Source organism: Primulina huaijiensis, chromosome 10 (assembly GCF_012295235.1).
Source record: "Primulina huaijiensis isolate GDHJ02 chromosome 10, ASM1229523v2, whole genome shotgun sequence".
Lineage (NCBI taxonomy): Eukaryota > Viridiplantae > Streptophyta > Magnoliopsida > Lamiales > Gesneriaceae > Primulina > Primulina huaijiensis.
The window spans coordinates 2,339,098-2,410,689 of record NC_133315.1 but is presented as its reverse complement, the minus strand read 5'-3'; the positions used below and the strand labels follow the sequence as shown (position 1 = coordinate 2,410,689).

General features: G+C 34.5%; 5 protein-coding genes across 9 annotated transcripts; 3 read left to right on the top strand and 2 right to left on the bottom strand.

Annotated features, from left to right (window-relative positions):
- The first annotated feature begins 23,946 nt into the window (after positions 1-23,946).
- On the top strand, positions 23,947-29,496 carry LOC140986465 (uncharacterized). The gene is made up of 8 exons (XM_073454723.1): positions 23,947-24,237; positions 24,588-24,764; positions 24,862-25,041; positions 25,117-25,216; positions 25,295-25,322; positions 26,237-26,279; positions 26,746-26,898; positions 27,230-29,496. The coding sequence occupies exons 2-8, from the start codon at positions 24,697-24,699 to the stop codon at positions 29,295-29,297; spliced, it is 2,640 nt and encodes an 879-aa protein (XP_073310824.1). The 5' UTR covers positions 23,947-24,237; positions 24,588-24,696; the 3' UTR covers positions 29,298-29,496.
- Positions 29,497-37,078: 7,582 nt separating this feature from the next.
- LOC140985493 (25.3 kDa vesicle transport protein SEC22-1) lies at positions 37,079-39,712 on the top strand. Its single transcript, XM_073453313.1, has 6 exons — positions 37,079-37,276; positions 37,681-37,891; positions 38,488-38,648; positions 38,780-38,926; positions 39,026-39,102; positions 39,413-39,712. Exons 2-6 carry the CDS (start codon positions 37,704-37,706, stop codon positions 39,494-39,496), a joined length of 657 nt encoding a protein of 218 aa, XP_073309414.1. The 5' UTR covers positions 37,079-37,276; positions 37,681-37,703; the 3' UTR covers positions 39,497-39,712.
- Positions 39,713-40,445: 733 nt separating this feature from the next.
- On the bottom strand, positions 40,446-44,353 carry LOC140986501 (3-oxoacyl-[acyl-carrier-protein] synthase II, chloroplastic-like). Of its 3 annotated transcripts, none has more exons than XM_073454774.1 (14): positions 44,139-44,184; positions 43,706-44,070; positions 43,100-43,305; positions 42,814-43,017; positions 42,533-42,643; positions 42,354-42,449; positions 42,186-42,231; positions 42,017-42,096; positions 41,841-41,909; positions 41,676-41,760; positions 41,110-41,264; positions 40,959-41,039; positions 40,783-40,842; positions 40,446-40,704 (listed from the first exon to the last, which is right to left on the bottom strand). In XM_073454774.1, the coding sequence occupies exons 2-14, from the start codon at positions 44,055-44,057 to the stop codon at positions 40,576-40,578; spliced, it is 1,674 nt and encodes a 557-aa protein (XP_073310875.1). In that variant the 5' UTR covers positions 44,058-44,070; positions 44,139-44,184; the 3' UTR covers positions 40,446-40,575. The 3 variants fall into 3 exon arrangements, with proteins under 3 accessions (XP_073310875.1, XP_073310876.1, XP_073310874.1); XM_073454773.1 differs by lacking the exon at positions 44,139-44,184 and adding an exon at positions 44,227-44,353 and having other exon boundaries at positions 40,447-40,704; XM_073454775.1 differs by lacking the exons at positions 41,676-41,760; positions 44,139-44,184 and adding an exon at positions 44,227-44,353 and having other exon boundaries at positions 41,110-41,235.
- Positions 44,354-45,613: 1,260 nt separating this feature from the next.
- Positions 45,614-48,937, top strand: LOC140985809 (zinc finger CCCH domain-containing protein 62-like). Of its 3 annotated transcripts, XM_073453744.1 has the most exons (10): positions 45,614-45,936; positions 46,196-46,314; positions 46,610-46,724; positions 46,815-46,876; positions 47,130-47,181; positions 47,498-47,609; positions 47,823-47,921; positions 48,010-48,137; positions 48,313-48,636; positions 48,721-48,937. In XM_073453744.1, exons 1-10 carry the CDS (start codon positions 45,788-45,790, stop codon positions 48,758-48,760), a joined length of 1,200 nt encoding a protein of 399 aa, XP_073309845.1. In that variant the 5' UTR covers positions 45,614-45,787; the 3' UTR covers positions 48,761-48,937. The 3 variants fall into 3 exon arrangements, with proteins under 3 accessions (XP_073309845.1, XP_073309843.1, XP_073309842.1); XM_073453742.1 differs by having other exon boundaries at positions 46,199-46,314; positions 48,313-48,937; XM_073453741.1 differs by having other exon boundaries at positions 48,313-48,937.
- Positions 48,938-49,362: 425 nt separating this feature from the next.
- Positions 49,363-54,675, bottom strand: LOC140986931 (jasmonate ZIM domain-containing protein 1-like). Its single transcript, XM_073455348.1, has 5 exons — positions 54,443-54,675; positions 54,130-54,307; positions 53,669-54,027; positions 53,496-53,553; positions 49,363-49,595 (listed from the first exon to the last, which is right to left on the bottom strand). The coding sequence occupies exons 1-5, from the start codon at positions 54,609-54,611 to the stop codon at positions 49,508-49,510; spliced, it is 852 nt and encodes a 283-aa protein (XP_073311449.1). The 5' UTR covers positions 54,612-54,675; the 3' UTR covers positions 49,363-49,507.
- Between the last annotated feature and the right edge of the window lie 16,917 nt (positions 54,676-71,592).

Sequence of the window (71,592 nt, the reverse complement as noted above, 5' to 3'; positions counted from 1 at the left end):
AACCAACTGAATCCCTCCTATAAATGATTAGGTTGTATAAGGCGTGATAAAATAATCACTCCTCACCTCCTAGGATTATTTATCCAACTCTTAATACATCCTATTTTTCTAATTTTACCCTTATCTTATATCCAAACTCACCGTCACGACCGACCACCGCCGCTGTCAGCCGACCGTCGCCATTGTCGGACGACGATCGCCGCCGCCTACTGCCGGCCGACCCCCGGAATACCGCCGCCTACTGATGGTCGACCACCGCCGCAGCCTGCCGGCCGACTACCGTCTCCGCCGACCACCACACCGTCACCGCCGTTGGAGTAAAGGAGGAAAAAAAAAAGAAGAAAAAGGCAATTTTATCATTTCATCAAAAAATTCAAAATTATTCCACACTTAAAAATCATATCAAACATAATACAATATTACATTATATATTACATTTCTATCACAATCATTTCATTTATCATTTACATATAATCATTAATTTATTTTATCCTCCAAATCAAACGTTATAGAAATGAACTCTTTTAATCATGCCATCATATTTGAAAAAGAACAATATATCACATGCTACAATCTTAATAAAATTTTGACCAATTTTCAACACATCACGACACATTGTACTCCTGGCTTACAGTGATACTGGCCAACAAGTGGGAGACACAATAGTTTTCTAATATATATAAACGTGACAATTTTATCGGATAACACATAACATTTTCACATCACAATCATTATATTTCTCCACCGCACACGCTATCAAGCATTTAAAATTTTTTATTTTATTTTATTTTATTTTATTTTATTGGTGATAATATTTTATTATATATATATTAAAAAGTACTTTTTGCGATGTATGGTTTTAAAAGTCAACTTTTTTGGGGTTTGTGAAAAGAAATAGTACACCACGTTAAAGAAATGAGAAACAGTTCTATATTACCTTGTATTAAAAAAAATCTATTTTTACATTCCTTACATAAAATTAAAAAATTAATTACACTATAAAAATTTATATGAACTAGACCGGGAGGGTTCGAAATTAAAAAAATTAATCATACTATAAAAATTTATATGAACTAGACCTAGCAACCGGCTGGGTTGGATCCGAACTGCATGTTGTTAAGGGGTCGATTAAATGGGTCAACGAGTTTGACATGAAATCGTGTTCGTGACCGACCAAATGGGTCCGGTTACGATTTTTGGGTCTAAAACCTGTCGATCAACTGGGTCGGATGGGTCGGACCTGACGGATTGACAATATTTAATATTTAAAACCTGTCTACACAGATCCTCAAATTCCAGTCAGGAACTTGATAATTATTTCACCACTACTTTTGATTTTATTGATGCAGTCGAGAACATTGTTACGAAGGTAGTCGCAAAAAACATAAGTATATCTAATTTTGTCTATAACAGCAAAAAAAATTCTAGCTTGCACCGTTTCATCAATCGTGGTGGAGCAAAATTTAAATATCGGGAGAAACACATTAGTTGAGAGACGTTCTAGATTAAGGCTGAAACATTTGGAAGCCTAATGTTTGCTTAATGATTGGTCAAAAGCCGCTACCCGAAAACAAGATATTAAAAGTGATTAAGAAGACAAAGATGAAATTGAAAGAACATTCGGAACAACATTGGGAGGAAATGTGAGTGATTGAGCAACGTCACTCCTAAAGATAAATATGTAAAGATAAGAGAACAACATGAAATTTTATTCCTCTACACCAAAAGATGATACGTAGACAACTTATACAGTTGTAACTACATAAGTGCAAGTCCTACTTTATGTATATTTTTTTAGTTGTAAGTGATGCCTTGAATTTGAGAACTTGAATACTAGTTCATGAAACAGATTGGCCGCCAGCGCGCCCTTCAAATATTTGAAAATCAAGGAAATGTACCTCGCGTTGGGGCGTCAAAAAAAAAGGTCACCCTTGCCGTCCTAGCACGGACCACACTACTTGGATTTTTCAGGCAGCGTCCTTCGCACTCGAGCGGTCATAAATGGCCGCATTAGCCATGCCATGTTGTCTGAAAATTTTCAGGCAGCTCTTTTGCGCGCTTTGAGTCGGGGTTCGAACTTAGAATCTTGTTGCTATCGTTTTAAGTTTTCCTTAACTTTCTTGCTTAATTTCCGGTCACTAATCCTACAAATTCTAACACTTTTTTGTTATTCTTTAAATTTAACAAATTAAATTTTTTTAAAAAAAAACATAAGAGTTGAACCCGATTGGAACCTTGTGGTTAATCGGCCCGAACATAGACCCGAACCATCGGGTTCTGAACCTAGATTGTAACCATTCAACAATTAAGGATCGGGAGTTTCCCAACCTTAACCCGCTGGATCCAGACTTGTATCCGAACTTGGACCTGGACCCTACCGATGGCCAGGTCTAATATGAACTGATCACTACAGTGATAGAAATCGATAGGTGGTCAGGTCTAATATGAACTATTACTACAACGTATATTATTTTTTCTTAATAAAAATCCAAATTTAAATTTTATTTCACAAAAATTTAATGGTAGAAAAATAACCTCAGAAATCGTGAAAGAACATACACACATTTATAAACTATATATTTTTTTCAGACTACAATTCTTGTAATTCCTTTTAGAGTAGGTCTTTCATAAGACGGTCTCACGGATTTTTATTCGTGAGACGGATCAATCATGTCCATATTTACAATAAAAAGTAATATATTTGACATAAAAAGTAATACTTTTTCGTGGATGACCCATATAGAATATCTGTTTCACAAAATTGATCTGTGAAACCGTCTTACATGAGTTTTTGTGTTCCTTTTATACCAATTAATAATCATTATCATGTCTCTATTTTAATCGATGGTCAAAGAATCTATCTTCAAGGATCCAATTTTTTTAAAAAATTTAAATTCACTCTTTCAGCTCCACCTCAAACCCATCACTTGATTGAATTTTAACGATCAACAATGTATTTGGATTTACACAAAAACTCTTGTGAGATCACGTTTCATAGATCAAATTTGATATACGAATTTCCGATCTGACCGATCTCATGAAAATATCACTTTTTAATGTCAAAAGTATTATTTTTCCTGATAGTTATGGATCGACTCAACTCGTATCACGGATAAAAATCAATTAGATCAGTCTCACAAGAGACCTATTTTTGGATTCAAAAATAATAATTTGATTGTTAAATTTAAAATTATTATTTAAATTTCATGAGAATTTGGACTCTGTTACATTAATTAATGGAATTTCGAGAGTAACCAAAGGACCAAAATCGTATAATAAATTTAGTTATTGTATTTAAAATTTATTTGAAAAAAATTAATCATAAATTAAATAATAATTACTAGAATTTGAATATTATGGTTGATTCACTGTAAATTCAAGCATGGATAGATATGGCAACGGTTCCCCGCTCCCGAAATATATCCCCGTCCCTATTATTGCTTTTTTTAAGTTTAGAAAATCCTCGAACTCAATTTGCGGGGATCAAATCTTTGTCTTCGTCCTCATATTCGCTTCAAAAATAATAACTAGGCAATCCAAATTCTCGATTATCATCATCATCATCATCATCATCATCATCAAGTTCGAAGACGAAGATAATATCTTTATACATATCCCGAACTATTTTTTTGAATTCAAAAAAATCCTTGAATCTGAAATCTGAACCCAAACCCGAAAAATTAATCTCTAAACTTGTTCTGTTTTATGTTTTTCCAACAGAGCCCCGAACTCACGAGAAAAATTAACTTCCCTAATCATGGACGGTGGATATAATAATTTGTGGCAGTGAATTGCCGCGTTATTAATCTTGAGAAATCTACCGATTGGGTAGATATGGAAATTGGATAATAAAATATCCAACCACTCATTAAATATTTAATATACCATTTGCATAATTTCCACGTTTTGGAAAAAAAAAATGTACTTCCCTAAAACAAATTTTTTTTTTTTGACATTTTTCCATTTTTGTCCACACCTTCACTGAATATGCCAATAAATACCCAATCAGTCACCCCTCCACCTCACAATCCTTCCCTTACAGCTTCAGACACAAACAAAACTTCACTGATACTTACACGCACAAAGAACTGAATATGTTGTCTGTAATTTGGAGCAAGAAAAAGGATTCCAATATCTTGGGCTTGCGCAAAGGGTTGGAGTTGGATGATGAGAATGAAGGGCTGAAAATTCTTACAAAAATGGGCAGTGGAAACTCGAAGATCTTAGTCAAACCAGTGTTTTGCCTCAATCAAAGAACACAAGAAAATCACTCATGTTTCCTTCTCAAATCATGCCATCTTTGCCAAAAGACACTGAGTCTTGATAAAGAAGTTTACATGTACAGGTAGATTAGGAGAAATTAATCAAGCCCTTTTAATTTTTCTAACATTTGATCAAGAAAATTTGAATTCTAGGTTGTTATTTTTCAACCTTAAAAAGTTTGATTTTCATTATGTGTGTGTGTGTGTGTGTGTGCAGGGGGGATTTGGGATTTTGCAGTGTCCAGTGTAGAGAGCGGCAGATGTATTTGGATGAGATGAAGGAGATAGAAGTCTCCACCAAGAAAATCTTGGCTTCTTTTCAGCAACGCCGCCGCCTACGCCCTGCTGACGGCGGCGGCCGCTGTGAGACCCGCAAACTCTTGGAGGAATTCCGGGAGCGTCGCCACCCATTCTCCTCTCAAAATAATCAAGTTATTTTCTCATAGCTACATAGCTTAACAAATCCAATTTCAAACAGAAGGGATGATTTTTTTTCCTTAGTTTAAACCGTAGCAGAATCAGGTTCGCCGATATTATCAACTGTGTGTATATATATATGTATACTGGATCTTCACGAAATCTTGCTTTGTTTTTTGTTTTTTGTTTTTTGTTTTTGTTTTTGTTTTTTTTTTTGTATTTTCCCCTTTTTTTTTTCAATCGTGAGTTTATTCCCAGAGCGAAAGTGATGTGATTAGATTTTATACAATAATATTGAAATTTTTATGATATTTTTGTATTTAATTTATCTAATATAATTTGGTTCAATAATCATAGCTACAAGCTTTTTTGGGTGGATAAGATATAAGAAAACAAATTTATGCAATATCTTTTGTGATAAATGAATCGTTCACCTGTAACGTCCATGCTTTAATTAGGATACATTTTGTAAATGTAATTAATAATAATATTTTTAATATAAAAATTAATATTTTCTTATGAGTCAAGTTAAATTATAAAATAGTTTTATAAAATTGATTCGAGAACATTTTATAAGAGATTATTAATAAACTAAAAATTATATGAAAAATATCGGTAAATAAGTATATAATGAAAAACATCTAAGAATTTGAACACATCATATTGACAAATGAATAAATATCTTGTGAGACGGTCTCACGAATAATCTTTATCTGTGAGACGGGTTAACCTTACCGATATTCACAATAAAAAAATAATATTCTTAGCATAAAAAGTAATATCTTTTCATAGATGACCCAAATAAGATATCCGTATCACAAAATACGACTCGTGAGACAGTCTCACACAAGTTTTTGCCTTAACAAATTTGATCAAATTAAACATGACATAATTTCAAACATCAGTAAAAAATAAATAGATTCAACTAACAAATTATTAATCAGAAATAATTATTAATAACAATAAAAGAACTGATTCATAAAATACATAAAATACGAAACAAGAACCAAAGTTGTAAGACGGGAATTTAGAAGAAAAAATATTTGGGATTTTGAAAATTTGAGACTTTGAAAATTAGAGATGATAAGATGATTTTGCTAAATTGATTTTATATTTTTGTCATGTTTCTCGATTTAGAGATTTTATCGTGTTTCTTTGTCTTTACTTTCTTTAGTGCATGAAGTTTGCTACATGATACATCGTCTCAATTAAACTTGAGAATTTGATGCTAAACGACCCTATCAGCCATGGGAATTCTATCGTGTTTCTTGATTTTAGGTTTTTCCATGTTTATCTCTAACTTTCTATTTGGGAATGGACCCGGTTTAGTCCCAAATATATGACATGTATATATGACATGTTTTCTGGTTCAATCCCAAACGTTTTGCTGAGGAAAAATATAACACAAAAACTCTAGTCAAATGGTTTCAGTGATCAATTTCGTAGGTCGAATATCTTATTTGGGTCATCCATGAAAAAATATTACTTTTTATGCTAAGAGTATTACTTTTTATTGTGAATATCGGTAGGGTTGACCCGTCTCACAGATAAAAATTCGTGAGACCGTCTCACAAGAGAATTACTCAAAATATAATCCTTAAGGTTAATATTTTCTCCAAATTGAATCATCCATCACATTTAAAGTTTATTTTAAAGTAAAAAAGGTTAGGAGGGTGTCACATGACATTTTAATTATGAAATCCTTGGAAAAATCTCGGTTTAGTCTTATATATTTTGCATAATTCAGTTCCAAATGCTTCTTAGGGGCCAAAATAATCCTAAATGTTGCAAAAAAATCTCAACACAGTCCTTTTGTTATCTCTATAGCCTCCAATTTTTTAAAATAAACATAAAGACGACAACACATTTTTTATTCCCAAAATCATAAGCCCTAATTTCATTTCCGGGAAAAAATATGCATTCAACATTAATTATCGAGAATCAAGCTCGCGCAAGCTCGACTGCACAATGAGCTTCTATTGTCACTTGGTATTTATCATCATTTTAAACAAAAAAATTTACTCAAGTTGTTATACTAGTCAATTGTAACATTTTATAAAAAAAATTTAATTTTTATTTTTAATAAATTTGGTGCAAGAGTATCACAATCACATTTCTTTCATAACGCGACGTTCTCGTCACGACTTAACCTTGATCCACCAGCACAAGACTCTAGAGTTGGCTTGTACATGTTCAAAAAATAGATCCTATAGATATAGACTTTGCCGAAATGTTCAAAAAGTGGTTCTCATACACGTGTAATTTTTCCCTACATATAACTTATTTTATGGTGTTCTTGTCCGTGACCATCTCTGATATCATTTTGTCATGACTCGAGTCCAAGCTCACACAATCACGATTGCAACATATTCATATATAGAAACTACTTCGCACTCGTCCTCAGTTTATCAAAAAATTAACTCAAGTTATTATAGAAGTTAATTTTAAAATCTTATAAAATATTTTAAACATTGATTTTAACCAATATAAGAAAAATTTATCACAATCACCTTTATTTCAGAACATGACGACCTCGTTGTGGTCTGACTCTCAATCAACAACACCGAAAATTATAGAGGTGATTCCTACATGATTAAAAAATAGGCAATTCCATATATGTAATGAAGTGTATTAATTACATATGAACAAAAGAATAAAGAGAATTTTGCTTTCATTGATGTAACACTTTGCTCTGAATAACACTTATTTTCTATTTTACTATTGGTTACCGTCTTTGATACAATTCCGTCATGTCTTTGAGACCAGGTCCATGCAATCTGCTACTTTGTATTTGTCATTATTTTATGAAAATTATTACTAAAATTACTATAGAAGTATATTGTTACATCTTATAAATTATTTTAAATTTTTTATATTTAATTAATTTGGAACAAATATATCACGTCTTTCAAAATTCTTGGAGATATAGGCTCACATCCCTATTGTAATGATTGATTTGTGAAAAAGTCGCAATGTTTAAGAACAAAAGCGATGTAATGATCGATTTGAGGAAAAAAAATCACGATGTTTGGGAATTTTTGGGTTAGGTATGGACAATGGGATCGGGTTCTTCGGGTGCTTTTTATGGGTATGTCGTGTAAGTAGTCGGGTTTGGTTAGTACCTGGCCCCGTCTATATTTAGTCGGATCGGGTTCGGTAAGGAATGTCTAGCCGAATTGTCTGATTGGGTACATGAAAATCCGATTTATTTTTTTAAATAAAAATAGATTGGGGCTTTGTATTTATTTTGGAATGGCCCAAGTTTAAGTTTGGTCTGAATCTGAGATAAGACAGACGGAAGTGGAGCCATGAAACATTGAAATATATACAAGAAAAAGAAAAAGATTTTTTAAGTGGGAGTAAGTCTCAGGTCTCACGAATTTTTATTTGTGAGACGGATCAATCCTACCGATATTCACAATAAAAATTAATACTCTTAGCATAAAAAGTAATACTTTTTCATGGATGACTCAAATAAGAGATTCGACCCACGAAATTGATCCGTGAGACCGTCTCACAATAGTTTTTGTATTTAAGTGGAGCCATGAAATATTGAAAGTAGAATGACGTAAGCAATTTTATTTTTTTTCCTTTTGAAATTAGAATGGCATAAGCAAATTTTTTTTTTTTAAAAAAAAATAGATTCAGAAATTAGATGATGAAAAAAATAAGGCAAATTTTTTGAGCTAAACATGGTCAAAATTGTTTTTGTTCTTTTTGCATTTGGAGTGCAGATCATATACTCAGTACGATATTGATACTATAGAGATTTAATGTATTCAGACACAATCCTTAAACAAATGTGGAAGTTTCTATCCAATTTAAAATTGAATTGAAATGGGATAGAAGTGTATCAAGATTTCCAAAAAATAATAAAATATAAGAAAATTTTTTTTTTTTAATACCCGAAGCCGACCATTCATTCAGGTACTTGCCTACTTGGGTAGTCATCAGGGTCGGGTCGGAGAGTAAAAACCTCTCCCCGACAAAATCGAGTATCCGACCCAAACTACCCAAAACCCGAAAACCCTGATCTGTGCCCACCTTTGATTTGAGATATGAAGAAATGTTCGGAATTATACCTACCAGGAAACAACCATAAAATATAAGAGTAATCGAGAAATTTCTTAGGTATTTTGAGAATTAAAATATCATGTGACACCTATGTGACATATTTCTTCTTTATTGAACGTTTTAATATGACATAATGATCTATTTGGAAAACAAAGCTTGCTTGAAAAAAATATAACTAATTTGAAACATCAAATGTGACAGAAGAGTTCGTTCTCATGAACATAGTCTTTTTCCTTTTTTTTTTTTTTTTTTTTTTTTTTTTTTTTTTTTTTTTTTTTTTTTTTTTTTTTTTTTTTTTTTTTTTTTTTTTTTTTTTTTTTTTTTTTTTTTTTTTTTTTTTTTTTTTTTTTTTTTTTTTTTTTTTTTTTTTTTTTTTTTTTTTTTTTTTTTTTTTTTTTTTTTTTTTTTTTTTTTTTTTTTTTTTTTTTTTTTTTTTTTTTTTTTTTTTTTTTTTTTTTTTTTTTTTTTTTTTTTTTTTTTTTTTTTTTTTTTTTTTTTTTTTTTTTTTTTTTTTTTTTTTTTTTTTTTTTTTTTTTTTTTTTTTTTTTTTTTTTTTTTTTTTTTTTTTTTTTTTTTTTTTTTTTTTTTTTTTTTTTTTTTTTTTTTTTTTTTTTTTTTTTTTTTTTTTTTTTTTTTTTTTTTTTTTTTTTTTTTTTTTTTTTTTTTTTTTTTTTTTTTTTTTTTTTTTTTTTTTTTTTTTTTTTTTTTTTTTTTTTTTTTTTTTTTTTTTTTTTTTTTTTTTTTTTTTTTTTTTTTTTTTTTTTTTTTTTTTTTTTTTTTTTTTTTTTTTTTTTTTTTTTTTTTTTTTTTTTTTTTTTTTTTTTTTTTTTTTTTTTTTTTTTTTTTTTTTTTTTTTTTTTTTTTTTTTTTTTTTTTTTTTTTTTTTTTTTTTTTTTTTTTTTTTTTTTTTTTTTTTTTTTTTTTTTTTTTTTTTTTTTTTTTTTTTTTTTTTTTTTTTTTTTTTTTTTTTTTTTTTTTTTTTTTTTTTTTTTTTTTTTTTTTTTTTTTTTTTTTTTTTTTTTTTTTTTTTTTTTTTTTTTTTTTTTTTTTTTTTTTTTTTTTTTTTTTTTTTTTTTTTTTTTTTTTTTTTTTTTTTATTTCAGTCCCTATAAAAGTAATTTGGCCTATTAATCAATCATTTAATCTATTAATCATTTTAATTATAGGTCTAAGTGAATTGAAATCTAAGAAGGCAGGTGGAATGGAAAAAATTGGTCAAAAATTCTCAACTCCACATTGCAGGTAGCTCACATGCAAAAACTCGAGCCAAACGCTACCCCCGCCCTTCTGCCAAATAGTTGGGTTGCCCCGGTCTCTGATTGACTTAGTGGATGATTTTAAACAAAAAGTACATTTCTTGAGAGACGGTCTCACGATTTTTTATTTGTGAGATAGGTCAACTTTGCACATATTTATAATAAAAAATAATATTTTTGCATAAAAAATAATATTTTTTTCAAAAATGACCCAAATAAGATATCTGTCTCACAAAATTGAAATGCGAGACTGAGTTTTTGTGTTACAGAAAAGATTTGGTGAATTGAACTTATTTGAAGGTTCAGTTTTGCTGATTTGTTGAATAATTTGATTCTCTGTTCGGTATTGATTATATTTTTGAAAAACCCGATCATATGGAAGCTTATAAAATTTGGCTCTTTTAATTCTTTTGGGAACTTTGGTTTTAGATCAATTATATTATTCGATGTCAATTTAGAGTAGGTCTCTTATGAGACGGTCTCACAAATCTTTATCTGTGAGACGGTCTCACGAATCAACACTACCGATATTCACAATAAAAAGTAATACTTTTAGCATAAAAAGTAATCTTTTTTCATGGATGACCCAAATAAGAGATATGTCTCACAAAATACGACCCGTGAGACCGTTTCACACAAATTTTTGCCGTCAATTTATTAGTTTTAAAAACGATTGGTTAATTTCGTTCTTTAACATTTTTGTTATATTGATATCGATTATTTCGGTCAACCAACTAATATTATGAATATCCAATCTTAAATTGATTTGATTCATTCATTCGATTTTTAATAAAATATCAATCTATTTTGTCTCATGAATTATATTTATTTAATACATTTTTTAGTAATTTTGTTTTTATTGAATTTTGAATCACATGTTTAGTAGTTTGGTTTGATTGAAGTTTGAATTTCAAATTTATTGAGGGCCCATAATCTATATTTTATCATAATAGGCACATGTTTAGTTCGTGGATAAAATAATAAATTAAAAGATAAAGACAACATAGTTATTTTTAAACCTAAATTATTGTGAAATTTGAATTAAAAGTGATGTAAAATTTTTGAATCTCATAATTCGCAAAATGTAAAACCTTCATATATTGTTAAAATGAGAGGGTTAATCATGTTATCAATATTTTTGTTTTTTGTTTTTTTATGAACATTTGTGTTTTGGTTTAGGGGTTTCTTTCCATTTGTGCATAAAATATAATCCAAAATTAGATTAAAACTAAAAGTTATGTTTCTTATTATAGAAGACAAAAACTTGTGTGAGACGGTCTCACGGGTCGTATTTGTGAGATGGATCTCTTATTTGGATCATCCATGAAAAAGTATTACTTTTTATGCTAAGAGTATTACTTTTTATTGTGAATATGGGTAGGGTTGACCCGTCTCACATATTAAGATCCGTGAGACAGTCTCACATGAGACCCACTCATTATAGAATTAATAAGAGATGACTGAAGAGTAAAAAGAAAAATGAGTTTAGAAAATGACTTCGAACTATTTTATTCATAAATGAGAACCTTTATTTATAACATACAATGATTATATATAAAGTTGATCTATCTATCTATCTATCTATCTTCCTATCTACATAATCAATCATATCATAACACTCCTCATTATATGGTTATCCACACGATAACTACTTTTTTGAATATTTCATTTAGTAAGACTGTTGCTTGAAAATCTCATAGAGAGTCATGTATGACTCGTTAAAACCTTGCCAATAAAATACAGTGAGAAAAACTTGAGCGAAGCAAAAAGAGTACAATAGTAGATATTTTCCCTTGTATGTTCTCTTGACGATGGATTTGTCTCGTTAAAATCTTACTAGAAAAAACCCAATGGGACAAAAACCCCAATGAAGAAAAAAGAGTACGACATTTCTTACTTCTTGCTAACCGTCTTCATAAACAATTCATAAAGAGTATAGTCTGAAGTATTCCTCTTATTGCCAGCATCTCTTGAAATCTTCAAGTCGTTGCCCGATCTTGCATGCTACTTTATCAAAATTTGATATCAGTAATGCCCTTATAAAAAGATTAGTCACATTATCTTCAATTGATACTAATATATGATACTTAAGGAACAAAAATCTTTTGAAAATGATCAAATAACCATTAATAGATGTAACATATCTATATAAAAATATTTTATTTTTTTGGGTATTATGACAAATTAACATATATTACTTATGGACAATATCGAATTTATTTAAAGAAAATTTCATATTTTACAAGTCTTTCATCTTTCGTTTGTATTTTAATTACTTGACATTTTTAGCAAATTATTCTTCAGAAGTATCTACTAATGTGAATGAATCACATGTGTCCGGATTATCTCAATCCTCATAATGAGTTTTGTCATTTTATTGAAAAGATAATCTTGGAAGTAGAATTTAATTTCATTTGATACTTCAAATCTTTCATCGATTTTTTTTTACATCATTGCTTAGTCAATTCATCGATGAAAAGTGAAAACATTTTCTCATAATCGACTTCAGGTGTTTTTAAGAAATTTTGGGTTAAGGTTAGTCCATATTGTCATATGTCAATATTCAATCTCTTTGTTAACAATATCTACAAACGGTAGTTTTATATACTCATTATTTTTCATATTGATATCCCATGGATGAGCCCATCAAGATTAGGCTCAAACTGCCGGCCCATCTCTACGGCCCACAGGNTCAGCAGCGCCCTTAGCTGCTCCCCTCATATATCCTCAGTCTCTGACTTGAGCGTCGGAGGGGCTACGCCAGGATACCCTCCTGGCCCCCTTCTAACGGTCTCATTTGTGATTTCAGGCTCAGGATTATTTCAAAACCTGCGTCTGGATTAGTGACACTCGCCGGAATCGGACCCTAAATTTCCCGTGAGTATCACTTGGCGCCGTCTGTGGGAAATCTTGAGTTGAGACGTAGAGATGGTAGGCAAGAAAAGAAGTAAAAGAGCTACCTCAGCATCATCGCGTCCTCAGAGGGAACCCGAATCATCTCATGTGGAGACGAGACAGGAACAACCTCGTCAAGAGAAAAGAGCCGAGCAGCCCCTTCACGATACAAGGGTCGAACAAACCCGTCCTAATGAGAACGTGGGGAACTTGACCCTGGAACAGCTGGGCCAATTTATCGCCCGGACAGTGGATGAGGCCATGAAAAGGAATCAAGAGTCTGTGTTTGTAGAGGAACAGGCAGCCCGTCAGGAGCGTGAGGAAGATGCTGAGGGCCACCAGAGCAGGGTTGAAGAGCCACAGCCCCACCAAAGGGGGGAGATTAGTGAGATGGGAGAAATGTGGAAGGAAATACAGATGTTGAGGCAGCAGTTGGGAAGCAGAGCGCCGGCACCCAAGAGAGGAAGTCCTTTTTCACTAGCCATTTTAGAAGAAGGGCTTCCTCCAAATTTTCGACAGTCGAATGTGGGTGAGTACGATGGACATACTGACCCCGAGGAACACTTGGGGAGGTTTGAGAATGCGGCCCTGTTACATCAATATTCAGATGGGGTCAAGTGCAGGGTGTTTCTGGGCACGTTGGTGAGGTCAGCCCAGCAATAGTTTAACACCTTGCAGCCCAACTCCATACGATCTTTCGAGGATTTTTCCGCTGCTTTCTTGCACAGATTCGCTAGCAGCAAAAAACACCAAAAAAACTATTTGAGCCTGTTTGTGGTGAAACAACAAGAAGCTGAAACTTTGCGAGAGTTTGTCCAGCGTTTCAACAACGCAGCGCTGGAGATACCAGAGGCCACTCCTGACATCATGATAAGTGCCTTTACCCAGGGACTTAGAGGGGGAGAGTTCTTTAAATCGTTAGTGAAGAAACCTCCATCAAGTTATGATGATCTGTTATCTCGGGCGAAAAAATATGTAAATCTCGAAGATGCCCAACGGCATAAGAGGATGGAGCAGCGACCGGGGAGAAGTGGAGTTGAGGGAGCGGAAAGAGGAAGTAGGAAGAGAGGCGCGGCCGAAAGGGAGGATGATAAGGCTAGGGGCAGAGGACAATTTTCATCCCATGTTCCTCTGGATGGGAGTCGGGACAAGGTGATGGAAGTGAGGGAGTCCGAGGAGAGGTGGGAGAAGTCGCAAAGGGTTGAGTGCAGTGCTAGATTGCCTTCGCGGGATAAACGAGAAGGATCCTCATCCAGGAGTCGACAGAGGGCTCGCTCGTCCCCTAGGCGTGGTCAAGGCCCTCCATGGATAAATCAGAGGATCGGGGAGCAAAGAGGGGAAGGTCGATGTCAAGATGTCCCTCAGGAGCCCGTCGAACCGAGGAGAGGAATGAATGAGGATAACCACCCTACGAGAGGAATGATTCATATGATCTCGGGGGGTGCTACTGATGGAGACTCGGGGCGAGCTCAGAAGGCACGTGGGAGAAGGCTGGAGAACTTTGAGATATCTAGGGGTGCAGACTTACCACAAGACCCCGCCCTCAGCTTTGGGCCGGAAGACCTCCGAGGCGTTGTGACTCCACATAACGATGCCTTGGTGGTCACGGCCACCATTGCCAATTACGATGTGGCACGAATCTTTATTGATAATGGAAGCTCAGTGAATATCTTGTTCAAGAGCACTCTGGATCAGATGAAGGTGGAGGGATTTGAGTTCGAGCCGATCTCTACTCCTCTATATGGGTTTGCAGGACATGTCATCCCGTCGCTGGGTCAGATTGTCCTTCCTCTATCGTTGGGACATGAGCATCGGCGGGTAACGAAGATGACAACATTTACCGTGGTGGACACCCCATCTGCTTACAATGGAATTCTGGGACGGCCGGCCCTAAAGGATTTTAGAGCTGTAGCCTCCACACATCATCAGAAGCTTAAGTTTCCTGTGGGAAAAGGAGTTGGAGTCTTGTGCGGCGATCAAAAAGTCGTGCGTCGGTGTTATGAAGGGGTAGTGAGGGAGGAAGGAAAAAGAGCGCGTGTGGAGGTTAACATGATTATGAAAAGAGAAAGTGAGTGACTTGCTCCTGTTGAAGGTACAAGAAGATCAGAGGGGAAAGTTGGACCCAGGGTGGGAGGGACTTTTCAGAGTGATTGATAAATTTAATTCTGGAGCTCATTACTTGGAGAATGCTCGAGGAAAGGCTTTAAAGAGACCCTGGAATGCTTACCATCTTAGGGAGTATGATTCTGGATTTTTTCGTCGATGTATTTCATCTTTGCATTTTCCCATATAATCAGTTAGAATTCAATAAAATCAAGTTCTTCTTTTCAGTTCTTGAATGTTGGTGTATTATGAAAATAAGAAAATTTTATTTTCCTGCTAAGGCATCGCCTAGCAGAGGAGCAGAGGCGGAAAGGAGAAAAATTTTATTTTACTGCTATGGCATCGCCTAGCAGAAGAGCAGAGGTGGGGGGGAGAAAAATTTTATTTTCATGCTAAGGCACGGCCTAGCAGAGGAGCAGAGGTGGGGAGAAGAAAAATTTTATTTTCCTGCTATGACGTCGCCTAGCAGAGGAGCTAGAGGGTGAGAGTGGAGAAATTTTATTTTCCTACTAAGGCATCGCCTAAGAGAGGAGCAGAGTGAAGGAGAAAAATTTTATTTTCCTGCTAAGGTATCGCCTAGCAAAGGAGCAGAGGTGGGGAGGAGAAAAATTTTATTTTCCTACTAAGGCATCGCCTAGTAGAGGAGCAGAGAGCAGAGGGAAGGAGAAAAATTTTATTTTCCTACTAAGGCATCGCCTGGTAGAGAAGCAGAGGGCAGGAGAGAAATTAAATTTTCCTACTATGGCATCGCCTAGTAGAGGAGCAGAGTGAAGGAGAAAAATTTTATTTTCCCACTAAGGCATCGACTAGTAGAGGAGCAGAGGACAGGAGAAAAAGTAAACTTTCCGACTAAGGCATCGCTTAGCAGAGGAGTTAGAGGGTGGGGGTGTTGAATTTTTATTTTCCTGCTAAGGTATTACCTAGCAGAGGAGTTAGAGGGTGGAGGTGTTGAATATTTATTTTCCTGCTAAGGCATCGCCTAGCAGAGGAGTGAGAGGATGAGGTGTGGAATTTTTACTTTCCTGCTATGGTGTCACCTAGCAGAGGAGTTAGAGGGTGGAAGTGTTTAATCTTATTTTCCTACTAAGGCATCGTCTAGTAGAGGAGTAGAGTGCATGAGAAAAATGTAATTTTCCTACTAAGGCATCGTCTAGTAGAGGAGCAGAGTGCAGGATAAAAATTTAATTTTCCTACTAAGGCATGGCCTAGTAGAGGAGCAGAGGGCAGGAGAAAAATTTCATTTTCCTACTAAGGCATCGCCTAGTAGAGGGGCAGCGTGCAGGAGAAAAATTAAATTTTCCTACTAAGGCATCGCCTAGTAGATGAGTTAGAGTGTGGAGGGGTTGAATTTTTATTTTCCTGCTAAGGCATCGCCTAGCAGAGGAGTTAGAGGATGAGGTGTGTAATTTTTACTTTCCTGCTAAGGTGTCACCTAGCAGAGGAGTTAGAGGGTGGAGGTGTTGAATCTTATTTTCCTACTAAGGCATCGTCTAGTAGAGGAAGAGAGTGCAGGAGAAAAATTTCATTTTCCTACTAAGGCATCGCCTAGTAGAGGAGCAGCGTGCAGGAGAAAAATTAAATTTTCCTACTAAGGAATAGCCTAGTAAAGGAGTTAGAGGGTTGAGGGGTTGAATTTTTATTTTCCTGCTGAGACATCGCCTAGCAGAGGAGCTAGAGGATGTTGTCACCTAGCAGAGGAGTTAGAAGGTGGAGGTGTTGTATTTTTATTTTCCTGCTAAGGTGTCGCCTAGCAGAGGAGTTAGAGGATGGAGTGTGGAATTTTTATTTTCCTGCTAAGGCATCGCCTAGCAGAGGAGATAGAGGAGGAGGTGTGTAATTTTTACTTTCCTGCTAGGGTGTCACCTAGCAGAGGAGTTAGAGGGTGGAGGCGTTGAATTTTCATTTTCCTGTTAGAACATCGCCTAGCCGAGGAGCTAGAGGGTGAGGGCGTCGAATTTTTACTTGCTTGCTTAAGGTATGCCTACTAGNAGGGGCGAGGCGCGCTGGGGCAAGCTTGTGGAAGGAGTGCTCGGGCGAGCGTGCGGCAGGGGCGAGCGTGCGAGGGTGGGCGAGCGTGCGGGGGGCTGGCGAGCACGCTGTGGGCGAGCATGTAAGGGGCTGGCGTGCAGGCGGCATGGCACGGTGGGCGGCGAGGCGCTCAGGGGCGAGACCGCGTGGACGTGAGGCTCGCGCTGGGGATGGCGTGCAGGTGGTGGGCAAGCTTGCGGCGGGCGTGGCACTGGGGAGGAAGCGAGGCGCGCAAGGGCGAGCGTGCGCTGGGGCGAGCGCGCGATGGGCGAGCGTGCGCTCGGTGGGCTGGCAAGGCACTGGGGCGTGCTGTTGGGTGCTCGGGGGCGAGCGTGGTAGGGGGCAGGAGAGGGCGTGGCGCGCCGGGCGAGCGCTTGGCAGAGGTGTGGTGCGCCGGGCGAGCAGGAGATGGCGTGTGCTCGGGCGGGCGTGGTGTGGTGCGCCGGACTAGCAGGAGATGGACGGGCGCTTGGGAGGGCGTGGCGCGCTTGGGCGAGCGTGCTAGCGCGGCGTGGGGCGAGCGTGGCGAGAAGATGAGGGGCGAGCAGCAAGAGCCGAGCGCGCTGGGCGAGTGCTCGGCAGGCGATGGGCGAGCGTGCTAGCACGGCGGGGGGCGAGCTGGCTGTGCGGCACTCGGGCGAGTGCTCGGCAGGCGATGGGCGCTGTCGAGGCTGGTGTCAGGGCGTGGCAGGTGAGGGCTGGGCGAGCTCGTGGCAAAGGGTCTGCGCGGCTGGGCGAGCGCTGGGCGTTTGTGTGCGCGCCGGGCGAGCGTGGCTGTCAGGGCGTGGCAGGCGAGCTCGAGGCAGGGCGTGCGCGCGGCCGGGCGAGCTCAGGGCAGGGGGTCCGCGCGGCTGGGCGTGCTGATGGCAGGTCAGGGCGCGCGCGCTGGCAGGGGCGAGTGCCGGGCTGGGGCGAGGCGCAGCGCGGGATAGGGGCGAGGCGAGGCGAGGCGCTCGGGCGAGAGCGGGGCGGCGCGGGATGGTGGCTGGGCGAGGCGTGGGCGACGGCTCGAGTGAGGCGTGGGAGGGGGAGAGATGTTAAATGAAATTGGAGAGAAAATTACGTAGAGGAGAAGTGAAATTGAAGTAGGGGAGGACCTCTATTTTTTGGGGAGCTCAGACCAAATCTTACCATTCAGGAGGAGATTGCGATTTGATTTGAGACTGACGAACAGCAGAAAGAAAGTGCACGTCCTCACCCATGCGATTGATTATTTCTGGAGAGCTTTTGGGGGTGTTGCCCCCAAACCCCCACGACCTGACCAGGCATAGAGATGGGCCGGCAGTTACAGGTCGATCCCCGTAATTTTCGCAGCGGCAAACATTGTGCGTTAACGACAAACAAAATTAATTTCTCTGGCACGGTATGTCCTCATCGCCGATAAACTAAGGACAACACAATTAATCGAACTTTGAACCTACGATTCAGTTCGACTCGAGAGGGGGAGACTGATGATATCCCATGGATGAGCCCATCAAGATTAGGCCCAAACTGCCGGCCCATCTCTACGGCCCACAGGTGAAGGGCCCATAAGCAGCCCAGGTATTCTCATATAAATACCAGGTTTGAGCGTATGATTATTCATTCACTATATTGTTTTCAGCAGCGTCCTTAGCTGCTCCCCTCATATATCCTCAGTCTCTGACTTGAGCGTCGGAGGGGCTACGCCAGGACACCCTCCTGGCCCCCTTCTAACGGTCTCATTTGTGATTTCTGGCTCAAGATTATTTCAAAACCTGCGTCTGGATTAGTGACACTCGCCGGAATCGGACCCTAAATTTCCCGTGAGTATCACATATCAACAAAAGATACATTGAGATCGAAATAATTATCAATAACCATATCACTTTTATCTCATAGTGATCGAGTTTTTTTATGTACTGAAAATCCTCAATAAAATAAAAGTTTAGGCTCGAATAAATAACAAGTGCTTGAGTCAAGTTATACTATAGTATACAAATTATGAGTATCCTCTCACATAGACTATATCACACAATTATTATTTTCAAAAATTAAATTTTTAGCTAAGCGTATACGTTGATTTGAAATGAATTAAACCAAAATTGCATTCAAGGAAAAATATGATTCAATGAGAAAATAAAAATAATTCAAAGCGAACGAAAATCTAATGTGGAAATGAATTTACTAGAAATTTTAGTTCACTTACCCTTTCAAATATTTAATCTCAACTATTACTCATGTTTTTGACAAGATTCTATAAATTATTAGCATACTCTCAAGTTATGCTAAACTAATTCAACACAATGAAATAATTAACTGTCTTTAATTATTTATCATAGTTGATTGCATAAACGATTTTTAAAATATCATAGTTTTCGACCTATTGAACTATCACTATCAAAGTATATTTAATTTAATATATCTATGCAGATTGTAAATCAATGAAGAATGATACTCGTTCATATTGCAAACTATTATCTCGAATTCATTTATAATATTAAAATATTAGACAAATTAGCAACGTTTCAATAATTCAAAGAAAACCAATAACATAATCAAACATTAAGCCAAAGTCGAGAATTTAATAAATTAAAACAAGATTTTAAGGGAGGATCCTCTATATCCCAATAAATATAGTCATAAAAATATCAAAACAATATTCAAACAAATTTTTTAAACTAAAAATACAGGAAAAAATGAAAAAGTGAGAAAACTTGGTCTAAAAATCTCGAGTTCTTCCTTGCCTCCTTGAAGTCCGAGCTTTTTCTCTCTTGTGGTGGCTAAGAAGTCTCAAATCCGATCATTAAAATCATGTATTAGGGCTCCCTTACAGTATTACCTCAAAAAATCCACCGATGAAGAAAAGAGATCGTTCAATTATTTTTTCTATATCGAAACACGCTAGGACGGTAAGAAATTACCCTTCTAGCTCGAGTTGCACTGTTTAAGCACGTAATTTTCCTCGTTTTGTGCTGGGACGGCCAGAAACAACCGCCCTAGTGTGCCAACACTTTAAGAATCTAGGTACTTATGCTTGAAGGTCTTGGGTTCGAGTGTTGGGGAAGGCGAAAGAAACTACTTTACAGGAGTGAGATATTCTATGAGTGGCGGTGCATGGACATGGGCTACGGCTCATGTTGAACCATCCTAACGACCCATGATCAGTAGTGGTGCATGGGTATTGACCGAGACCCATGTGGTTCAGCCTAATGGCCCATGATCGTTACATATGAGGTCAAATCCTTCGCCTTGTGTTCCTCTACATCTTCCAACTTCACTTTTGGCTCATCTTCGTGTAGGGATTCCTCGAAAAATTCTTCTTCCTCCAGCTCAAATATTTGTGAAATATCAGATTCAGGTGAAGTTTCTACATGATTTGAATCACTCTCCAAACCTTGATTGTTTGAGTTGTCATCATTCACCCATATCTGATTGTTCATTAATTGATCAGGAAAAATCGCTTCATTCTCTTGGCGGATTTCAGAGACTGGTTGCACTAGAAACTCAATTTGCTCATCTATGAAACACGTAAAGTTTGTGTGAATTTCCAAAAACTTCTTACTTATCTCTGTTGAATTATTGACCATGTTCTCCAAATAAGCCGTGATTCCATCTAAATGTGCGCTATACTTTTCTTGTTGTTCAAATGGTTAGTTCAAAAATTGAGGAAGAATTGTGGAGGATATTAGTGACCCCAACCATGAAGTGAAGGGTGACCCCAACCATGCAGTGAAGGATCACAATGTCAGTGGTAGTTGAAATCTGCCATATCATTTAACAAGTACGATGCACCATTGTAATCTCGATTAAACAAGTGACTACCAGTTGTCAAAGCTCTATAGTTTACCCAACTTCTTGTTGATTCATCAAAACCAATATAGAAAATTCGAATAAGAGTGTTTGTTTGACAAATTATGATACCGAAATTTGTTTGTCAAATCATTGAATCTCCCACAGACAACATAGAATGGTTCTGAGTATTGTTGAGTAAAATTCGTGAATACTCGCCGATGATCTATCTCAAAGTACTTCACAAGAAAATAAAGATAAAACAAATAAATTAGACAAAAAACAGATGAATTTTTTTTTTGTTGGGAAAAAATTACTAGTCTCAGACAAGCAATATTAAATAAACTAGTCCCAGGCAACTGACACTAAAAATTGACGAGTCTTTCGGTTAGAAATAAATCTAGCAAGCGGACAAGGTCAAGTTATAGTAAATGAATGATGAGTCCAAGTATCCATCCACAGAGACTAATATTTAATTAAAAAATTTTTTATCACTTAACTTAAACTAGATAAAAAAAAATAAAAGGATGATATATTAATTATTAATCTAAACTATTAAATAAAATAATTGCATTAAAAAAAGATGGATTAAAAGACCAATGAGAGATTCAACTTCAAATAAAGAACAAAGACGTACAACGACACCGAACTCTATTATGTTTACACATGTTAAAATTAAATTAATTATTTAATTGACAATCACAGTGAAATATTCAATTTATTTATTAAACGATTCATTGAGTTAATAAACCTATTTAAATCTAACCGTCCAATTATCATTAATTGAATTTAATTATATCTAAATGCATTAAATTTTTATGAAATTTCAGTTTTTACTCAAAACCGCACACTATTTTTAGTTAGTTTAATCATGAGTTAATTGACGTCTTTGTTGTTATATTTAACCAATCTTCTTCCGATTCTTGATTTATCAACAAACATATAAATATGTGATCGGACTATTAACAAGAAATATTAAACTAACATCAATCGATAATTAAAATCAAGAAAAATAGTATATTAAAAAGAAACTCAAATACCAAAGAAAGCATTGTTTGGTCTTATCATTGTCTTAGTCTAAAGAAATTTATTCCATAAAATCAAAACAAAGCAATAACACAATATTTGAATTCATAAGAATAAAATCTAGGAAGGAGTAAGTAAATCTCAGCGTGGTTAACATGATTCTCTCTTTGAAGTTGTCTTCCTCATTTCTCTCAAACCCTACCAGCTTCTTTTTTCCTCCAAGTTTCAATATAAATTTGTCTACCTTCTTCCTCCAAATTTTTCTTTTGCCATCTGCTCTGCTGTTGTATGTGATGTTTTCTGCCTCCTCCTCTTTCTCTAACCATAATTTTTTTTTAAATCCGAATCAAATTAGAACCATGATTTTTGTTTTAGTTCAGCTTAGACAATAAGTTATAATTTTTGAGGTATAAATTTTCTAATCTAGGAGGTCATGAAAACTTGTTAGTTTCATGTTCGAGTCATGCTGATTGTGGGTAATTTTTCTAATTTATTTAGGTAGATTTAGTTGTTTCTTTGTACTTTCTTTATTCGAGATAAGTAAGTCTCACATCCACACTCAAGTCCCGTCAACAGTGCGAGCAGTTACATTATATCTTTGTAGTATGAAATAATATCATATTTGTATTCTCAAAAATAAATAAATGTCAACGAGATCAAATTATTTAAAACTTTATAAATTAAACATAAAAATATAGTTTTTCAAAATAAACTATTTAATCATCGAAAAAACTTCACCGTTCTTACATGTTTCATATGTTTCTCTCTTATAAAAAATTAAGAGAATTAATTAAATCTAATACATCGATATAAATCAATATATCTATTATAAATTTTTTACAAGATAATCAAATTTGTAATATTATAATTTCGATAATATCAGTGGGAGAAAGAAACTGAATCAAATCGAATTAAAGTAAAGCGAACCACTGGTTTAACTTGATTTTTATTTGATCATGATTTAATATAATAAAATCGAAAAAATTGATTTGTTCAAAAATCCAAACCAAACTGAACAAAAATTCTATTGTAAGAATATATAAAATTTCAATTGTTGATGTCTTTTATTTGATTATTAGTGATAATATGTATTTTTTAAAACTGAAATTATAATTGATTTTATTTAACCCTGTATATTTATTTTTATTATATTTTAAAAATATTTGCTGAGAAGTCATAGGGAATGATCATGTAAATTTTTTGAAGTTGAACAACTTCATATGATACTTTATATTTTTATGCTAAATTATATTGTTGAATGATTTAATATATGTATATATATATACTGAAATTTGGTCTATTAATAATTGTTTGCACCAATTTGCAATTGTTTTGTATGTGTCACGTTCTAAAAGCACCAATTTGAGTGAAAAACAATTTAAAAAAAAATTAAATTCTATTAATTCAAGCGAAATTGATACTAAATTTGATGATAATTATAATCTACTAAACAAACACAACGCCGAAACTAAAAGAACCGACAATATACTTGAAGAAATAAAATCTCAACAGAATTATGTATATATAAATCAGTTGGAAATTACAAAATATGAAAATATAATAAACTTAAGCTGAATCAGTATACACTTTGAACTAATGGCTTCTTTGATCTTCTAGTTGGTTTCTTTCTTTTTACACAAAAACTCTTGTGAGACGGTCTCACGGATCAATTTCGTAAGTCGAATATCTTATTTGGGTCATCTATGAAAAAGTATTACTTTTTATGCTAAGAGTATTACTTTTTATTGTGAATATCGGTAAGGTTGATCCGTCTTACAGATAAAAATTCGTTAGACCGTCTTACAAGATACTCATTCTTCTTTTTGAGCTTGTGTTCAATTAATTAAATCCAAATAATTTTTTGGTGCAAACAAAAATAGTTAGTTGGAACAAAATATTCAAAATATTTAATTTGGAAAAAATAGTTTAAAATCCATCATCAAAACTAACAAAACAAAAATTTAAGGTTTGTTTGATTTTTAATTATGAATGATTTTATTTGGTTTACATTTAGCAAAATCAATAAAATATAGTTTGGTTTAAACTCGAGTTAATCCGTTTTTGCTATTAAAAAAATTTGAAAAGAAAAAATTTTGAAAACCACGAACAATCACGTAGTTTTGAATTTTCCCTGCGTACAGTTTCTTTTATCTTTATATCGGACGGGCACCTTTAGCTTTTAGAGGGATGGCATATACATACAATTATACAGAATGCACAGTCTGCACTTTTACCAAGGGCGGGTGAAGAGTGGAATCCAAGTTTTCCAATTGTGGGGTTTTCCCTTTTTTAAGAGATTTGAAGAGAACCCAGAAATTCATTTTGAATTCTGATCATTTTTTTGTTGAGAAAGTTGATATCTTTTTTGAACTCGAGTCTGAAGATCGGATCCCGGGATTGGAGATCTTCGCATTGGCATTGTTGAGGTCAGTTAACAGATTTGCTCGATGGTTTCGCATTTCTTAGCGTTTGGCTTGTATCGGATTCACTTGGAATTTTGAGTTAATTATGTTGCTACATTGCTTTTAATTGATCGATACTGTGTTCATCTGGAGCTTGGAGATGTCGTAATTAGATCTTATCGAATGGAATTCTGGTTGATTTCGTTTTGTTGATGTATTTTTAATGCCGGTGCATTTTTTTTTAATCGACGAGACTATTAGTTGAGATATGATGTATCTACCTATAATTTTCTTTATCAGTTGTATTTTAGGTTATATATTCTTGCATTTGGAAACTCAATTCCATACATAGAATGGAATGTGTGGTGTTGCAGGCTATGTATGCAACCAATACCAGGTCCCACACACTTAGTTAAACGTTGGTGCAAAGCAATGATGGTGTCCTTATGATAGAAGAAGAAGAGAGTGTAGTCTTCCTCTAGCATGGAAAGGTTGAAGTGTGAAACTCCCCTTGACTATGCTGTATTTCAGCTATCTCCGAAACGCTCAAGGTGCGGACTGTGATTTCTTATGTTCGATTTTATTGTCATTGTTATTGTCCAGATGGTGTCTATTCTTGTTTACTGATAATAATTTACTTTCGAACAGATGCGAGTTGTTTGTTTCCAGTGATGGGAGCACAGAGAAAATTGCTTCGGGGTTGCTCAAGCCGTTTGTTGCCCATTTAACGTTTGCAGAGGAACAAATTGCATCTGCTGAACGATCAGTTAAGCTTGAAGTCGGGCGACGTAAAAATACATCATGGTTCACCAAGGGAACACTTGAGAGGTAATTTCATCTGTTATTTATGGAGGAATTTTCTTTATGCAAATGACATGTATATTTAATTTCATTTTTTTTTAGATTTGTTCGGTTTGTAAGTACACCTGAGGTTTTGGAGTTTGTCAATACGTGTGACGCTGAGATGTCACAGTTGGAAGCTGCTCAAAGAATATATTCACAGGTATTTACTTTTGTTCATATTATGGTTGAATTTCTAGGTTCCAAGACTGGAGCATGTCTAAATTATTTTTGCTGTCAGTTTCAGGGAACAGGGAATCAACTCTCTGGTATGCTTTCCGTTACTTATTTCCTTTCATTGTCTAAGTTTTACTCATGATTCAGACTCAACATTCTTCCATCATCAAAGTTTTAGTGGTTATTTCATCTGAAATCATGCAAACCCCAAGATTAAACAATAGTGCAGTAATATGTAAAATTCGAATTTTAGTTGCCTGTTACATTATAGATTTTGTGAGATATTTTTGAATTTCTTCTGGATGTGCTTTAGCTGTGAAATCAGCTTCTGGTTGTGGAATAATAGAGTTGAATCTGTAGCTGACCCCAATGGGATGAGGTGTACGTGAATTGGGCCTAATCGGTGACTTCACTATTCTTCAATCTTTTGATTCCTTGTCTTATTGATGAAGCAAGCAAGCCTTTCTTGACACTTAACTGTTCCATAAATGGTCTAACATTAACAATGTTAGACCTTTTCCCGATTTTCGAATGAAAATTGGCCAGAAGAAAAAAACCTAAAAAAGCACAAGAAATGAAGTTTCTTCAGGATCACGGCTTGCGTTGAGTTTTTATTGTTTAATTTTTTATTTAAATGGTGGCATGCTTTTAGCAAGATGGATTTTTTATTTTTCATTTTAATGGATTCTTTATTGAAACTTTACATGCTATTTTTAAAACATAAAATAACTAAAGAAACAAAAGATAGGGTCAATGTTGCTTGTTGTGCAGCTTTAGTATAAACTTTGTACTAGGATTTCAAAATTAGATTGCTTTTAATGTATGCTAACCATGTTTCTACCACTGCTCTTCACTTTTACCATCATTTTTGTTCATGGTCCAACTGGCATCTGAATCTTAGATATAAATGCCGTGGTTGAGTGCTGTTTCTCTCCTTTTTCTGGCTAAAATTTACTAATGATTAATGCTGCTCCCAACATTTACTAGAATTCACATTTTTCTTTAGGTGGAGGTGGATCTGGGTTGGGAGCTGCAGAAGATGCCACAAAGTATTACCTCATCACCTTGTATTAAATTATTGTTTCTTCAAATGATTGTGTGTATTGGTCATGATGTTTATTGTTCCTATAAAGATTTTCTCATTTCTTCTGGTAGCAGTAGTATAAGCTGCCTGTTCTTTCAGGATAGTTCTGACTTAAATGTTTATTTTATCATGAAAACTTTGAAGCTACTCAGATAGTGAGTTGAAATGATCTCATTTATAGCTATCTAGTTATAAGAGCATGGATTTAGTCGCATGATTTATCTGATCCAAAAGATGCTTTTGATGGAAATGGGGGGGAAACTTGTGCTCTTATCGAGTCCACAATATGAGAGTTGAAGTTATAGTTTGATAGGTGACCTCAAAATATAGTTAAACTTATGTCGAGCTCTTAAACCTGGAGTCTCATTATGGTTTAATTTAACTTTGCCCATTTCTCTCTATCTTATCCTTTTGCTTTCAAATCAATACAGGAAGGAGCTTTTGAGAGCTATTGATGTAAGGCTTGTTGCTGTTCAGCAGGACTTATCTACAGCATGTGCTCGTGCAAATGCTGCAGGTTTTAATATTGATTCGGTTTCTGAACTTCAGATGTTTGCTGATAAGTTTGGTGCTCATCGCCTCAAGTAAGAACTCAGAAATTCTTTGGTTCCTTAAAAAATGATGATCTAAATACTCCGGTTGTTCTAAGTTGGGCTAGGGAAAATGTCCATTGTGTTGTGGGTCTCTGGCTCGTTCAAATGTTTAGTTAGAAATGAACATAACACATACTAGTTGTAATACACCAATTGCCCTCGTCCAAGGAAGACTCTTCAAAATTTCTACGCTACAGTGACTCAGTGAGCCTAGTTATGCAAATTAAGAATGACTCTGTGTAGAACTTATGAAATACATATACATCATCTGGATACTTGATTTATTTGACTTAAAATTTATTCTCTCTATATGTATTTTCAGTGAAGCCTGCTGCAGCTTCATATCGGTGTGCAAGAGACGATCTGATTTGATAAGCCCGAGGAAAACTGAATTTGATGATGGGGCCATTCGTTCTTCATACGGGTCTGATATGTCCCTAGATGATGACCCACCCTCCCCTCCACCCCCAGTACCCTATCAACGTCAACAAGAATATGTCACATGTCAGCTGCCCAGCTCATCGATGTTCACATTCCCATTCAGCAGAAAGTCTAGCATCAACGGGGACAATGGGGACAAGCCAAGGGACCATGTCCCTCTAGAAGAAAGGCAAGGCAAAACCTCAACCCCAGACCAGAGTCAGTCTATTCAGTCAAGTCAGCCATCGAGGCGACTCAGTGTGCAGGACCGGATCAGCATGTTTGAGACGAAGCAGAAGGATAATCCTGAAGAGAAAGCAGTCATGGCCAAGCCTACCCAGCTGCGGAGGTTGTCCTCTGATGTGCCGACGTTGGGTACGACGTTGATGGAGAAGGCAATGCTGAGGAGGTGGAGTGGTGCTAGTGACATGAGCATCGACTTGAGCATAGATCAAAGGGATAATGATAGCCCCCTGTGCACACCATCAACTGCAGCAGTTTCCCAGATCAAATCCTCTAAGAAGAAAAATGATGCAGCAACCAGTTCTTATGTAGTACCTCAAATTAAGACTATTTCTAGTTTGAGTCAGTTAGGCGGTGGTGGATTGAAAAATGCTTCTTCTTGCAACATTGAAGCGTCTTCTGGATCCATCCAGTCAAATTCTAACCAGGGTTCTGGTGAAAGTGATGGGATGAAAAACCAAGTGCCTGGGAGAACACAGTGGTCGCTGACAAGCAGGGTTGGGAGCAGAGAAAATTGGGAACTGAAGTTCAAAACTACCCCCAGCAGTAAAAATGAGGATGCCATGTGGTTGAATATAAAGGGTTCTGAGGGGAGCGAAGAACTCATTGGTGGGCAGAAACAGATTAGTGGGGTGAAGGATCAGTGTTCACTGACTCGGGTTATGCCTTTTAGAAGCAAATCGGGTGGGCCTGTCGAAATTTCAGATCAAAGAGAAGATTCTGAATCAAATGATCAGCCTGTTGCGCAAAGATATGCAAATACTAGCCAGAAGACTTTCAGAGAATCTGTCATGTTTGAAGGTGGCTTTAAATTTCATGAGCCATTTGCTATTCCCGATAAAAGGAATGGGGGTGAATCTTTGTCTACTCAGCAAGATGTAGGATCTATCGAGGAAACTAAAGTAAAGAAGAGAGAATCACGCTCATCTGATAAAGTATCAAACAGTTCTGTATCCACAGTTGAAGATTCTGGACCTCAGAGATTGATGTTCAATAGGCAAGGCATGGCTTCTGAAAATATCAAGAAAGCGCAATTTGAAAGAAACGAAAGCAGTTCTATCGAAAGAAACGAAAGCAGTTCTATCGGCGGAAATATCAAGACACCATATTTGGAAAAAATAGTGGCAGAGGCTCGTGAAGGCATCGACTCTTTTTCAACACCACCTACTGAACAAACTCGAAGAGCAAGGCACTCAAAAGGGATCAATCACGAGCTTAATGATGAGTTGAGGATGAAAGCAAACGAGCTTGAAAAGCTCTTTGCACAGCATAAGCTCCGAACCCCTGGTGATCAATTCATTTCTAGCTGTAAAGTTGAGCCAGAAACAAATTGCATGCAAGTCTTCTCCTCGAAATTTTATGACAATCACCAGCATATTGAACCTTCCAGTAATTCCAGGAACACGAGCCACAACTACGGCAATACTACAAGTAAGGATTTTCCGATGCTTATCATTTCAGAGGGTTCTCGTGGGAAGTTTTACGATAGATACATGCAAAAAAGGAATGCAAAACTGAGGGAAGAGTGGAGCTCCAACCGAGCCGAAAAGGAAGCCAGGTTGAAGTCTATGCAAGATAGCCTCGAGAGGAACAGATCTGAGATGAAGATAAAACTTTCAGGGTCTGCAGGGAGACGGGATTTCGCAATCGCAGGTCAGCCACATGCCTATAGACTCAGCTCATATAATAGCAGATCAATTTTGAAAAGGGAGCGGTTAGATTTATAGTCACCGTCGTTGGATTCATGCCATTGTTGGATGAAACCAAACCACCCTTTTTTGTTGGTGGCAATGTGTCTCATATTTTGTTATTTTCTTGCTTTGTTCTTGAAATTATCTTGATTTTGTAAATCTGAGATATACACTCATATGTATGTGTGTGACATATTTAATTTAAAAGAATGTAAAGCAATTACAGACTTTGACATGTATGGTAACACTCTTAACTTGAGCAGAAACAGAAGCAATAGCATTTACTTAACTGGAACAAGATATTTTGTCATCTCATTTGGCCTAAACGATCTTAGTTGTCAAGCGGTATACAGACATAAATTTTTCCCAACAGGGGAGAGACATGAGTTCGATCTTATTAGAACAAAACCTTTCACCCTGCAATTGTAATATAATAATAAAAGTTCAAATCTTGGTAGTTTTCATAGATCTTAGTTTAAAGAACTGTGAAAATAGTTCTTAAGTCTGATTAATTTTATATTTTAGATAAATAGATTTTTATTATACAGTAACAATGCGTATGCTCCAACTATAATATTGTATTCTCAAATTTTATATTAACATTGTCTACTATTTGTTTCCATCACATGATTGTGTAGATAACCACATTTCCATCAAAATTTTCCAGTCGAATTTTTGAGAAGCCTAGAAATAAAAGAGAAATAATTAAATGGAATGTTTAAAAAAATAATAGAAAATGATACCTAAGAAAAATTAAAACAAATTTAAAATGATTAGTACTTATTACAATTTTTATTTTCATGCATTTTCCAAATATCTCTAATACATCAATTAATGCTATACTTTGAAAAATAATCAAATTGGTACCCAATTAACATAAGAAAACTACTTATTGGTTGAAGCTAGACCAGGCCAGGTTGGACCCAGACCGGACCCATCCTGTGGTCAACGGTCGGGTTAACCGGGTCAACGGTTTTGGCCCATAACCGTGACTATAACCGATCAAAAGCAGTCCGGTTACTGTTTTAGGTTCTAAAACTCGTCGATCCGCCTATTTCGAAAATATTTAATCGATTATTTTTAAAATGAATGGACACGATAAACATATCAAGTGTCCGTTGGAGGTCATTGACCACGATCAAGTGGCCGTTGATCAACCCGACGTATAGACCTAGTGGGTTTGAACATCTGGGTTGGCCCTTATTTGAAATTTTTGAAAAAAACAAAAAAGAATGGCCCAATTTTGATTCATCTATATCAAAGAAAATACTAATACATATACAACTTATGTAATTATAATATAGCTATAATTATGTAAGTACAAGATATAAAAGTTAATAATTTTTTTAAAAAAAAACATCAAGATTAACTTGGATCAGACGAATAATCGGACCTGAACCTAGACCCGTCGGGTTAAGGGTTGGGACCAAATCGGACCCGACCACGTCTAGTTGAAGCCTAGTGCAAAAATGATTTTTCAGTAATTAGTGAAAGATTTCTACATCAATTGTTTTTGTTGAAATATTATTTAAAAAATGTGTTAAATATTTGTGTTGAAAATGTGAATGTTGAATGTTGAAAATTAGGTAAAATTAGGTGTTGAATATTGAAAATTAGTGTGTGATGATGTAGGTAATGATGTATTTTATTTTTGGATTATTTGTAAAAATTTTCTATAAATAGATCTCTCATTTGTGAAGAAAATCACAATTGAGTTGAGAGAAAAATATTATAAAGTGTGTAGTGTGATAATTTTGAGAGTTTGAGATTTTTACTTTTTTACCGTAAATTTTTACTTTTTCACAACACGTTATCAGCACGAAGCTCTAAAAGTCCTCCATATTTTTTCAAGCTCCGAACAGAAGAAAAAGGTAACAAAAGTAATAATATTTATTTTACTGTTATTTATTTATTGTTTATATATGTAATATATAATATAATGTTATTGTTAGAAATAATAAAAATAATTTTTTCAAAAACTTGTTATAAATCCTGGGAGGATGTTAAGACGACATCCCACACTCCCGGTAAGGGATACGACAAGTATAAAAGCCTATAAGGTTTTTTAAACAAAATAACTTATGACACCTAATTATAATAATGTGATATGATATACATAATTATTTAAATATGACTAATATTATATACACCATATTATTACCATAAAATTATACAAATACATACATTTATTTTCTTATACACCAACGGTAATAAACGGTAACAAAACGGCTAGTTTTTGCTCTATAAATACAATCTCACAAATACATTCAATCACTCCAACTTTCTCTTCTTCTCTAAAAATTATTCTTCATCAAATTTTCGAAGAAAAAAAGAAGATGGCTTTCACGAGGTTATTTTTAATTATTTTGGTTATCATACTCACCAGTCTTGTATTTATCGGAGAATATCCTCCTCGTGTGTTTTCTTTATTTTTACGAATACTTGTACTTGTTGTTTATCCATTACTTTGTATTGCAATATTCATTAACTAATAAAATGCATCGTAATTTTTAGTACCACCATGGCAAACTTGGCAAAGCTCGAATTCATCGCTCTTGATATTACTGGGAAAAACTATATGCCATGGACTCTTGATGTAGAAATGCATCTTGAGTCATTGGGTCTAAGCGAGACCATTAAAGAAAATGGTATATCTTCATCACAAGAAAAAGCAAAAGCTATAATATTTTTACGACGACACCTTGATGAAGGTTTAAAATGTGAATATCTCATCGAAAAAGATCCCATGGCTCTGTGGAAAGGATTAAAAGAGAGATTTGAACATATAAGGGAAGTTATACTTCCGACCGCCCGTGATGAATGGAATATGTTAAGATTCCAAGACTTTAAAAAAGTCAGTGATTACAATTCAGCGATGTATAGAATAATCTCGCAGTTAAAATTTTGTGGACATGAGGTTACAGAATCGGAAATGCTTGAAAAAACATTTTCCACGTTTCACGCATCAAATATAACACTACAGCAACAATATAGAGTGCGTGGATTTGCGAGATATTCTGAACTCATCGCCTGTCTTCTTGTGGCGGAAAAGAACAACGAGCTATTAATGAGAAATCATCAGTCCCGACCCACTGGATCAACAGCATTTCCAGAAGTAAATGCTGTAAGCAAAAATGAATTTAAACCTGGAAACCAAAATCAAAGTTACAGACAAGATTTTGGTCGAGGACAAAATCGAGGTCGTGGTCGTGGTCGTGGACGTGGACGTGGACGTGGAAGTGGTCGTGGTCGTGGACGCGGCCGTGGTTTTGAAAATAATCGAGATAGTTATTTCTATAACTCATCTCAAAAGAACGTCCCAAACCACCCACCGAAAAGGCATCAAGAGAATATGAGTGTTAATGAGAATCACTCAAAAAGATTTGAAAGTTCTTGTTTCAGATGTGGTACTCCAGGACATTGGTCCCGTATTTGTCGAGCCCCTGAGCACCTTTGTAAACTTTATAAAGAATCAATAAAGGGGAAAGAAAAGGAGACCAACTTTACTGAACACAGTGAACCTTTGAGTGGTTCAACTCATTTTGATGCTGGAGATTTTCTGATTGATTTCTCAGATAATGATCAATTTGATGGTGGAATAAATATGTAAAATATTTTATTTTTTATGTATTCGTATGATAATGTTTTATAGTGTGTTATATTGTATTGTATTTTATTGTCAATAATTTTATTTCATTGCATATTTTTTTGAAGTTCAAATATGGAAAATGCTACGAACCAAGCTGAAGTTTGCATACCTGATAGTGGTACAACGCACACTATCCTCCGAGATAAAAGATATTTCTTGGAACTAAAACCAACAAAAACAACGGTGAATACAATATCAGGTCCTGTAGACTTGATTAAAGGATGTGGTAAAGCACAATTTTTGTTACCTAATGGTACAAAATTTTTGATCAATGATGCTTTATATTCACCACAATCGAAAAGAAATTTGTTGAGTTTTAATGATATATATTCCCATGGGTATGATACTCAAACAATGAATGAAGGGAATGAGAAATATATGTGTCTTACCACATATAAATCAGGAAAGAAATATGTGATTGAAAAACTACCAATGCTCCCTACTGGATTGCATTATACACATATACGTCCCATTGAATCAAACATGGTAATTGATAATTCTTCAATATTAACCAATTGGCATGATCGATTAGGACATCCTGGTTCAACAATGATGCGAAGAATTATAGAAAATACACATGGTCATCCATTGAAAGACCAGAAGATCTTTCAGAATAATAAGTTTCAATGTAAAGCATGTTCTCTTGGAAAACTTATTATAAGACCATCACCAGCCAAAATCCAAACTGAATCACCAATGTTTCTTGAACGTATTCAGGGTGATATTTGTGGACCAATCCATCCACCATGTGGACCATTCAGATACTTTATGGTATTGATTGATGCCTCCAGCAGATGGTCACATGTATGTTTATTGTCAACTCGAAATGTTGCATTTGCAAGATTACTTGCTCAAATAATAAAATTGAGGAATCAATTTCCCGATTATACAATCAAGAAAATTAGACTTGATAATGCTGGTGAATTTACTTCCCAGACTTTCAATGATTATTGTATGTCTATGGGAATCATTGTTGAGCATCCTGTTGCTCATGTACATACTCAAAATGGATTGGCTGAATCATTGATTAAACGTCTGCAAATGATTGCTAGACCAATGATTATGAAAACAAAGCTCCCTATTTCTATATGGGGACATGCAATTTTACATGCTGCTTCATTAATTCGCATCAGACCAAGTGCATATCATAAATACTCCCCATTGCAGCTTGCATTTGGTAAAGAACCAGACATTTCTCATCTGAGAATTTTTGGATGTATGGTGTATGTGCCTATTGCACCACCTCAACGAAAGAAAATGGGACCTCAAAGAAAGATTGGAATTTATATTGGTTATGATAGTCCATCGATCATTCGATATCTTGAACCACAGACAGGCGACGTGTTCACAGCACGTTTTGCTGATTGTCATTTTAATGAGGAAATCTTCCCAATGTTAGGGGGAGAACAGAAACATACCGAAAAAGAAATTACATGGTATGTATCATCATTGTTACATCTGGATCCAAGAACAAAACAATGTGAAAAAGATGTACAGCAAATTGTGCACTTGCAAAGAATAGCAAATCAAATACCAGATGCATTTGCAGACACAAAAGGGGTAACTAAATCATATATACATGCTGCAAATGCCCCTGCTCGAATTGAAATTCCGAAGAAACAAATTGAAGATAGTCATGATGTCATTAAACGCCTGAAGCGTGGAAGGCCAGTTGGTTCCAAGGATAAAAATCCTCGAAAAAGAAAATTCATAGAGAAACACAATGATCACAAAATAGAGAATGATGTTCCTGAAGAAACACATAATGATCACAAAATAGAGAATGATGTTCCTGAAGAAACACATGATGATGAAAATGTTTTGTCAGAACCACAAACTGACGAGAATCATGAAATCTCTATCAATTATATTAATACTGGAAAAATATGGAACCGAAAAGATATAGAAGAAATTGATGATATATTTTCTTATAATGTGGCAATCGACATCATAAATGATAATGAAGATCATGAACCAAAATCTTTTGGTGAATGTAAAAATCGGCAGGATTGGATAAAATGGAAAGATGCCATCCAGGTTGAATTGGATTCGCTAAATAAACGTAATGTTTTTGGACCTATAGTCCTTACACCTGAAGGTGTAAAACCTGTTGGATACAAATGGGTTTTTATTCGAAAGCGAAATGAGAAAAATGAAATAGTAAGATATAAAGCTCGACTTGTTGCACAAGGTTTTTCTCAAAGGCCTGGAATTGATTATGAAGAAACGTATTCTCCTGTGATGGATGCAATTACGTTTCGGTATTTGATTAGCTTGGCAGTATCTGAAAATTTAGAAATGCGTCTTATGGATGTTGTTACAGCCTACTTATATGGATCACTTGATAGTAATATATATATGAAAATCCCTGAAGGATTTAAGATGCCTGAAGCACAAAGTTCAAAACCCAGAGAATGTTATTCTGTGAAATTACTAAGATCATTATATGGGTTGAAGCAATCCGGCAGAATGTGGTATAATAGGCTAAGTGATCACTTGATGAAAAAGGGATATGTAAATAATTCAATATGCCCTTGTGTTTTCATTAAGAAAACAACATCCGGATGCGTAATTATTGCTGTATATGTTGATGATTTAAACATCATTGGAACAAATAAGGAAATTCAAGAAGTTGTGTCATACTTGAAAGAAGAATTTGAAATGAAGGATCTTGGAAAAACCAAGTATTGTCTGGGTTTACAAATTGAACAAAAAGAATGTGGAATATTTGTTCACCAGACAAATTATACAGAAAAGATCCTTAAACGTTTTAATATGGACAAATCAAATCCTTTAAGTACTCCAATGGTTGTTAGATCATTAAACATAGAAAAGGATCCATTCCGTCCATGTGAAGATGATGAAGATATTCTTGGTCCAGAAGTACCATATCTAAGTGCTATCGGTGCCCTTATGTATCTTACAAATTGTACAAGGCCTGATATATCTTTTGCCGTAAATTTATTGGCAAGATTTAGCACATATCCAACAAAGAGACATTGGAACGGAATTAAACATATATTCCGTTATCTACGAGGAACGACAGACTTGGGACTTTTGTATTCAAAAGATGCTAATCCAAGTATAATTGGTTATGCCGATGCTGGATACTTATCTGATCCACACAAAGCACGTTCTCAAACTGGATATGTATTTACTCGTGGAGGCACTGCAATTTCTTGGCGTTCACAGAAACAAACACTTGTAACAACTTCATCAAATCATGCCGAGATTATTGCACTACATGAAGCAAGCCGTGAATGTGTGTGGTTAAAATCAATGACTCAACATATCCAAATCTCATGCGGATTATCATTCGACGAGAAGCCTGTGATACTATATGAAGATAATGCTGCATGTGTTGCTCAAATGAAAGAAGGATACATAAAAAGCGACAGAACTAAACATATTCCTCCTAAGTTCTTCGCATTCACCAAGGAGCTTGAGAAGAATAAATGTATTGATGTTCGTCACATTCAATCAAGTGAAAACTCATCAGATCTCTTCACAAAGGCACTTCCTACGACAATATTCAGAAAGCACATATATAATATTGGGATGCGCAATCTACGAAATTTGTGAAGAATTGTTCGTGTCAACATGAGGGGGAGTTTACGTGACTGCACTCTTTTTCCCTTACTATGGTTTTTATCCCAATGGGTTTTTCCTAGTAAGGTTTTTAACGAGGCAGTATAAAAACACGTAATGTATACAATCATTATGATCATCATCACAAGGGGGAGTGTTGAAAAATAATTAAAAAATGTGTTAAATATTTGTGTTGAAAATGTGAATGTTGAATGTTGAAAATTAGGTAAAATTAGGTGTTGAATATTGAAAATTAGTGTGTGATGATGTAGGTAATGATGTATTTTATTTTTGGATTATTTGTAAAAATTTTCTATAAATAGATCTCTCATTTGTGAAGAAAATCACAATTGAGTTGAGAGAAAAATATTATAAAGTGTGTAGTGTGATAATTTTGAGAGTTTGAGATTTTTACTTTTTTACCGTAAATTTTTACTTTTTCACAACAGTTTTTTGTTTTTTTAAAGAAAATTTTAATATGAAATTTAAAATATAATAAAATGAAACTCCTGCATTTAAATGTAGGCAGTAAAAAATTTATCATAATTATAAATAAATAAAATTATATTTTATGTTCTTTATTTAATTCTCTGAAACCCTATTTCGATTCAAATGTTACATTTCTCCCGAGTCAAATTTCCGATTATCAGTACAAATCGGTTGAATTTTCAGGCTGAAGATCCATTTCAAATTCACGAATCATCCAATCATTGGGGTTGGATTCAAGATCGGAGATCCCGATTGGCATAGGTCGAGGTCTCACATACGCATGCGATAGGTATTCTGTATTCCATTTTGGGGAATGTTTGCCATTTTTTTTGAACGGGCATTTTGGAATTATGTTTGGATTTCTTGTTTTCCTTGATCTGTATGTGCCTTTCGTTGTACTTGTTTTGATCGATTAGTTTAGTACTTTTGGAAATCGGGCGGATTTAGTGTTTAGACATATGAGTGGGTATGCCGCCTATTTGATATGAATGTGTTGTTCTTGTGTTTCGGAATTCAATCCGAATTGATCTGTCTGTGGGATGTGAAGTATTGGGTTTAGTTCTGCTGTTGCGGTTGATTAGGTTTGTCTTTTTATTTCTGTACCATTTGTATTCAAGATTTACTAAAGAAAGTGAAAGAAAGGTGAATTAGGTCCTTTTCACATGACTGATTGATCTATTAAATATCTTATAGGCGTGATCTCTTGAAAAATAAAGATGGTAAAATTGACTATGATTGCTCGTGTTACCGATGGCCTTCCTCTAGCAGAGGGATTGGATGACCGTCGTGATGTTCCAGATGCTGATTATTATAAACAGCAAGTTAAGTCTTTGTTCAAAAACCTCTCAAGGGGCCAGAACGAGCCTTCAAGAATGTCGATTGAGACAGGACCATATGTCTTTCAGTATCCTTTTGGACATTTTGGTTATTTTATGATTTTCTCTCTACTTGTTACCCGCCAAAATGGTGCATATCTAGGTTTTAATTTGTTACATCATCACGAATCATCACGAAAACAATATAAGTTTCAACCATGCCCTGCTTACATTAACTTTATGTCAATGCATTATAGAATCTTTGTGTGGAGCCATATAGGATGATCATTTCCCATATTCTTCTATATATGTTTAGAGACTTTGCTAGTGTCCCATGGGTTTTGTGTATGGATGGAAATTGATAATTTCTGTATATTCCATCCATCATTTGGTTATCTATATGGTCTATATTAAAGCAATTGTTGGCTTTTTCCCTTTGGTTTCACATTGCAAAATCAGAAACTGCATCAGTTAATTTTAACCCATGACATATAGAAAGAAGCTCTCTGCTGCCAATTTTGTCCCCTTTGTTTGCTTATCAGAAAAATAACTTGCTCTTAAGTGGTGATTATATGAATTCCATGAGCGTCCTGAGATTCATTATCTTGTTTTTTCTTGTGCAACATATGTTTAAAGCTTTCAACTTATCCCTCTGGACAGTTGTGACCTTAAATTCAGTTTCCAGTTATATTATTGAAGGGCGTGTTTGCTATTTGACAATGTGTGACCGTGCTTATCCTAAGAAACTCTCCTTTCAATATCTGGAAGACCTCAAGAATGAATTTGAGCGTGTATATGGAAATCAGATTGAAACTGCTGCTAGACCGTATGCCTTTATCAAATTTGGTGAGTTTATATATCTCTTCTCTCTCTTTTTTTATCCCCATATTTTAGTAGTTATTTTTGTTTCTTCTGGTATACTCAAAATATGATGTACTGTGTTCTGATCATGTATTGGATGCTTTTGCGTTTGCTAGATACATTTATTCTCAAGACAAAGAAATTATACCAGGATACAAGAACTCAGCGGAACATTTCAAAGTTAAATGACGAACTCTATGAAGTTCACCAAATTATGACTCGCAATGTACAAGAAGTTCTTGGTGTTGGTGAAAAGTTGGACCGTAAGCAATTTTATCTTTTATGTTCTCATCCCTAAGATCTACATTTTTCAAAGAATTTAGACGATTGGCTTACCCTATTCTTTTATTATCAATTTGCAGAGGTCAGTCAGATGTCCAGTCGCTTGACATCTGAGTCCCGCATATATGCGGACAAGGCAAAAGATTTGAATCGCCAGGTTTGCTATCCATTGTTTTTCTGTTGCCAAAGAATCTGATTTACGGTTCGATAAATGGAATATTACAATTTTCAATTTGTGTAAATGCATTTTTTTTTACTAGTAATAAAAGTATTCAATGGAGATCCTTTCACACGTATGCTAAAGAATTGATTCGTTCATGTTATTCTGCTTCAAGAATTAACCTATATGTTAAGATGACAAATTCATCAGTAATGCAACATTGTTGAAATTTTGCCATGGCATTTAAAATTGTTTGAGTTTCACTCTACTGGACTTTTAGAAGTGATTCATTGATCTTCTTCTATAGGCTCTGATTCGGAAATGGGCCCCAGTGGCTATTGTTCTTGGAGTTGTTTTCCTCCTCTTCTGGGTCAAGAACAAGTTATGGTGATTGTTGTGTTCATTTTGCCACAGATTAAGACATTCAGTCGTCTGCAAGATCTTTACAGTGACTGTCTTTTTTGAATTTGTGATGAATGAAATCCATAATGGAATGTAGGAATATGGTTAAGAGACAAATAGTAACGTCTACTTTGGTTCAATCATGGATGAGTACACATTTCATCTACTACATCAATTTGTTAATCGTGTATTTTGGTGTTCCTTCTTTCCTCAAGTCTTTAGCATTGCTGCTTTAAGAAACCGAATTTATATAGTGTATTTTTAGATTCTGCCATAGGAAGTGCTATTTACACTTCAAAAGATATTAATAACATTTCACTTTCTCTTTTAATTTTATTCAAAATTACCCGTACAATTACTTGACTTCTATTACAAAATTTTGCTTCACCCCAAAATTAAATTCTAATGCAATAATTTTGAGTTTTAACCACTGAAATTGTCATATTTTTTAAAAAAGTTGGTCATGATTTTTATATAAATAAATATATCATAAAATGTCCAAAGAATCTGATATTCATTTCGAATTCCAATATTCATACATTATCCATATCCAAGTTTTAGTTGGATATACAAAATTTTGGTTATTATTTGCAATGTACTTACAAATATTGAGAGCATAATTTTTGTTAAACTTTGTTATAAAATTTGAAATATATTAGGTAAGATTTTTATGTTATTTTATATTATTTACAAAATATAAACAACGTTTCAGATACGAACTTTATGATTATTGTAAAGTAAAATTTTGAACTCTATTCACTTTATATACACAGTACACACGTATATTTTGTGTTTCTATTTTGGAAAATATTTTAACAAAAAATTTGAAAAAAAAATAAATTCTGAAGTTGGTATCCATTATTTCTTTACTATATATTGTCAGTAATTTTAAAAATTAAGTTTTTTTCAAGTAAAAAAAAAATAAGACGAGATAAAATATAAAAGGATAAGAATCAAACCCCACTTGATTTGAAAACTAGAAATAAAAACAACATAAGATAAAACAAAAATAACTATTTTAGAGTAAAAATTAGAGGAGTTCAGCGACTCGGATTTGTTGCAGTGGTATCAGTAACCAATCTTCTTGTAGGGGCCAAATAAAATAGAGGAGTTGTGACCTCCAAAGCCAAGTGAATTGGAGAGAGCTACTTTTACGTCTACTCGTTCCCTCTTGAGGCCAACGAGTATGTTTGCATCCTGAGGAAGGAGTAGCATTTCATTAGTGTATCACATCAGAGAAAAGTCGAGGGGAATCGACGAAAAACGAATCCATACCACTCCCTCATCTGGGTATTCAAGGTTGATATTTGGATGGATCCACCCAGTCTGTATGGCCTGTATGCATCACAAGAACGACATCGGTCATACGACCTGATTGTTCGGCCAGTAAAAAGACAAACTTTATAGGATAAAACACACTCCCCTAACAAGTTTGTTCATTACCAAACTACCTTAACTGTCGCCACAGCTTCCACAGCACCAGCAGCCCCCAATAGGTGACCAAGCATACATTTTGTGGAGTTTATCCGCAGCTGAAAATTTCAGATTTTAAAGCACTATCAACATACTATAATTGACCAGATTCGGATCTTCTGAGTTGACCTCAGTATTTTGTCCAAAACATCGGAGGATAGCTTGATATTCTTTCAAGTCGGCTGATGGTGTCGAGGTAGCATGAGCATTTATGTAGTTGATATCTTCTCTAGCTACCCCCGACTGCGCCAAGGCCTTCTCCATGCAAAGAACAATTCCCGTCCCTTTAATTATCAAGAACAAGATTGTCTTTCATTCAACAAAAAACAGCTATTGAATCATGCTCACAAGTTCACAGAATATTGGATAACAAAATTAAATCCAGTAGGCTTGCTTATTTTCAAAGCGGGATGTTTTTATAATCTAAAAAACATAAGAACTTAATATTCAGGTTAAGGGAGAAGTAGGGGATATTAGCAGCACATATCATGAAAACCAGTAAGCACGTATGCTCAAAATTTCAAGTTTCTAACTATTCATAATCTTGTTTCCTTCTTCAAATGACCTATGCTCAAGGGCTCAAATGTGCCTTTTGTCTCAATTAATAACCTGACATGTTTTCTGTCAATAATCGTTATAAACGTGCAAAACATCAAATCCAGAAATTATTGAACTCAAGGAAGACAAGTGTCAACCATCAGGATGAGGCTCAGTTGCATGATAGGCATCACAAGTGAAGCCTCCACCCAGAAACTCTGCATAGATAGTTGCATCTCTCCGCTACAATAAAGACAATTTTTTCTTGTTGGAGTCCAATTCCATTTGGGTATCTGCGGCTATTTAATTTCAAAGAAGCATACCTTGGCATGCTCTAGTTCTTCGAGGAGCAGCACTCCAGCCCCTTCTCCCATTACAAATCCATCACGTTGCTTCCTCCATTACAACATGAAACTTCATATCAGAGTTGAACTAAGGATCTGAGTTTTTTAGTGAATTCACTGCAACACATTTGAAGAAGATACAACTGACTGAATACCATATCCCAGGGACGAGAAGCTTTTGTTGGATCTTCATTCCTCTGAGACAGTGATCCACAAGCTATAAATCCTCCTAATCCTGCAATTTAGTCATAATTTTAGGACAATCAATGCATGTCGTATGGGGAACATAAGAAAATATTTAATGTTACTTAGATTGAATCTAACCTATGGGAATAATTGCTGCATCAGAGCCTCCACAAAGCATCATATCCTTCAAGATGCAGTGTACTTGGATTAAACCAAGGCATGGGTTCAAACATAAATACATAACATTAGGAAAAAAATGAAATATAGAAGAAAGCTTAGTTGTGCCAAATATGGGCAGTCACTTACTGTTTCACCTCTTATAATATGATTTGCCGCACTTAGTATACAAAAGTTGCTCGTCGCACAAGCTGTAGATATGGAGTAATTTGGACCCATCCAGCCCTATATTTAAGCATTAAGGCTGTTGCTCGAACTTTGGACGAATGACTTGTGATTTATCCATGACAAAACTGAATCGAACTTACCAAATCCATTGCAAGAAGGGCAGAACCCATATTAGTTGTAGCGAAAGGTATACTAAAAGGGTTCATCTTCTTGTGTGACACCTGTAAAGCTTCTACACCATCCGTAAAAACCTGTTCGAAACATAGCCAATACTTTACAGAAGTGACAACAACAACAACTTATATAAAAATTGAATCTTTAGATATAGGCAAGTTCAGAAAGTTTCATTATTGTCACTTTAAAAGACGTAATAAAAGTACTGACAAATTTCATGAGTCTACAGAGTTCATATCATGAATACCTTTAGGCCCCCAAGAGCGGACCCAATTATGACACCGCATTTAGCCTTGTCTAGCTCATTCATGACCTCTTCCGTAATGCCACCATCTGCCAAAGCTTTTTTCCCAGCCTTGATCAAGTAGAGCACATAATTATCAGCCCTCTTTGAAAGCTTTTGGGAGACCCATCCATTGGATGAGAAATTCTTTATTTCTCCCGCAATCCGCTGTTGTGAAGAAGATGTCAAGGTTCGTACCTATAGCCCTTTGGAAAGACAATGTTTGCAATAAGAACAGTTAAGATCATACCGTGGGGAATTCTGAACAGTCAAATGCCTCGATCTGGCTAATCCCACTGATACCTTCAAGAAGATTATTATAAAATTCATCCACATCTTGTCCAAGTGAAGATACGACGCCGAGTCCTGTAACAACCACCCTCCTTTTCTTTGTAAGGACTGACTTATCTGTTGCAACTTGCTTCACCGGTTGTACAGCAGCTGCCATGGTTTTGCCTAGTGTAGAAATGTATCCATTCAGAGCTCACCACATTACAAAATTTTATAACAGGTACATATGGGAAAATTTCATTAATTATTGTAATCAAGAACTCTTATCATTCACGGAACAACTATTTTCAAAAAGAAAAAAATACATTCTTCTTAGCTCAACCAATTTCACAGCATCAATTACAAGTGATGGATCAAACAAATCTCCTTTATCTTAACGGGAGTGAATTGACTTGAGGATTCCCAGAACTTATCCAAACAAATACACTTATGTTGGGGAACTGGCTTTTAAGTCACTTCAAACTTCTTCAGGAATCCACGCAAACAATTAAAATAACCGGAACATTCATAAATACAATTCTCAATGCAACAATTAGGAAAAATCAAGTCACAAACAAGTTATTACCAGAACGAGAAGATTTACTCAACCTCCTCTGCTTGTGAATAATTGGCACAGCCTTGGATCCAAACAAAGAAAAAGAAGAAGAAATCCCCGGCGAATTATTGTATTCTTCACAGGGCTTAAAAGGACAGAAACTCATCAAACTTTGTATCTTATAACCACGGAAAGAAGACAACGAGCTCCCACCATTTTTGCTCTCAAAATTTCTCCTTCTAGCTGTGTTACTTAACTTCTTTGAGCTCCGTGCAAATTCTGCCGACTTGGGAATACGCTCCTTTTCGCTTGGTTCATTCATGCATGTTGTTGCTACCAGCCATGTACAGAGTGGAGATGCAAAAGAGGCAGTCATCACCATCTGATAAATTCAGCTGCGCGAAAACGGAAAAAAGATTCAATCTTTAGTGAAAATGGTAAGGCCCAGATGGATAGAACTTACCTTTCAGTGGAAGAAATTTAATCAAGAATATAGTTTACAATAAATCAATATCAGAACAAACTTTACACATTAAAAAACTGAAACTCACACAAATATGAAGCCCTTAAATTCAGTTGTTTTTGCAGAAGCACGGCAGGAAGAAATATTTTGATCGGTTGTTTTTTACGCAACAGACATATCGAAAAACTCACAACGAATTACGGGTTTTAACAGTGTGTGAGTTTAATGAGAGCCATTAAATTAAACAAATTCTAAATATAAATTGTCTCTTGCTATGAAAAAGACATTCAATGGTATATTCCTGAAAAGCTTGGAATATGACACTAAACACAATTAATATTTTCTAGAATTTTTGCATTTGATCGCTAATAAATTTAAACAAACCACAAAATTTGTTTGCTAGAATATGCTTTTGTCTCGGTGGAAGCGTCGACAGTGAAGTCAAAATGGTTGAAAAGCACGAAAATATCTATATCAAAGTTTATTAAATAAAATGAAATCATTTTTTTTTAGAGTAAATGTTCAACGAGTCAATTTGTGACTTGAGCTTTAATTATCATAAGTTTCGCGAGTCTAGTGGATCATGAAATTCATTAAGAAATGTATTGCATATACTAAATATGTTTCTAGTCAATTCAACCACATAAAATAAGGATAAAGGTCGCTCGAGTTTGAGACTATCATAAGTTATGAAAACGTCATGTTTCATTGGTAAGGACATGGAGATGTCCATTCATATAGATGAATGATCATTTGATGAGGCACTGAACAACCCTCCATCAGATTTTTTAAGTGGTTATTACTTATCGAGTGAATTAGTATGTGATTATGGTTGTACATTATTAGTCATTTGACCCGAGACAACATGGAGGCTCTGCGTACTAGCATGCATTTTGATATGTTTACCGACTCCATTGAGGGTCATCAAGTGACGATGTTGGGTGTAGTTTCGAAATACGTAGGAGCCAATGCACTGCAGTCAGGGATTCACCGCTCGACTACATGTGAAGATATCATATATGATCTGATGAGTTAATAGTACAAGGACTATTTGATCAGAGCATGACATGTGCTTTAGGAAAATGTGTTTTCTTAGTTGCACATACAATGTCACTATTATTACTCAACGGGACATCATATCATTATCGAATTCATTTGCAACTCTCGATAAATGATGATGCTTGATCAAATATTTATTTTGTAATAAAATATTGATTTTTATACAATTTATTGAAAGTTATTTTGTGATACTTGAAAATTTTTTAAATTATTAATATTTTGTGAAGTACTTGAATTTTCTAAACAATTGTTTCTTTTAAATTTAAATATTTATTATGTATTTTGAATTTTTATTTAATTACTTTGTTCAATAATAAAATAATAATGTTGCATAATAATAAAAATCATATATCTCAAAAATTAAAATCTTTTTAAAAAACAATTTATATTGGTCGAGTGAATTTTTATTTAATTACTCTGATTCACCCGAGGCCAATTAAAGGCCCAAATTTTGTTCCTAATTCCGTCTGCCAACGGGTACCTTTTCAAATTCAGAGACGGAGTCAAAAAAACAAGAAGCTGAAAGGTGAAACCGCAAAATCTCGCAAATAAAACAACCTTTGAAGCTGTCTCAGAATTCATAGAAAACAATGGAAGTTTCTGAGCAGAAAATGCACAATGAATCCGATAGCGATGGATACGATTCTGACGATACACAGGACGACCCGAGTTTCGATGTTCTTGAGGAGACTCGATTAACCTTCTCAAATTTCTCCATCAAGAAAAAGATGAAAGCCCAGTAAGCAAAAGAGTTATTTTGTGGAAACCCACCAGTGAATTTTGTTTCTTTATGTGGATTCTGATTAGATGCGTGACACACACATACCCGTTCTGAAACGAGGGCTGATTTTCAATCTCAGAATATTTTTTGCTGAATTATCATGTGGGAAATGACGTTTTGTTAATTTTGAGGTGTATGCTGCTTAAAATATTTATTTTTAGACCTTGACATCATTTTCCTGCAAGAATGTTTATGCGGGCATGCCTTGTTTTCGTAGCAGCTTGAAGGGAGCGAATGAAAAGAACGGGGAAGACCCTGACTTGATAACAAAGGTTGGACCCGATCTTTCTGAGCAAGACTACAAAACTTATGAAACTGTTCAGAAAATTATTGAAGGTTTGATCCGAAATACAATAAGACCGATTTTTTCTTTAGTTGTGTGTGGTTTACACATGGCCAGATTCAAGATTTTGGATGAATGGAAGTGACTTCTTGTATTTTGGAGATGAAACTTACATTTTCGTGAGAAATTACACATAATATGATAGTTTTCATGCTTTATGTCATTATGTGCATATGTATGTACGATCTTCCTAAGTAGACTCAACTAAAATTTCGCATCACAACCTATAGTTCTTGTATGGCAAAGGCTGTATTTTGTAGTTTACTGCTGTTTTTGTTATACTTTCAGGGGGTGAGATGCAGAAACTGAAAGTGGATCAGTGTAAGATTTATCTGAGGAAACACGGATTAAGATTAAGCGGCAATAAAGACACACTAATTCAGAGGATTAAAGAGCATATCGAGTAATATACTTTTCCGGTTGTTCAACTTTAATATAAAAGGTTCTTGTTCATTCGGATTCAATCATTTCATTGCTTGTGCGCACATCTCAGTATCATCAACGGTGGTGGAGAGAGTATTTATCCAGCATCTAGTTTTCTTCTCAATTGCAAAGGTATTTCTTTGTATGCTTTTTGAATTGAGAGTTTTATGCCTAATAGTTTGTGATTCAAGAACTCGTGATAAATGATACCAATTTAATTGAGGGCCGAATCAACATGTATGAAATTTAAATTTCAAAGAAAAGATACAAATTGTTTGGGAATTGTGATTGCATTGCTCTCCCTCTACTGAGTCTGTCTTCGCTCATATGCTTTCCATCTTCGGTTTTACTTTTTCCAATTAAATATTAAGTCCAAATTCTGCAGGTGATGCATGCATGGGAGATGTGGTTATGTTTGAACAGAATGTGTATGAACTGTAAGTATTTCGACCCACTCCCACTTGACAACTATATCTTTGTCTAGTGAAGCTATTTACCTCTACAGAGCCTGTGGTACCTTTTTCCAGAGATGAGCACAATTGCATCTGATGAAGACACTAAAATTGATGCATTTTCTTCTTTACCCGCAGTCTTAGGAATCTCCAGTCGAGGGACGAGAATGATATTTTCTTCCAAAACATTGAAAAAATAGATTAGTAAAATTTGAACTAAAAAGTTAAGGAGTTTAAATAATTGCTCATGAATGGGTCGTTTCTTATATATGGGTGTTCTTATATATCTTTCATGGCTCAGATTCAACATCGCATCTCGAGGTGGGAATGGCACCCCTTGTGGTACACGGGTAGTCGTGGGTCGGATTGTCAAGGAGAGCTACGGTGCTGCCAAACAGCAACACACGTTTACGGTAGGTTAAAAAACTATGCATAATCAGCTCCTACTAATGACACTTCCTCGTTTTTGCCAATACAATTGAAACTCCCAAATATTCATTCAAGAAGCTTAAGTATATTATGACTGATTCATTGGGATTCCGACTATAGATTATGCATCACTTTTATGTATATTTCTTTCTTTTCCAATTCGATGAAACTGAACTTAAATTTTTGGTTTTGAGCAGATCGAAGTGTTGTGGAGCAAAGGAGAGAAACCACTGCCTCCACTTCATCCCCTTCTCATTAAAGGCAGGAACCTTTACAGGTTGAAAACCTTGAGACAGGTTTGTGTTGAGTCGAAATGTTTCTTCTATTCATATGTCATCGCATTGTGTAATATGTGTGCTACTTTTTGCTTTTGTTGCGCTTCAGAAATGGGAAGACGAAGGGGAAAGGCATAAAATATTGTTGGAAAAGCATACTAGAGGAGGTGCTGCCCGCTTGAATAGGGAAGCACGAATACAAAAGAAGGATCTAGACAAAACACAGAAATTGAATAGGTATGGTATCTATGCAAATAAAGTTATTGATGGTCCACATAGTAATTTCTAAAAAAATGAGTTTGGAAGAAAAGTATAAACATTTCTAGAATGGGGTGGTCATACCGCATTCTTTTAAACCAGCGACACTAGAAAATTATTTCTCAATAACTTGTGAACTTCTCTTTTATATCAGGGAAATAGGAAAGGAAAACCAGAACAGAAATCGGGAACTCGAGCAAAAGGGGAAGCATGAGGAGAGTCGAAACAAACAGCATAAGGACTACAGTTCTGCAAATTGTCACATCCTAGGGCCATTTCCAAGGCAATATTGTGAAGAAATTTGGATGCCAAGAAGCAATCATACAAGTCCATTTCATGCCCAATCTCATACGATCCGCAATCCTCCAAGCTATTCCCAGCAAAATCATGCTTATCATAATCAGGTGAGCTCTACTGCAGTTGGGAATCCTCTAGTTCATGAACAAAAGCAAGCGTGTCGATATTATCCTCAAGGAAGGTGCTATCAGGTGAGCTCTACTGCAGTTGGGAATCCTCTAGTTCATGAACAAAAGCAAGCGTGTCGATATTATCCTCAAGGAAGGTGCTATTTTGGTGATAGGTGTAGGTATTTGCACAAGTAATTTAAACCGAAAAAGGTTATGGAGTTTGAAGCAAGAAAAATTATTTCAAATGAAAATGAGACAACATCAATGGCATTCTTTAGGATTATGATCACTTGCACGGTTGCCCTAAGTTACTTGTGTCAATTGTGAGATACATATATTTTTGCATACATTCTTTCTCAGATCTTTCAAATACTAACTCTCTCTCTATCTATACTATCCATGCTATACCGTAATCGACACCTCTATATACTAACTACTTTTCTTGTCCGAACATACATCAAATTTTCTTTCCCAACCACCTTTTTTACCCATAGTGCCATTATTTTTAGAACAAAACTTAAAAACTACACACATATATATATGTATGTATATGTCTATGCATGTTCGCTTTCAGCTTCCCCGGGAAACTAATCAAGAGCCCATTGAAACTAATCAAATAATGAATAGTATATCTCTTGTACGATGGTCTCATGGATTTTTATTTATGAGACGGATCAATATTCGTTTCACACAATTGACCAATATGAGTGTCTTATGGGAGTTTTTGTGAATAATAAAACTCTACCTAGGACATATATATATTATTTGTATATTTTAATGATAATTAAATTAAAAATGGCAACACATTCCAAATAAAGCATAAATTGACAATCGAACAAAGACAGAAAGGCAGCTCCCCCAACACAATGAGGAGGGTATAAACGTAATCTCAAAAGGTTATTTAATTATTTTCTGAATATATTAATATAATTATATTTACCACTACAATTTGAGCTCCAGTTGTTCATCAACCTTCCAAGATGAAGAAGCAGCTTGCTCTTGAATTTGGTAAGGCCCTCTTCCACCAGCCCTACAACAATAACATATATAAATTTTAGTAAATTTAAATTTGTTTAAATCTATAAATACAAAAAACCGCGATAGAGATGTCGAAGAGCTAAAAATGGTGGTGGATGTGGCCAATTTTAAAATCGAATGTCATATTAATGAGTCGGGTTATTGCTTAAAAGGAATGCATTAGATGAGATAATAAAAAATATTTAGTTTCAGGATATCATAAATTAAAATATCTGGATAATTTATTGTTAAAAAAGTTAAATATTTTATGAAAGAATGTTGAACGAAAGAACGACGTAGAACATCCTTAACAAATAATGTAAAACTCTGAACCCAACATACAATGTCTCAAATAAAAATTAAATAAAGGAAAAAAATGGAAGATAATTGATGATCACGGGTGATACCCTTGAAAGAGTCTGTGTCATCTTTGTACTTGGGCAGAGTAAGAACGGGAGCTTGAGGTTACCGAAAGGAAACCTGAACGTAAAGAGAGTGCTCTTATAATAACCATCAATGTATACGCAACAAACATGGATTAGATCAACACATACTCATATAAGCCTGAGCTCTCAGCCTAGTCTGGGCTATTTAAGAAGGCAATGATAATGGATCACGGACCCTGTCTGTACCCTCACTTCAGGACCACTGTCCGAGCGTCTCGAGACAGACATCAACGTATGTCCACAAGTATGGATCGCTATGTCTCGAAATCATTAGTATATCAATCAACACACGTGGGGACGATGTGATAAGACTAGAAACAATGTCATCATTAATTCTTCTCCTATAAATACTCAGGTTTGCTCGATCATTAAGGAGATTCACTTAACACTAATGTTCTTTGGTTTCCAAGTGTGCAGAACACTCAGCTCGGGATCTTCTTGCTCGGATCCTAGCGCTTCCAGGAAAGAAACATAACCCGATCAATAAATTGGCCACCCGCTAACACAATTTAGTTGGCCTTAATCATTGGCACCATCTATTGGAAGTCAGATCTATAAACGAAGATATGGTTTCTACTCGAAAATTAGTTCGGATGGATGATTCTGGAAGGGAGACCAAGGACTCAGGGGTTCCCCGAGGAAATCCTCCCCCTCACGGTCCTCTCAAGACTCACGAGTAACAATAAAATTTTGCACATTTTACCAAGAATGCTACCATGATACCAGTGAGTGCACGCTATTGAAAAAGGTCCATTCTCGACTAGATTCTGTCGAAGTCGGTCCCGTCATCGAAGAAAACTATGGGATTTCCATGGGTACCTTGAAACCCAGGTCCCGTCATCTCTGCCAACACCCAAGGTTTCCAATGCACACAGAAAAATCATGATAAGCCCCCTCAGGGAAATAGGGTCCGAGTTGACCAAAGCTGTGGAAAATCATATACTTGGGGAGTGATCAAAATGATTTCGGGAGGATCTTCTGCATATAGTGACTCTAACGGGGCTTGGAAGGTCTAGAGCAGACAAGAAAGTTTGGGAGTGGACAATGGAAGCGGGAGATGGGCCAATGATCAGATTTGGCCCCCAAGATTTGCAAGGCATCAACTTACTTCACAATGATGTCTTGGTCGTCTAGGTCAATATTCCCAACTATGACGTAAGGCGAGTGTTCGTGGAATCATGCAATTCGGTCAATGTCATATTTCAAGAAGCCCTTGACCAGATGGATTTAAAGGGATACAAGTTGGAACCAGTAGAGACTGCTCTTTTTTGTTTTTCCGGTCATATTGTATACCCACGAGGAGAGATAGTGCTTCCCCTGATAGTCGGAAGTGAGGACCTGAGAAGGTGAATCATGACAGCTTTCACAGCAGTCAGTGTGCCCTCCTCATATAACGTCATTCTAGAAAGGCCAACCATGAATTCTCTCATGGCTGTCGCCTCAACTTACCATCAAAAAATCAAATTTCCCATAGGAAACAGGGTGGGAGAAATCCGGGGAGATCAACTGAGATAGTCTGGGTGGAGAAGAAGAGAACAAGGAAGGGTGAGGATAACAGAAGGGTGGGCAAAGGAGAAGTGCATTCAATCAGGGAGGTGCAGGCCGTGATGGAGGAATAGCAAGAAGAAGTGGATTTGGTTTCCGTTCACCCCGGGAAAACTACTAAAGTGGCCCGAGATCTTGAACCCTCTACCCAGACCAAGTTGCTGGCTTGTTTACAGAGGAATGCAAACATATTTGCATGGCCCCTCTCGGAGTTGGTCGGGATCTCGTTCTATGTTGTTGAGCACAAATTAAACATTATTTCGGGTTCCCGACCTATGATGTAGAAGAAAAGACATTAGGGTAATAGCTGAGCAGGTGCAAGAATTGCTTAAGGCCAAACACATCCGAGAAGTTCAGTTCCCTACTTATCTCTCAAATGTCGTCCTGATTCGGAAAGCCGTTGATAAATAGAAAAGACATTTACATACCTTGCTGATACATCCAGAATCAACGATATTATATTTTGTACGGGTGTCGGGAATGATGACCTGGATAAAAGACGTAGCAACGGCTACATTACTTGGAACAGATCCTTTTTAAGTTTGTGACCGTTGCAGTTCGAAATCTATAAATAGAGAGATGCAGATAGGTTTAGTAGAAGTTACAAGAACAAAAGTCATATACTAAGGTACACTTTACAAAGTATTTTATCATATAATAGAGGATCATTAAGTGTTAGGAGTCCCTTGTAATTCATCGTATTCAAGAACAGTTTGTATATTGTTTCTTTGTTCAATTGAGTATACTAGGAGTTTCAGTTTGAAATTAAAGTTTTAACAATGTTAATTTCAAACTGAAATGAATTTTCGCAAATTGCTTGTAAAGATCAAAGTCTTTTAGTGTGAACATTCCCAAAAAGAAGAAGGGGTGACATAGGAGCTTGAGTTCTCCGAACATCCAAAAACAAACTTGTGTACATTTTACATTCAGCTTACTTAGTCAAGCCATTATTTGAATTGTTCTAATCTGTCAGTTTGGATTCTTTCCGTACATATTTTGTTAGCCAGCTGACGTTAACAATCGAAAATACCAAGTTCAGTTTCTAACCAGACTGAATTATTTTTTAACGAAGAAATTTTAGGAAGTGTTTATTAACCTTCCCTTCTAGACACTTCAACCGATCATATCACTTACCATTCGGGACATTGAGTAGGACTCTAGCCCGACTATTTAAGGAGGGAGTGGTGATGTCCCGGAAAGAGCTTGAGTCATCCTCGGACTCGGACATAGTAAGAGATCGGGATACCGAGGATAACCAGCCCTGATAAAGAGATTGATCTTATATAAACCATATGTGGGTATGTAACAACTAGATAAGCTGATTAGACCAGCAGATACTCATACAAGCATGGGCTCCCAGCCTAGTCCGGACTGTATAAGAAGCCTATGATAACGGATCAGGAACCCTTTTTGTGCCTTACATCATGACCACTGCCCAAGCCTCTCGGGACAGTCATCGACTTTGGGCCCACAAGTATGGATCGTCATGCCTCGATGTAAAGACTAGAAGTAGTATGAGTTGTCAGTCGTAATGACAGGGCGTGGGCAACTGTCTGCTCATGAGGAGTGTCTAAGCACTGAAAACAACACTGAAAACAAGGTTATCATTACTTTTTTCTACTATAAATACTCAGGTTTTCTCAATCATTAAGGAGATTCACTTAACATTTCCACAATCACCCACTATATATTCTCTATACAACATTTTCCTTTGGACGGATATTCGACTGACTTGAGCGTCGGAGTAGCTACGTCGGAAAACCTTTTGACGTCCCATTAACATTCTTTGTTTTCCAAGTGTGAGCAGAACACTCAGCCTGAAATCCTTCTACCTGGTTCTCAACACTCTTTGGAAAGAAACATAATCTACCCCGATAAATTGTCCATCCTAATAACTCAATTTAGCCGGTATCATCAATTACCTGTCTTTTCTCTTCTCAAGAAATCGATGGAGTGAGGATCTTCTTGCGATTGGCATATCTATAATATCGTAAAAGGGAAGGAAAAAATAATTAGTTTTTCAGTCTTTGGAAAATGATAGGAGCTGTCGTTTTGTTCTAATTAAATTAAATTACGCATTTTAAAAAAGAATTACCGGAACCAGTGTCCTCATTCAGTGGTGAACCAGGTTCTTTGCCTTTGGAGCTCGACTCTACGTCCTTACACGCGTCGGCCTCCTGTTTCTCCTTACAACTGTTCGACGAAATGACAATATTATTATGAGCACCAGTAGCTTGCGGCCGAGGCGGAAGCCCCACTCTCGCGCCGGCACCCCTTTTTTCTTGTGGAAAATTGCTCGAGAAAATGCCATATGACATTTGTGAGCTTCCCTTTTTTGCCAGGGCCACAAGCTCTTTGGCCCTGTCTTCCGGATAATCATCGAATATCAACACTCTGCCCCCGTAGAACATGGTGAGCGGAGCAATCTTGCGCTTCGCGGTTGCTGTTTCTTCGCTGAAATTAGTCGGATTACAGCGACTTCAATCAAACGCCCCGCAAAAGTTTCTAAATCAACGTTGTAAGATGAAATGGGTTATTGAGATTGAAAAAAATTACCTTGGGCTTTTCGAGGCGTAATCTGCATTAATATCAATGAAGGATTCCATCGAGGCCAGGCGGCGAAAGTGTTCATTTGATGGTAGTTGCTCTGTTCGGGGCTGAGCTGATTTTTCCTTGTTTGTTGGTGAATTCAATGCTGGTGGAGCTGAAGCAGCGTGACACGATCTGGATTTCACTGAAAATCATACAAATTTATCTCACTTTAATTTAGAGCTGAATAGTGAAGATTAAACTTTTCTTGACAGAACAAAGATCAAATCATAGCTAAACCAGAGCAAGCAATCAAAACACGAAAAAGATAGAAGGGTACCCATTGCTTCAAGGCTCTGAATCTTTCCACCAATTTCAAGATTCAAATCTCTGAGACTCCCTTTCCTCTTCATAAACTGACTCAAAAGATTGCACGTCTGCACAAAATTGGACTGCTCAGGCGCCTTTTCCGTCCCACGCCCATCAGAATCTTGCCTTGGCTTCAACATTATATTCTTACACAAAAGAACCCGCTACTAAGCACTGCAGAAACCAAGAGTTGAAGAAGCTTTGATTGCTCACTTGAAGCAAATACAGAATTCATGGGTTTCCACAAAGAAGAAGAAAATTGAAGATGCATCATTATTAAAGCATCGAAGCCTCTAGCTCTGGTATTAATGGCTTCATTAAGCACGTGATAATTGCGTACAAGTTGGCATAGAAAATTAATAAAGTGGAGGGGGAGGGCCATGCATGCAAGTATCATAAATTACAAATGCTTTCATGGAACCCCAACCATTCAATTGGTCACGTTACTGAATATTACCTATGATTAATCGATGGTGAATTTCAAATAAATCTTTAAACTCTGTTTCACTTAGAGTTTACTCTCTCGTCCATTAAAATTTAATTCAAGTTTCTAATATATTTAATTTTTTTCAAAATCATCCTTGAACCTATCCTTTTTCAGTACGTGGCGTTGTTATACCTATCGAATCTATCCAAAAACATAAGATTACGTAAAGTTTTATGTCTCTATATCATGAATTAATAGTTTTTTTAAAATAATATATCATGATTTCATATAATAAATTAAACATTTTAGGTGTTTAATTCGAAATGATGCATGGAACCCCAACCATTCAATTGGTCAAGTAAAATGGTACTTTACCGAATATGACGTATGGTTAATTCAACAGCTACAGCCTACAAGATCCATATATATGTATTTAAATAATTTTAAAATGCATTCTAACTTTATTTTTATTATTATTATTATTGTTATTATTATTATTATTATTATTATTATTATTAAAGTAATTTCTAGTTTAACAAAATAAAAAAATTGAGAAATTAAGACGCTAAATAATAAATAGTTAATACCCAGCATCAGGGATCGTGATGTAATTTTTTATATACCGAAATAGATCCTCTCAAATTACAAAAAAATTGCTCCATTTTCATTTATAAATCCTGGGCAAAAACTTGTGTGAGATGGTCTTATGGATCATATTTTGTGAGACAGATCTCTTATCTGGGTCATCCATGAAAAAGTATTGCTTTTGATGCTAAGAGTATTAGTTTTTATTGTGAATATCGGTAGGGTTGACCCGTTTCACAGATAAAGATTCGTGAGACCGTCTCATAAGAGACCTACTCTAAATGCTATCATAAAAACATACTTTTTATATAGATTTTTATGTTATTTATATTTACCATATCCCAATAAAATATTTATTATATTTACCTACACTTGAATTTTTAAATGACCATATCATTCCTAATAAAAAAAACTTAAAATAGTAAAATGTTATCGAGTGTGTCTCGTGTGAGACCGTCTCACGGATCTTAATCTGTGAGACGGGTCAAACCTACCCATATTCATAATAAAAAGTAATACGCTTAGCATAAAAAGTAATATTTTTTCATGGATGACCCAAATCAGAGATCCGTCTCACAAATCCGACCCGTGACACCGTCTCACACAAGTTTTTGTCAATGTTATTATATTTAAATTATTATTCTAGTTAATTATCAAAAAGTTATATAAAAAATAATTTCTAAAGTTTTCAAGTTTATATAAATCTTTAGATTATTTATATAAAAATTATTTAATATCAAATAATTTAATGTGGAGACTAAAACCTATCACCTGTCCATAGATTTGATTAAATACATTACAATAATAGAAAAATGCTTATTTTAGCAGATGGGAGTCATTTTTCTTGTTAAAAAAACATTAATATGTCAAAAATGATATTTATCATAATTGCTCTTGACCAAATTAATTTTAAACAATCTAAATATAATAAAAATTATATATTTTTTGAAAATACATAAATGAAAGATAATTACAAGATAAATTTCTGTAAAAATCAATTAATTTAGTCATATGTATTAAATTAAAAGAAAATAAATGAGTTTGACTGATAATTTAAAATTTAGACGAAAAAGTTGAATTTAAATTCATAAAGACTTATATTTACTTGACATAATTTATTAATTTGATTCACATTCATAATTGTTATGTTCAATTAATATTAAAATATATTATTTATTTCCTAACATTTAGAGATGAACTTTGTGTATATAATATATTAGATATGACAATGAGTCGGATCTAAACTCGGCCTCTTATTAAATCTGTTCCGACCAGACAAGTTTAGACCTAGCCTAACTGGTCTACAAGCAAGTCCGTACGGGTCCCGGGTTTGATCAAACCCGCTACTCAACCCACCTATATATTTAAAATATAAAATATACGTGTATATATATTATTAATGATATAATTATATTTTTTTAAACTAAATAATTAATACCTTATCCATAATTTTAGCTTATAAACATTTTGGATTGCAATTATTTTATTTTAATATTATATGTTCCAAATGAAAATATACCATTACAATTTTTTTTGTTATCAATTGAATACAAGTCGATATATTTTAACTTGTGATAATATTTTTTATCTTGAATATTATTAATATAAATATGTACATATAAATTTAATTATATGTTAATTTTTAAATTTTTTATTGAATAAATATCAAATTATATATTTTAGACAGGTCCAACGAATCCAACCAAATTGGACTCACCGGATTCATCTGAAACCCATGGTCACAAACTTGAGACTATGTTTCGAATTAATACAATTTTAACAAACTTGCCAACTAAAAAAACTAAGGACAATTATTTATTTTAATTTATTGTATATTTTTTTACATGATGTATTAATTGGCCTTCATGTTTGACCTTAATGAGTGCATTTTTTTTAAGACAAAAATATTGTGTAGATTATGCTACATGATGTAAATATTATTTTACACGGTATGAATACATACATGTACATACATATACATGTATGAAACATATTTTATTACGTTTTATTATATTATTTATCTTTATATTGCAAACTTAAAATTTTAAGGTACGAAGCTATTGCAAGAAGGGAAAATGTATGAATTAATGCAAACTTAAATGACAGTACAGCTACGAAGGTAGTGGCGCCTAAATACAATCCAAGTGTCACCTTTATTTAGGTCATTAATTTTGTTACTATATTTAAAAATGTATGAAGCCCTTAACAAAACATTTTGGTCATTTTAATGAGTCGACTTAAATGCTATCAATTTATTTATAAATAAAAACGGGATAATACCCGATTTGGTCTTCTATTTTTTGGGTATTTTGTTTTTTTAACATTGGTCAATAATTATTTAAGAAAATGACATCCTCAAGTGACCTCTTCAAGTGTATTCAAATACACTTGAAGAGTTATTTTGCAAATTTCTTGTAAGAACTTCGTATCATATTATCGTAAATCATATTTGATTCTCGATAATTCATGAAATTGTCATATTATTAAGTGTATGAAGTATATAGTTGACAATGAAATTAAGAAAATATGTTGTGATAATGAAATATTGTAGTAGTAATTGATTTGTGTTTGAAAAGTATGCTGAACAGCAACAGAGAAGTGACACATGCTATGGTTTTCAGTATAATTATCTGAATATTAGTTCAAATAAAATGAAACCAAGTTCATTAGAAGGATAATAGGTAGTACTACAATCTTCATGTTTTGAGTTTTGTCCAAATCTATTTGAAAATAGGGGCAAAATCATCTCGAATTGTATCGTGTGCATTGAAGTTCTTGCATTGAAACATTTTGAGAGAATGAGCATAAATCTCGCGTCCGTTATCCAAATTGAGCGAAGTTAGTGGCAAATGAAAGCCAAGACATGGATCTACAACTTTCATGTTGACCAATTTTGCTAACTCGAAACTTAAACCATCCTAACAGAATGAGACGCGCTAGTGCGCACGCGGTCAAGCAGAAAAAATGTTCCGGGCAAAACTCAGCGCGCTATGGCGCACACACAATACTTAAAGTTGATAAGAATGAGCTTTGTAGACAAGCCTCGTTTCTTCCCTCTGCAAATTTCGAAAGAAAAAGTTGGAAATCGAGTTCTATCGTACGAATCTACCTTGAAACGTTGTCGAAACTCGAAACAAATTATATATTTGGAATCCTTGTGTTGAGAGCGTTCTTTTGATGTAATTTTCTTCTCGATTCAGAATTTTTATTTATTGAATCGTTGGAATAGTATGTATTTGAATTTAATTTCAATATATGCGATAGAATAACCGACAAGAAACTAATGTTCAAAGTCGGAATCGAATTATGTTATGATTTCAATTTGATATAAATTTTCAAAGTTTCAAAAGATTTTTGAAACATGAATTGTTAATTTTAAATGAATTCATTGATTGAAATAAATATTTTGATTATGTAGATAGATTTTCTGTACTGAAATCTTAAAGCTATATTGAACTAGAAATGAAGAATTAAGGTATGTTGCGACCGAGTAACATACGACATGTATCTGTGTCATATGATATATGTTTGATTGATTTGACTGAAAATATGTGTCTATATGCCTTATTTGTTGAGTTGATGTGGCATACATGGCATTCATGATGGTAGATCGATGCATAAAATAAATATTTTATTAACATACATCATTTTATTCATGCATCGATTCATGACATGCACGTTGAGCTATGATCTTTGGATACCTTTATATCATTGGATGTTGATTATGGGATTTGTGAGCACAATGTTATGTTTGGCATCATGTGGCCCTTAAAAACATAGTCATTCGTGGCCCCTATGTTTGGCATTATGTGACCCTTAAAAACATAGTCATTCGTGGGTTTGTGAGCACGATGCTATGTTTGGAATTATGTGAGGATTAGTCATTTTTGAAAGATATTTGCAAATCTCTTTCAGTTGGTTAAGTCCTTTAACGTGTAATTCAGTCCATATGAACTTTGAATCTTTTTCCAATAATGGAATTAATATTTTTTTTCTTTTTTGCTCTATTCTTGATGAAAATTTTAGCAAAGTTAACAACTCCTAAGAAACTTTGGAGTTGTATCGTGTCTTCGAGTTTTTCGATATAATTATTTCTGCAAAATTCTAAACATTTTTTATAATGTGTTCTAGCATAACTATTCATGACTCATCTATTTCTACTCCAAGAAATTTAGTTTTTCTCGAAGCAATGGCTATCATCTTTTCAGATAGGATCAGTTCTTCTTGTTTACAAACTTTAGAGAAAATCTTTAAATACTTAACATATTTATCCATATTTTTAAATATTAAAAATATAATCAATATATACAAAAATAAAATCAAGATAATTTTTAAATAGATTATTCATAGTTCTTCGAAATATCGGTGGTGCATTAGTCAATCTCATTAGTAACTTTCCATATATAATATTTTTGTGGTGTTGATAAAGTTATGAATTTCTTGTTTTTTTCCTTCATCTGAATCTGATTGAATCCGGACTTACTATAAAATTTAGAGAACATTTTTGTGATGCATATACAAATAATTAAATGATCCCTAGAATCCTTAAATTTTGGGTGTATTAAGTTTTTCTTGATCATCATGCTTACGGGAAACATGTGTATGGCCCATGAGCCTACCCTTTTTAGGTTCTGCAATTACAACCCTTATGATAGCCCATGGAGCCCTTACTAGATCCATTGGTACCGAGTTTTCTTTAATCCAAGTACTTATGGCCTGGACGAGGTCTTGAGTTCGAAACTTGGGAAAGCACGTACTCCACAGCCAGATGTGGGGAGTTCTGTGAGTAAGGGCTCCATGGACTATCATGAGGGTTGTGATTTTAGGACCCAAAAGGGATAGGCCCATTGGCCTTACAAAAAAAAAAGGCGCTAGATCAATTGGTACGAGTTCTCTATAATCCAAGTACTTATGGCATGGACAGAAGTTTTGGGCTCAAGATTGGAGAGGCATGTACTCCACTGCCAAGAGTGGGAAATTATGTGAGTAAGGTTCCATGGGGTATCATGAAGGCTGTGATTGCAGGACTCAAAAAGGGTACTATGAAGGTTGTGATTGGATGACCCAAAATGGATATCACGAGGGTTGTGATTGCAGGAATATCAATTGGTATCAGTTCTCTTTAATACAAGTACTTATGGCCTGAACGAGGTCTTGTGTTCGAAACTTTGGGAGGTACGTACTCCACAGCCAAGTGTGGGGAGTTCTGTGTGTAGGGCTTCATGGGCTATCATGAAGGCTGTGATTGCTGGACCCAAAAGGGGTAGGCCCATGGGCCTTACAACATGATTGGCATTTTTTGTAAAATTTCTCTTTTAGTCTCTGGACTGTGATCTTGTGATCATATGGTGTTGTGTATCCTAATCTTCTAGTCTCATTTTTTTGTGTATATGATTTAAAAATTTTTAGGAAACTTTTTCCTAACAAGATACTCGCTCTCATATAATGAAAGTAAATCGGTGGTGTTTTCACCTTGTACCAAGGTGTCTTTCCTGCACCTCAAATAAAGATTTCTTCTTTTTTAATCTTTTTGCATAAGATTAAGATTTCCTTTGAGAAATCTCGAACAACTATTTCAGGTAATTCTTTATCCAATTATTTGGGAAAGATTCTTCGTTTTGTTGTACAAATTTCAGCTCTTGAATCAATATAAACAACAAAGTAATCTGTTTTATATTATTCTTAGAACATCCCTAATGGGATGTATATTGATCGAGCAAAACTTGCACTGTAAAACTCTTGGTCAAAATTAATAATATTTAAGCTCGAAATAATTGCAATTGCACGATGTCAAGTTATAATATAATGTACTAGAGTAGGAGTATCGTTCCACTAGAGACTGTATTTTGTAATTATTATTTCCAATTATCAGTTCCTTAGCAACGAAATTTGAATGATTGTTTTCTGCTATTATAATTAAATAAAAAAACTCAAAGATAAATTTCAAGAATCAAATAATGAGATATATAATCTATAATGGTTAATTAAAATTCAATGAGAAATGCATTTGTTGAGAATCTCGGTTCACCTATCCCTCGTTATTTATTAAATTCGCTCGACAGTGATTTACTCTTTTGACAGGTTTTCCTACACAACTGAACATGCCTTCTCGAGCTATGCCAAACTAATTCTACTCAGTGAAGTAATTAATTTTTTTAAATTATTTATCAAAGGTGAATCGCATGCCGGTCTATGAAATCTCCTAGTTTTCGACCCTTCGGACTATAACTATCAACATGTATCCAACTTCATATTTCTATGTAAATTGTAGATCCACGAACTATGCTACTCGTTCCTATCACAAGCTATTCTCTCGAACTCACTCACGATATGAGATGATTATTAAAGTTAACTACGCTTTAATAACATCATGAAAAACAATAGCATACTCAAGAATAAATCAACAATCAACACGTAAATTAATTAAATCAAAGTTCGGGGTAGGATCCCCTTAATCCCAACAAATATGAAAATTTAGCTACTCGATGTCATAATTAAACTAAGCAAAACAATGTTTGAATAAGAGAAAATAAACTCGAAATACTAGACGTGATGAAATCTGCGAAGAAATGTGTCCGGAAATCTCGAAATCTTCAATCCAAGCACTTGCTCCAAGCTTTTCTCCCCTTCTCCTCTTCCTTGGCTGCTGAATTATTGTTTGAGTCCCCTCAAATCGTCCCTCCCTCCTTTCCATATAATCCTCATTCAGAAAATTAGGGAAGAAATCTGCCAACAAATCTTTCCAAATTTAAGTGGCGCTTGGGCAATAAAATCCTACTGCTCGAGCGCAAGGTCATTTTTACTCGCAACAATCCGCGCTCGAGCGGTCAAATCTTACCGCTCGAGCGCCAAGTCTTCTGTAAATTCGTGTGAATGGACACCACTCGCGCCCGAGCGGTAAAATCCTACCGCTCGAGCGCCGAGTTTTCTGTATTTTTTCTTCGAAGTTCACCCCTCGCGCCCGGGCGGTAAGATTCTACCGCTCGGGCGCCAGCCTCTCTGCCCATTGACTTTTGGCTTGCACATTTTCATTACGATTTCAGTTTTCCGGCCATTTTACCTGCAAATTCGTCACATACAAGTGAGATACGATCATATGCATATGCTTACTCTAAAACGAACAAGATGTAAATGAAATGTACATGCACAATGCAAACACACACAAAACTAATGCAATAAAACACGTAAAAACCACACCTATCATATGTCGAGAATAGATTCGTGTTCATTGAATTTTTCACATTCGATCTTTTGACATGAATTTCATTCCATTCTCGATATGTTTCCAAGGTTTGTGTTCCTCGAGAAACTCTAATATAAGAATCCATTGGTTTGGTTCTTTTGTTGGAATTTCTTTGATGTGAATCTCCAAATCTCCGATGTTTATCATTCTTTGGTAGGCTATTATCATTGGTTGTTCCAAATAGTATCTTTATTACAAGAGAATTAATTTACTTATCTTGTAATATCAAATATTATTTTGATTTCTCTTTATCCTTCTGGACAACTAAGTTTTCCTATTGTTGAAAATATTTTTGGTGTCGATTGAGTTTTTTGAACATGTATTTTTCCCTATCTGTAATTTTTTTTATTATATCTCCTTAGAAATATAGTCTTTTTTGTTTCATACTAAGAATTTTTTATAATTTTTTTTATATATCTATTTCTATTATTTTTATCAGTAACAGTTCCATTTATCTAAGATATCAAATTCAATTGTAAAAAGTTAATTTGACGGTAGAAAGGCATTATCCTCCTTTGAACATTATCTCAAATTATATAAACTTTTTTATATAATAATTTTGTTTAATAATATTTAATATTTAAATATATTAATTGCATTATATCAATAATTTTAAATAATTATTCAAACTCCAAACATTCAAAATTAATCATTAATTACATAAAATAAATCTCTTGTGCATCGCGCGGATGAGATGTTTAATGAATAACATAATATATTTATGCACTAAACAGATGTTATGTAATTCAAGATTATGTAGAGTTTAAGTATTTTTTTTCCTCGCTGTATCTTGACTATTAAAATAATTCACTCATATGAATTGTGCCTTAAATAGGGAGATTATTCTTTCGGCTATCTCACTATGAGATTCTCCGGCTAGAACTAACTCTTTAGTTTATGTCGAAATCTCATGTCTTAAGTCATTTTTTACTGATTCCATAAGACTCATTTCTAAAATTTTAATAAAGCATTTTTTATTTAGATCAAATGTTCTTATTGTGATTTTCATAGTCGTTATCCAATCATCTACGAGATATTCTCAGTTTTTTGAAGTCCAATACATCAAAGTTAAACATAACCTCATACGGATGTATTGGTTTTAAAATAGTCTTCCCATAGTGTGTTGGTGTAAGGGCATTTGATTCCTTCTTGATCGTATTCCACTTGGGTGTGATTCCCCTCCGACTTGAAAATCGGTGTGGTTTTCTCTTATGTTGATATAATGATATCTCACACTTTCGCTTCTTGGTAGTTCTTGGGAAATATCTAGCGGTCAATGGGGAATGTTCGCCCTCAATTGTGTTCATTTTCAGATCCATGACTTTGAGATTTGAAATTTTTTTTTGCAAAGTCTTGTAGATCATTGAGACAAATCATATCTATCGTTGTCATCAGGTTATTTATTTATGAGCATTTTTTTATAAGATTGATAATTTTTTTTCATCGTTTAGATGTTTTTTCACCACTTTAGCTTTCTTTTTTTATGTAAGAAAGGGTTCTGTACGAAAGGATAGTGTTAACCTTCCACCCGTTTTCTTTTGAGTAGAACTGGGTTGTTGCTCTAGGTTTTGGATTCTTGTTTGAATATCCTTCAGCGTTGCAAGATTTTTTTTTGTTTTTCGAGGAATTTTTCAATTTTTCATGATACATATTATAGTTGGTTGCAATAATTTTTTTCCGTCTTTTGGATTTTTTAATGATATCTCGAGAGTTTAGAAGAATCTGAGACTATTTATAGAAATCTAGCATTTTGATTCATATTTTACCTAAGTAATCTGATCCATTTTTATTTGCTCCTGATATCTAACATTTGTTATATCTCATTGTTTTAAATATTTCAAAATATTAGAATAGACTTGAAAATAATAAATCTTGAATGTATATTAAGATCCATAATTTTGATAAATATCTCCTACTCAGACAATTAAGTTACACAGTAATAATAATATATATAATATGTATGAATTATTCAAACGAGGATATGATATAATTTCAAGGCCCTTTTTGAAACATTTATCAAACATGGTTATTTTGAAATTTTTTGACAATATTTTAAGACTGAGACTAAATTGGACAAGCTTTGGAAAAGTAGGGACTAAATTGGGAACATTCAAAGACGAGGGATCAAATTGAGAATTATGTTAAAATATATGGACTAAATGTGATTTTTCCCCCCAAATAAAACTAGAGATTAGAGAAGGGAATTAATTACTGTGAACATTAACAACTCATTATAAACTTAACTTCTTCTGAGGTTCTGATATATAGTTTTTCATTTTTACATTTTTTTTTTCAAAATTCCATGTAAATAAAATCTGAACTTGAATATTAAATTTTCAGCAAAAATAATTTTTTTTATTTTTTCTGTTATATTTACATTATATGCACATGTAATATATGTGCAAGACAGCTAGTATAAATTTAAATACAAATAAAAGAAATATATAATTGATAATATTTGATTGATAAGTGATAAATAATCAATGAACAAAATTACAACCAAACATTTGATTGGAATGAATTATCAATCATATCAAGGCAACCTAATGCAACCTAATGGTACCCCAATGATTGCATTTACATTTTTTGGGTACCATGGATGTATGAAAAAAACTTGTGTGAGACAGTCTCACGGGTCGTATTTTGTGAGACGGGTCGTATTTTTTGAGACGCGTCTCTTATTTGGGTCATCCATGAAAAAATATTACTTTTTATGCTAAGAGTATTACTTTTTATTGTGAATATCGGTAGGATTGACCGTCTCACAGATAAAGATTCGTGGGACCGTCTCACAGGAGATCCGCTCTAAACGTATAGTATGGGAATCCTTGGGTTTTGCTTAGTTTATTTGACCGGATGGTCAAATGTTTGGTTGCAAATATATATAAATTATTTATCTCACGTCAATCAAATAATTAAATGTTAAATTACAATATTATTTTCATATTTTTTTTAAAAAATTAATTATAAAATTATGGTAAAATTGTAGATTACTACTTCGTCTCAAATTTAATCGATCAAGCAAAAACATTACAGTAAAAAAATTATGATGACATCCATGAATTAAATTAGAACCAGATATATGCACTTTGATCCAAGCTAGACACTTATTGCTACTATATTAAATTTTAATGAAAGTGTTAATGTTAGAGCAAATGTCTAAGTCAAATTTTTGAATTGGCTTATTTTGTTTCCTATTTTGAGCATTTGAACTGATACACGAGGATACACATATTGCAAATAAATATGCTTTGTTTGAAGCAGCACTTATAAAAAGTTTTTATAAAATTGTTTTTTTTTTTTAAAAATATATAAAAGATTTTAAAAGTTGTTTCAAAAATAAGGGTAGATCTCTTGTGAGACGGTCTCACGAATCTTTATCTGTGAGACGGGTTAATTCTACCGATATTCAAAATAAAAAGTAATACTCTTAGCATAAAAAGTAATACTTTTTCATGGATGACCCAAATAAGAGACCCGTCTCACAAAATACGACCCGTGAAACCGTCTCACACAAGTTTTTGTCCAAAAATAAATATGTGTTTGAATAACTATTATATCAGAAAAATTTGAGTTAAAAATGTCTTAGAAGTACTGAATACATCAAAAAACACCTATCAAATGTTCTTCAAAAAATATACTTGGAAACATATTTTTTTTAAAAAAAATTATAAACTTTTTATAAAAATGCACAATTTTAAGTTTTTTCCCAATGGTAAAACACTAAAAACTCAATATCGATATTATTATATAGAGTAGGTTTCTTGTGAGACGGTCTCACGAATTTTTATCTGGGAGACGGGTCAACCCTACCGATATTCACAATAAAAAGTAATACTCTTAGCATAAAAAGTAATATTTTTTCATGGATGACCCAAATAAGAGATCTGTCTCACAAAATACGACCCGTGAGACCATCGTCTCACACAAGTTTTTGCCTATTATATATCATGTAAAATATAGTTACAAAATTATTGAAAATTATAAAATACATTTTTGTTAACTATATATTCTCTAAACTTCATCAGCACGATTACATTACATCTTAATGACAAAGACCAAATCTCGTCAAGATCACATCCATTTGATGATTGGAACGGTAAGTCCTTTTGAATCTAAATACAATCCAGATGATTTTACGGAGCGTTTGCAATAAATTATTCTTTAATTCTAAAGGATTAAAAATTATGGTTTTAGATACTCTTTCAATATAGTTAATTTTTTAATGATTTAACAGGATAAATTCTGAATTTTCATATGGCTATTCTCCAAGAAAAATGTTATATGTACAATGAGGGTTATAAATTGAGTTAAAAAATATATTTAAGATGATAAAATTATTTTTGCATTTTATTTATAAAACTCTTTCAAAAATATATTTGAGATAGTTTTTTCAGTTCAAATATGCTTTGCAGCAAAGTTTAATTTCAGTCGATCTTTCAAAAAATAACTGGGGTCCGTCGAAATTTAAAGGGACCGCTATTGTTTGTGGTGGAAGTTCGGAAAAATCCTGTGTTCCATCTGTAAGATGATCGAAACGTGATAGCTTAACGAAAATCTCTATTTGGATACTGATTGTGTTAGCCCTGTTGCTTTTGGTAATGTCAACAGGAATACTAGCTTTGAAGCGAAGGCTCTCGAAAATCCACCGAGTTTAATTAGTGAATCAGGTAATGAAAGGAAGGATTTCAAGTCAAATCGAAAAGGGTTTGCGTCGAGCTCAATCGAGTGAAGCCAAAAAGGGTCAAAATGTGGGAAAGGTGCTGGGAATTTGGTGATGATAAATGATGAAAAGGGCGAGTTTGGATTGGCTTATTTGAAGAAATCAGCTGCTGAGGTTTTAGGGAATGGGGCTTTAGGGTGGTCTTCCTACAAGGCCATGATGATGAATGGATTAACAGTTGTGGTTAAAAGGATCGAATAAATATGAGCAAAATGAGTAAAGAACAGTTTCATTCTGAGAGTAGAAGGTTTGGAAGATTAAAGCATTAGAATGTGTTGACATCTTTAGGTTAACCATTATCGTAACCACAACTTCAAGTTTTGTCAATTTGACTTCTTAAAATGCACAAAAATAATTTGTTTAATAATCACTTCAAGTTTATTAAATTGAAAAGAATCGAGATTTTTAGTCATATTTCTTGGTTTCAGTAGCTGGTGAACCCAACCACAAGCCATTCCTCAGACAATCGAAAATTAATAATAACAAATATGTATTCAAAAGTCAAAGTTTCATTTTACATGGCTAATCCCGGCCTCGATTCTTTCGTTAGGGTCGAAATCGATACATCTCTGCTTTTATTTTTATATAAGGGATTATGTTCTCAGATGAGGGGCAAAGAGATTTACATTCACGAACAGAATGCTGTGATTTGGAGAAATGCAGATTTTACAATAAATTTTTGCCTTTTTCTTTTTTCTTGAGGAAATATTAGAATTTGGATTTGAAACAATTCAATTTAGATTTTATTAAAAATTTTGAAGAGGATATAAAAATTATAATCAATTTTACGTTAGTTGTTTAAATTAAAAATTATGACATTTAATAATTAAAAACTTGCTATTATATTAATATACATTTCAAATATGTCTAAATGTTATGTAAATTATTATATTAATAAAGGTACCGTGCAAATAACTATGATAACTATAGGTGATTAAAATAATAATTAGTTTATTTATATTTTTAATTACATATATATATAAAAGCTCCCACGTAGGATCTTTTCTTTGTATATCATTTTTCAAAAAATAAAAATAAAAAATTTAAAAAAAAGTAAAAGAAAAAAAAAACCTCGCAAACCGGATCAATTATGTTAACAGTATTCCTTCCTATTTCCAAACATATAATTAACAATATCGACCACATGCTCCTTAAATTTAATTTTCTCAAATTCATAATAAATTATCCAAAAATTCCCATGTATTTTATGATATAGTCGATCGTAAATATTTCCCAAAATAATTATTTTAGTAAGGTTATATAAATTTACACCATAGCCACATCAGTTTTATTATCATAGTATCAACAATATAATGGCATAGTTGTCAGTGCCTTGATAAATTGATGGTTTGGGTACCATTCCTTGCATCTAGCAGCAAATGCAATTTCCTTATGTTAATTTTATTTCATCATTAATTTCTCGATATTTAACCATTTGTGTTAGAAATTAATACGAGAGGTGAGTTTTTATATATCGTGAATGCATGTTTTAGGACTATAAAAATATTATAATTTCAACAACTAATTAAAATTAATTAGCTTGAACAAATTTCACCTCCCCCACATTAATATCCCGCCAAGCCAGTGCAAATGGTTGGACTTGGTTAATCGTTAACCCCCATGAATTAAACGTGGAAATATTAAATTACATAAATTGATCATACGCTCCTTTCCATTTCCTAGACCGAGCGAGACACTGGCTTAAATTCTTGCATAGAAACGTAGTGGGTAACGACACAAAACTCATGCATGTGGGTGTTTTGAGTCATTTTCATGCATGAGATATAAGGCGAGAGGGACACGGTGAGATCGAACCTTCTTTCTACATTATATGTCACATTTCTTGAAATGAAATTGTACATAATAATAAAAATCGGAGATGTGATATTAATAGAAATACATTTTGGTGTAAATGATGTTTTCGAGAAGTTTTGCACGTGGCCGTGCTTGTCTAGAACTAGCTTTATAATTAAGGAGGGCCTTGCAATATTAGGGGAGCGTAATATTTTTTTTTTTTTTTTTTTAATTTGACGGACTCTCTACAATAATGTCCATGAGATTAGAGAATAGATTTTGAATATTATGCATAAATTATTAAAACTCGAGTTAAGTTCAAATATTTTTATCATGTTATAGCAATAGTGACTCAAAGGATCCCTCGCGCAGAGTTGACTTGGCCGGTTCGATTCAAGATAACTCAAGGGATTGCCAGAGGATTAGGCTATATTCAAACCGAACTTTCTGCACTAGACCTTCCCCCATGGTAACCTCAAATCGAGCAATGTCCTTTGAACCCCAAACTATTAGCCTTTACTTGTAGCTGGATTACGGGTTATGCTCTTTGATCAGTAGGATTCAATCTTCACAAACATTAGCAGCCTACATGTCTCCAGAAGCCATACAGAACTATGATATATCTCCAAAATGCGATGTTTATTGTCTAGGACGCATCTTTCTTGAGATTCTTACAGGAAAAATCCATTCTCAGTTCGTCAACAACAGGAAAGGGGCATGGATTTAGTCCAACATAGGGAAAAGAAACAGAGCTATTTGATTTGGATATCGTAAGTGCTACGTACTTCTTAGGAGAAATGGATCAACTCCTCCTCCACGTTGGCTTCGCCTGCACGGAGAGTAATCCGAATCAACGTTTAGATGTCAGAGAAGCAATCAAAACGATATACGGTATCTATGTCCACGTGATCAGCGAGGCACGATGGCCTATCGTGTTGGAACGTTGGATATGAAGATGATCAATCACGGGAGGCTGCCTGCATTCTTGGTTTTACAGGGACTGGACGTCAAATGTGGGAACAATAAGCAATTTGGTTTTGGTAGATTCACAGGATGTTAGAATAGGTTTGTCGCGATTTGATATTACGGATAGAATCGGTGTAAGCTTTCTTGGATTGATACAATATCATGGAGATATATACCTAATATGAGTTTCAAGCGTGAGTACGGATGGTATACCATATCGTACTGAAATTATATAATATACCGTAACAATAATTACGGTATAAGCAACTTTTATAGTGATACCGTATCGAAAATTTTGGTATATATAACTAACATATCGATTATATCGAAATTGTACGGTATACCGAGATTTCAGTACAACATTGGTATATACTCTTTTATGCCGAAAAAACTTTACATTTTTTAAATTTTATAAATATATTGTTTTAAAATATTATATATATATATATATATATATTAAAATTTTTATAATTTTTCATTATTCTGATATATATCTAAATTTTAAAATTTCATATCGTTATCGTACCGAAAAATTCATTATTGTTATCAAACCGTATCGAAATCTTCAGTATACCAAAAATTCGATATCTTTTCTCACCCTTAAACATGGGATAATTAATCAAGTATTGCATTAAATGGATTGACGAAATGATAAAATATTATTTTAAATTTGCCTTACTTGTTCTCCTTGATTTTGAAACCAAGATTCACTTCTCTCCCCAACTCCATTTTTTCCTTCATAGAAAAACTAAGAGACAAAACCATTTTAATTACATCAAAGAATTAAAAATAAAAAAATAGATTGTTGAGTCAAACATCCGATTTGAACAATAGGGTGGCTATATATATATTATTAAATATATAAGGTAACAATCAAACTTCTATATTTCCAATCAAACATTAACTTAAAAGTCAAAATTTTTTTCAAAAGAAATGTCAAGTCAGTTTTGTTGTTTGGAAACCCATTTTTTCCCACTTTTTTGTTCTATTTATTTTTTAAAATAAAACTCGTATACATACAAGTTTTGAAAATAAATTTTAGATTTTAAAATAAGTTTATCCCATCTCTTATGTTTGATGCGCCTAAAATGACTCATAAGAAACAATTTAGGAAAAAAAAAAGACATAGTAATCGTGATTCGCGAGTCCAACCTCTTTCTAAAAATAAATCTATAAATTTTTTATTTAGACGTTAATTAATCGAGTGTTGTTGTTAGCTATATTCACGAACGAGCGTTGTGTTCTTGTACAATTTGTTTTTTTTTTATGAATAATTATTTTTAGAGCTAAGTTGATATTTAGATTATGGATAATTTGTATTGAAAATATTTGTAATTATTTTTGTGATAATTTGTAAAATTATTGCGTTATATAATGTGTTTT

Excerpts from the sequence above, each read along its gene's own strand:
- LOC140986465 (XM_073454723.1), top strand. The coding sequence starts at position 24,697 with ATGGAAAGGTTGAAGTGTGAAACTCCCCTTGACTATGCTGTATTTCAG. Across the intron at positions 24,765-24,861 it reads CTATCTCCGAAACGCTCAAG|ATGCGAGTTGTTTGTTTCCA; the intron begins GTGCGGACTGTG and ends ACTTTCGAACAG. Across the intron at positions 25,323-26,236 it reads AACAGGGAATCAACTCTCTG|GTGGAGGTGGATCTGGGTTG; the intron begins GTATGCTTTCCG and ends ATTTTTCTTTAG.
- LOC140985493 (XM_073453313.1), top strand. The coding sequence starts at position 37,704 with ATGGTAAAATTGACTATGATTGCTCGTGTTACCGATGGCCTTCCTCTA. Across the intron at positions 38,927-39,025 it reads TGTTGGTGAAAAGTTGGACC|AGGTCAGTCAGATGTCCAGT; the intron begins GTAAGCAATTTT and ends ATCAATTTGCAG. Across the intron at positions 39,103-39,412 it reads CAAAAGATTTGAATCGCCAG|GCTCTGATTCGGAAATGGGC; the intron begins GTTTGCTATCCA and ends CTTCTTCTATAG.
- LOC140986501 (XM_073454773.1), bottom strand. The coding sequence starts at position 44,057 with ATGGTGATGACTGCCTCTTTTGCATCTCCACTCTGTACATGGCTGGTA. Across the intron at positions 42,232-42,353 it reads ATATTATAAGAGGTGAAACA|GATATGATGCTTTGTGGAGG; the intron begins GTAAGTGACTGC and ends TGCATCTTGAAG. Across the intron at positions 42,097-42,185 it reads TGCAGCAATTATTCCCATAG|GATTAGGAGGATTTATAGCT; the intron begins GTTAGATTCAAT and ends ACTAAATTGCAG.
- LOC140985809 (XM_073453741.1), top strand. The coding sequence starts at position 45,788 with ATGGAAGTTTCTGAGCAGAAAATGCACAATGAATCCGATAGCGATGGA. Across the intron at positions 45,937-46,195 it reads AAGAAAAAGATGAAAGCCCA|CAGCTTGAAGGGAGCGAATG; the intron begins GTAAGCAAAAGA and ends TTGTTTTCGTAG. Across the intron at positions 47,610-47,822 it reads AACAGCAACACACGTTTACG|ATCGAAGTGTTGTGGAGCAA; the intron begins GTAGGTTAAAAA and ends GGTTTTGAGCAG.
- LOC140986931 (XM_073455348.1), bottom strand. The coding sequence starts at position 54,611 with ATGTTGAAGCCAAGGCAAGATTCTGATGGGCGTGGGACGGAAAAGGCG. Across the intron at positions 54,308-54,442 it reads TCAGAGCCTTGAAGCAATGG|TGAAATCCAGATCGTGTCAC; the intron begins GTACCCTTCTAT and ends TATGATTTTCAG. Across the intron at positions 54,028-54,129 it reads TACGCCTCGAAAAGCCCAAG|CGAAGAAACAGCAACCGCGA; the intron begins GTAATTTTTTTC and ends GACTAATTTCAG.